At 31.0% G+C, this 72,089-nt stretch overlaps 5 protein-coding genes across 6 annotated transcripts; 2 read left to right on the top strand and 3 right to left on the bottom strand.

Moving 5' to 3' along the window:
- Positions 1-7,911: 7,911 nt before the first annotated feature.
- LOC117928220 (protein FAR1-RELATED SEQUENCE 5-like) lies at positions 7,912-8,664 on the bottom strand. Its single transcript, XM_034848138.1, has one exon. The coding sequence runs from the start codon at positions 8,662-8,664 to the stop codon at positions 7,912-7,914; it is 753 nt and encodes a 250-aa protein (XP_034704029.1).
- A 449-nt stretch (positions 8,665-9,113) lies between these two features.
- Positions 9,114-9,656, bottom strand: LOC117928221 (protein FAR1-RELATED SEQUENCE 5-like). Its single transcript, XM_034848139.1, has one exon. It carries the CDS (start codon positions 9,654-9,656, stop codon positions 9,114-9,116), a length of 543 nt encoding a protein of 180 aa, XP_034704030.1.
- A 7,105-nt stretch (positions 9,657-16,761) lies between these two features.
- On the bottom strand, positions 16,762-21,138 carry LOC117927815 (NADPH:quinone oxidoreductase-like). The gene is made up of 3 exons (XM_034847503.1): positions 20,972-21,138; positions 20,708-20,899; positions 16,762-17,214 (listed from the first exon to the last, which is right to left on the bottom strand). The coding sequence occupies exons 1-3, from the start codon at positions 21,066-21,068 to the stop codon at positions 16,913-16,915; spliced, it is 591 nt and encodes a 196-aa protein (XP_034703394.1). The 5' UTR covers positions 21,069-21,138; the 3' UTR covers positions 16,762-16,912.
- Positions 21,139-31,852: 10,714 nt separating this feature from the next.
- On the top strand, positions 31,853-43,841 carry LOC117929152 (hydroxyproline O-arabinosyltransferase 3). 2 transcript variants are annotated; one of them, XM_034849373.1, is made up of 9 exons: positions 31,853-31,936; positions 33,952-34,593; positions 36,522-36,589; positions 36,679-36,880; positions 37,440-37,537; positions 37,655-37,724; positions 37,859-37,930; positions 38,195-38,308; positions 43,481-43,841. In XM_034849373.1, exons 2-9 carry the CDS (start codon positions 34,174-34,176, stop codon positions 43,541-43,543), a joined length of 1,107 nt encoding a protein of 368 aa, XP_034705264.1. In that variant the 5' UTR covers positions 31,853-31,936; positions 33,952-34,173; the 3' UTR covers positions 43,544-43,841. The 2 variants fall into 2 exon arrangements, with proteins under 2 accessions (XP_034705264.1, XP_034705263.1); XM_034849372.1 differs by having other exon boundaries at positions 31,855-32,190.
- Positions 43,842-57,564: 13,723 nt separating this feature from the next.
- On the top strand, positions 57,565-59,773 carry LOC117928793 (aspartyl protease AED3). The gene is made up of 3 exons (XM_034848808.1): positions 57,565-58,080; positions 58,210-58,684; positions 59,104-59,773. The coding sequence occupies exons 1-3, from the start codon at positions 57,601-57,603 to the stop codon at positions 59,460-59,462; spliced, it is 1,314 nt and encodes a 437-aa protein (XP_034704699.1). The 5' UTR covers positions 57,565-57,600; the 3' UTR covers positions 59,463-59,773.
- Positions 59,774-72,089: the final 12,316 nt, after the last annotated feature.

Raw genomic sequence — 72,089 nt, forward strand, 5'->3', positions numbered from 1 at the left:
AATTTCCCGATATTTCCTACCAGTCCAGGCCGCGCACAAACATGATATTTTGACCGATTCAAAAATATCAGTAAAATTTTGGTATTTTTACCCATTTTTTGGGAAATTTCCCTATATTTCCTACCAGTCCAGGCCGCGCACAAGGATACAAAATCTGTCCAATTTTTTAAAAAAAACAAAAGATACTATTTGGTAATCTGGTCATGATTTGCGGGCAAAGGCTTTGTTTTTCAACCTGGCTAAAAAATCGTGGATTTAGGGTTCATGAAATTTAAATCGAATGGCACAAAAGCAAAAAGACCCCGATCCAAAAAATCGAATGGGGGATGGATTTTGTTGAGAATCAAACGGGTATTGAAAAACAAATGATAACATGATTAGATTAGTACCTGCGATGATTGAGAATGGTAGAGTAAACTGGAACTAGAGCCTTTTTAGGGATTCTCTGGTCTGGAGGGAGAAAAGGGCTTCTTGACGCCCCAGCCCTGAGCGTGAGAGGTAGTAAAAATAGGGTCTTTTAGGTATTTCTCTTTGTATGTAAATAATTAGTAATTATCCATTTATATTTTGATTAAATCTTTACCATTAGTAATTATCCATTTATATTTTGATTAAATCTTTATCATTGAACTTTCGAATTTTATTACCGATATTTTATGAATTAAAATTAATTTGATAAGATAAATTATTAATAATTTTAATTATTTAAATACATTAATGTTAATAGAAAAAATTGTTATCACATATTTTTAATAAAATTTTAGAAATTAAATCTCAAATAAAATATTTTATATAAATTAATTTTATTTTTCATTTAAAATGTAATAAAATTCTAAACTTTTGAACCTTTTAGTGTTAGAAATAATAATGCAACATGGATTTGAACCTAAATCTCAAATAAAATATTTTATATAAATTAATTTTATTTTTCATTTAAAATGTAATAAAATTCTAGATTTTTGAACCTTTTAGTGTTAGAAATAATAATGCAACATGGATTTGAACCTAAATCTCAAATAAAATATTTTATATAAATTGAACTTTCGAATTTTATTATCAATATTTCATGAATTAAAATTAATTTGATAAGATAAATTATTAATAATTTTAATTATTTAAATACATTAACGTTAATAGAAAAAATTGTTATCACATATTTTTAATAAAAGTTTAGAAATTAAATCTCAAATAAAATATTTTATATAAATTAATTTTATTTTTCATTTAAAATGTAATAAAATTCTAGACTTTTGAACCTTTTAGTGTTAGAAATAATAATGCAACATGGATTTGAACCTAAATCTCAAATAAAATATTTTATATAAATTAATTTTATTTTTCATTTAAAATGTAATAAAATTCTAGATTTTTGAACCTTTTAGTGTTAGAAATAATAATGCAACATGGATTCGAACCTAAATTTCAAATAAAGTACCTTGATATGATATAAAATATCATTTATTAGTGTTATATTGTTTATTTGAAATTATGAATGTTGACTTGTGTATAAAATAATAATAAAAATTTGAGGGACAATAAAAGACATTTTTTTTTATAATTGTGTGTTTCTAATTAAAATTTCATTTGTTCAAATATTTAATTAAAGTATGAGTATATGTTACTCATTAAAATTAAATTAAATTCTTTTGGTCAGGTGCAAAATGGTACGATTGAGGAGAACTAGGAAAGTACTAAGGGGTAGTGGACCTTGGCCGCGTTTGGATACAATCTTGAACTACAAGAGAGACCCTAGCCATTCTACAAATGAACATGTGGATCATGTGGCTAATATGTTCAAACGTTTCGAAGAGGAATATATCTTAGAGTCAAACCATAAAATGCATATTCTACAAATGTCATTAACAGAACCTGAGAAAAAAGTTCTTGAAAATATATGGGAATCCATTCAAGAAGGGCCTCATGGTTTCACAAATAGGTCTTTTGATGACCTAGTAGCTATTTTCAAGGAACACTGGGAAACATGCTTCGTGAAAAATGCCATTAGACAAACAACAGTGCTTTCTATTTCTCCTAACTTGCGAAATGCAAGATTTTCAAATTCTAGTAGGCATAAAAATCTTAGAGGGTTATGGTTATTGAAAACAACTTCTAGAGTTATAGAAGACACTGTGTATAATCCTAACATTATTCCTTTTAGTTTCAAGGGAGAAGATTAGTTTTTCTTCTATTTATTACATTTTCTTTTATGTTTTGTACATAACATGTAAATAATTTGATATGCCAGACGTGACATGTATATTTATCTTGTTGATGTGGCCTCTCTCACAAAAAAATTCTTTAGTTCGCATAACGTTGTTAAGTTGTATGCAAGATGATCTCATGATTGAGTATGAGGTATATCAAACTTCTTATGAAATGTAGGAAGCGTTAAAAGAAAAGTATGGTGGACTTTCAGCTACGAAGCTTAGAGGACTTGTAATGAAATTTGGAAATTACAAAATGCGACTAAACCATACAATGAAACAAGATCCTAAGGAGATGAAAAGAATGATAAAAGAGCTTAAAACATTTGGACATATGCTCACTAATGACTTTTTTTTAAAGATAAAAAATTTTAAAATAGCATACTCTAAATTTAACTTTTTTTTTTTTATTTTCTATTTCTAATCCAATACAACATTATTATATTTTAAAAAATTATAAATTAATTGATATAATTTTAAAAACTGTCTTTTTTCTATGCCATGTAAAAAAGATAAGATAAAAAAAAATTTTAAGTAAATAAATTATTTTTATTTGATAATTTAAATTTATTTTAATTAGTTTAACTCATCGATCTAATGATTAAATAATGATTAATATTTTTAGAAAAAAACTCCATTTTGTTACAAATATTTTCAAACTCATTGTTGTCAAATTCAAAACTTAATTCTTATCGGTATGCTCACTATGTTGCAGGCTACACAGTTGTTTAATATAAGAGGAGTTTATCTTATTTTGAGCAGTCTTACTGTATCTTGACTTAGAAAGCCAAATATGTAAGATTTTATATTTGTCACTTAATTATTTGAATATAGTACATAGTTTTAATTAGTTGTAAATTACATTCATAATGTTGTGTTTTAAACAGGAGCAAACAATCATTTGAGGAGAATGATCCCCCTTCAAACCCAAAACTTCTTATGGGTTCATGGCTTTATTATTTGTAAGAATATATATACATATATAGTTAATTCATTTTGGATATTTATTCATATGTTGAAAATATAATCATTTTTATGTGATGTTTTTTGCAGTCAAGAACAAGTACTCGCAAGAAAAGAAGATAACAAGGAATTGATAATAAATCATGATGTAAGAAAAGAAATGAATATTTGCATAATATGTTTTTTAGTCAACTTTTATACTCTATATGATAACTAACAAATTTAATATTTCAGTTGCGAAAAGAGATTGGGAAAAAGTGGCAATCCCTTTCAAATGGAGAAAAAAAAGAGCTCTTAGAGAAGTCTAAAAAATGCATCAAAGGTAAGAAATTCGAAATTTATGTTTTTAAATTATGATAATATTTTCTTTCAATTTAAAATATATATGCTTATGTATATTTATGACTTCCAGTCGTATCTTCACACGCGTTGTTCGCCTGATCGGGTGTATAAACTACTTCAACACTTGCAACCTAATCAAAAGGCCGTCATACAAGAAATAAGGTTTGGAGGTGTTTTAGGATTGTGATGTACTAAACTTGATCATAGTTTATGTCATTGGTTGGTAGAGAATTTTGACACTCTTTCATGCACATTAAGTGTGCATAACACTTCCATTAAATTATCCCCAATGGATGTTGAGTTAATTTTGGGCTTGAAGGCTAAGGGAGTGGAGGTAGATATAGAGAGATGCACAAGTAAACAGAATGATTTATACAACATGTATTGTGATGGGAAGGGAAAATTGTCATTGTTGATGTTAGAAAACCAAATATGGCAAGAAAAGGAATGTGGGGATGAATTTAAAATTCATTTTGTATTATTTGTTTTGGGTGCCTTGTTATGTCCAACGATGAAAGTTAGTGTCAAGCCTTCCTTCCTCCATCTCCTTCAAGACACCGCATCAATAAAGAAGATAAATTGGGCTCAAATAGTATTCTTCTTCCTTGTACGAGGTATAAACGACTTTAAATCCAAGAAACGAAGCAATGGGATTTCTGGATGTTTATTTTTTCTAATGGTAATACACTTTTAACAAAGTTGATATATTATGATATTTTTAACAATAATAGAGTTTGTGATATATTCAACTCTATAATTATTTTGGAATTTATTTCTTGCAGATTTTCTACCTAGACCACATTTCCATAAAGAAGGGTATGAACTTACGTTTTAATGCATATAGCCCTCGTATAAATGAATGGGGAGATGATGAGGTTTCTAGGATGAAACGTAAAATCAAAACACTTGGAGGTTATGATAATCCAAAGGTAAGATACATTTACTAACTGAAAAGCTTATTTGTTTATGTGATGTTGCAATTATAATAAAGTTTATGGATAAATTATAGGTCACGATATGGATTATAAAAATTGGGCAAAGTATGGATATGGAGCAAAATAATGGTGCGGAAAATAAAAATGATGAAAAAATGAAGGTGGTTGAGAAAGATGAGAAAACAAGTGATCATAAAGATAATGATATGAGAAATGTAGAAGTTGGTGATAAACAAGATGCAAAAGTTCATGAACAACAAGAAGAAGGGCATAAGGTACTTTTTTATACTATATTTATATACATTAGTTTATTCATCTCAAACTTTATTTTTCATGATATTGGAAATTTTTATTTGTTACTAGGTTGAAGAAAAAAGTTTGATGGGTATGGAGGAAGCTTTTGAGAAGTTGAAAAAATTTGTGCTACAAACAAATGTTTCTGATATGGATGAAAGTTGTAAAGAATCAACTTTTAGAGAATTTGAAGAAAAATATATGGAATTGAAACGTTTGTTTTTTCCTATGAGCAATGTTGTCGTAGAAGAGAGATTGAGTGAGAATGACTCATGTGGTGACATGGAGTTACATGTTTCTCCCAGTGTCAACAATCAATGTCAAGATGAAAAGGTATTTGCATATTATGAAGACCTAGTTTTTTACAAAGTTCTATATATATACATATATATATATATATACTAATGTTCAAATACATGATAGGTTAATGTTGATGTTCCATATGTTGAAAAACAAGAAGAACAACTAAGTTCATTGGTGGTGCTCCCACGTCAATTGAAGAAAACACGATCAACAATGGAACGCAAGCCTAGTAAATTCAAGGTGTCACCCTACATTCATCAATCCAATAAGATGCCAAAGCCTAAGAGATTCCCAAGCATAGTTGTTGGATCACAAAAGGTATTAGAGGTAATATGTTACTTCATTGATGTAGTATTTTTTAAATACTTAATAATATAGTGAACGATAACTAATGTTTGTTAGAGATGTTTTCAATATAGATAATCCCCATGTCCATTTTGCCGAACGTGGAGGATTCACATTCCTTGAGTACACTTGAGTTTCTAGTTGTTGCTTATGTGTTTGATGTTTCATTGGAGAAAAGGTGTGTAAACCAATTATTTTGACTATACTTTATGTATGTCATGTTTTAAAAGTTATACTTATTAAATATCTTATATTTTGCAGTGAACTTCTTGTTAATTTTCAATATGAGCATGCAAATCGAGCAGACTTCTTGACTTTAGGGCCTAGACAAGAATTACTCGATGTGGTGAGTAATACAAGGATAAACCCAATTCTTATTAATTCTATTACATAATTAACATTGTTAACTTTTTTGTGTTTCATTTTTAGATCATAAATGTATTTGCATGCAAACTTAATAGTTTTGAGAACAAATTCAAAGGAATACGGCCTACCAGATGCTACTTACCCACCACATTTGCGGTATGTTCATCCATTATATTTCTTATTAAAGAAAAAAAATAAACCTAATAAATATTGTAATATATATATGTTTTTTTTTTTTTTTTTTTTTGCATAGAAAATAATCTTACATGGTGGTAGAAAATTGGCAACTGCTACCAAGATGTTCACACATATTATCAAACACATAGATGAAATGAATGATTGCGATAAGGTACATATTTGAAGTTGTATTCATATCATAGTTGTAAATAATTATCAATGCTAAAATGTGTATTTTGTTTAGATATACATCTCGATGCATGATACATGTCCGGATCATTGGTATTTGTGTGTTATAAATCTTCATCAACATAATATTCATATATTGGATTCATTACCATCAATAGAAAGGGATGACATGCGAACTTCATCTGTGAGAACTGTGGTATGTCTTATATTTTAATGAATTTTATTACTTTTTAATGTTAGTTTTTAAATAGCATGTTTTATTTTGCTAAAAGATATAACGATATGAATATTAGGTTGAAGAGTGTGCACATTTTTTTAATCTCAATGGGCATCTAAAGAATTTATCAAGTGTTCCCATTGAAAGACCTACATGGGTAGATGTGCAAGCCAATGGGTAAGCAAGCATAATTGTTTCTTCAAATATAATGTGTTCAAGATAATATTTCTATGTACTAACTAGATAAATGTTTACTCATTTTATTTGTTAGGTGGGATTGTGGAGTCCATGTCATTAATCATATGCGAAGATCCGATTTCATGGACTCAAGTTCAACCCCTTCCCATTGGGACTCTATAGCTATAAGACACAAATTGGCAATCGAATTACTTCTTGATGATGAAAATAGTGAGAAAGCTATAATATTAGATAAAGTTCAGAATCATGCAAAAATAAAGAGAAGAAGAGTATAGAATACAATCAAGAGTTGATTTTTTTTTGTACATAATTTTTGCATTGTAGTACAACTCATTGGTTATGATATGTAGAACTTGCTCCCGAAATTCCGGATGTAAAGTGGTTCATGGTGACCTACATTGAAAATATTTACAGTTATACATAATATTTTGAAAGAAGATCCATATGATTAAATACTAAATGTTTAGGAACTTCTGTCAATATATAAATATATGATATGTGGTGTATATAAGTTATTCTATGACTCTTACTTGGTTTGTGAAGTAATTTAGTGGATGTAACCCAAGCCATGAATCATTTAAGCTTGTTTCTGGACCATTCTGAAATGTGTCAAGTGTTGTCTGTAATATGATTTAATTTTTCAATTACTCTAATAAGTAATATTTTTCACATTATAATAAAAATTACTTAAAAAATGTTAAACTTACATTTTGAGAAAATTCATTTGTCTCGTGTATTGATCCACCTTCCATGTTGTGATTTAGTAATGAAGACATGTCCCTTTGTATTAATATAAAGAATTCAATTTTTTATTTCAACCAATTTAACCAAATAAAAATAACTATAAAGTGAATAATTAATGAATTTAGTGAATGTGTGTTTGAACATACCATATCTTCAATTGAATCTTCAATGTTGATAAATGCATTGTGAGTGTTGACGAACTATGGGCATTTTCGAACAATGTGTCCTACTTTCTTACATTTCCCACAATGCCTTGGTTTCTTAAATTTGTCTTTTAAGTTACCCGGATTACCTTTCGTCTTCACAATGATAGGATCTCGAACATGGTGTTTTGTAGCTTTCAAATCTTCTCGTTCACTTTCTTCCGCTGAATTTTTACGAAGTTCTTCCATTTGACAAGTGAGTCTTTGTATTTCACATCTAGCCTCTTTAAAAGCTTTTTCCGATTGAGATGCAAAATAAGACATCTGTGAGCACATAAAGCTGAGTGCACCATATCGTATTATGTTAGTCGCATCACCTTGACTTTCATTGTCATGATGAGCTTGGACCGTTTCTTTTGCTAACTTAGACCACCTTTTCATAATACAAGTCTCAAGTATTTCTTCAAGGTGTTCTATCTTCATTACAACAATCATGTGGGGACAGGAAAACCAACTGACTCAAACATCATACAAGTACATTTCATAGACCGATCACTATTACCATAACATACTTTCCAAATCTTGTCAGGGCTTCTAAACTTGGTCAATGTATAGACACGATAACCTCCATGATTTTCTGTACTGACAGGGAAAAACAATTCTGCATTATTCATCTCGTCCCTAAATTTTAGAAAAGATTGCCTTATGAAAACAGTCCCTGCATATTTCTCAAGTGCATAGAGTTTGGTTGTTAGAACAGCTGAAGAATGGTGTGTCTCAAACTCTGTCTTTGCCTCATTATGACGAATACGTGAGAGTGCTCTATCAAAATGCTTGACAAACTCAAACAACTTCAAACGAGTTTTAAGGAAACAATTCAAGTATGCATTCATGCTCTCACACCTTTGTGTGCCTTTCATACCAGCAAAGAAATGCCCCCTTAAATAAGCCTCTGCCCATATAGAACGCTTAGCATATATATCTGTCACCCACTTATGTCCATGAAGATTAAACATTTCCAACATGTCATTCCATGCATATTCAAATTCTTCAACGATGCCTTCCATGAACATGCACTTAGAAAAATGATTAGTAAAATCTTTGACATGGACATTAGTGAATGCATTGCGTTGAATATGCCAAGCACATAATCGATGACAAGAGTCTGGAAATATCCTCTTAATGGCTTTACGCATTGCTTTATCCCCATTAGTAATAACAGAAAGAGGCTTCTTGTTATTCATTGCATCCAAAAAAGTCTCCAAGACCCAAGTATAAGTGATAACACTCTCATCTACCAATTATGCACATCCAAACACTATAGTTTGATGGTGATGGTTAATGCCAACTAGTATGACCAACGGTTTTTTATAAGCATTAGTCCAATAAGTTGTATCAAATGCTAACACATCTCCAAAACAACTGTAATCCAATTTACTAGTAGAATATACCCAAAACAGGTTTACTAGATGGTTGTCTTCATCAACATTGTACTTGTAATAAAATGATGGATCCATTTCAGACTTTCCACACAAATAAGCCAAAGCACCCTTTGCATCACCATCTCTTAGATGAACTCTACGATCAGCATCAATATGGTTATATAGATCTTTTTTGTGAAGCCAACATTGTTATATCCACTTGATTGTTGCACCATGTAATCCATAATTTGGCTAGTTCCCATGCCAACACCTCACATTGCATTTAATTGAGCTTTATCTGCATTTTTAATGACCCTATGGGATCGAAGGAATTGGACATTTTTTTGTTCCACCAAAGGATGATTATGATCAGCCATAAACTCTTTCACAACCCACTTGTTCATTTGTTTGTTAAACCCAATCCGAAATGTTGCCTCACAACCAACTCGAGTTACTGCCTTAGGTTCTCGTTTTCGATTTTCATTCTCTAAACACACTCTATATCGATATCCTTCTTTCGAACAAACCCACTTACGAGATACTATATTTTGATTTTTATCTCGTTTCACATCATCCTTTCTAACACTGAATCCGGTAACTTTAGCAAATAAATTATAAAATTCTTCTGCCTCCTCTACTGAGCTAAACTCCATCTTCCATACATCTTCAACAGTTAAATCATTAAAAATCTTGTCCGAAACTAGAATGGCCTCTTCATCAGACTCAGTTTTAACAATGCTATCATATTGGTAATCAAAGTCTTCATCGTTCAAATCAATAATAAATTCCTTTCCTTTGCCTTTGCCTTTGTCCATCGTATCTATGAAGAAACTGAAATATAAAAGATAGGGTAGTTAGAAAATTACATTATCTAGTTCGTACCCTTTCTTAGAAAGTTCGTACCCACATTTAGAAAGTTCGTACCCACATTTAGAAAGTTCATACCCTCTCTTAGAAAGTTCGTACACTCTCTTAGAAAGTTCATACCATGTCTTAGAAAGTTCGTACCCTTTCTTAGAAAGTTCGTACCCACTTTTAGAAAGTTTGTACTCTCTATTAGAAAGTTTGTACATTCTCTTACAAAGTTCATACCCTCTCTTAGAAAGTTCGTACCCTCTATTAGAAAGTTTGTACCATCTCTTAGAAAGTTCGTGTCCGGTCTTAGAAAGTTCGTACCCTCTCTTAGAAAATTCGTACCCACTTTTAAAAAGTTCGTACCATCTCTTAGAAAGTTCGTACACTCTCTTAGAAAGTTCGTACCCACTCTTAGAAAGTTTGTACCCACTCTTAGAAAGTTCGTACCCGGTCTTAGAAAGTTAGTACCCTATCTTAGAAAGTCCGTACCCTCTCTTAGAAAATTCGTACCATCTCTTAGAAAGTTCGTACCCTATCTTAGAAAGTTCGTACACTCTCTTAGAAAGTTTGTACCCACTCTTAGAAAGTTCGTACCCTCTCTTAGAAAGTTTTACATTTCATTTTTTATGATGGTTTGCGTAGGTGAGACTGAATGAACTAATTCTCATGGAGTTGAAATGTGCGAAGAAGGTTCGTACCCTGTCTTAGAAAGTTCGTACCCTCTCTTACAAAGTTCATACCCTCTCTTAGAAAGTTCGTACCCTCTCTTAGAAAGTTCGTACCCTCTCTTAGAAAGTTCGTACACACTCTTAAAAAGTTTGTACCCTCTCTTAGAAAGTTCGTACCCTCTCTTAGAAAGTTCGTACCCTCCCTTAGAAAGTTCGTACCCTCCCTTAAAAAGTTCGTACCCACCCTTAGAAAGTTTGTACCCACCCTTAGAAAGTCCGTACCCTCTATTAGAAAGTTCGTACTCTCTATTAGAAAGTTCGTACCTGGTCTTAGGAAGTTCGTACCCACTCTTAGGAAGTTCGTACCCTTTCTTAGGAAGTTCGTACCCTCTCTTAGAAAGTTTGTACCCTCTCTTAGAAAGTTCGTACCCACTCTTAGAAAGTCTGTACCATCTCTTAGAAAGTTCGTACCTTCTCTTAGAAAGTTCGTACCCTGTCTTAGAAAGTTAGTACCCTCTCTTAGAAAGTTCGTACCCACTCTTAGAAATTTCATACCCTCTCTTAGAAAGTTCATACCCTCTCTTAGAAAGTTCGTACTCTTTCTTAAAAAGTTCATACCCGGTCTTAGAAAGTTCGTACCCTGTCTTAGAAAGTTCGTACCCTGTCTTAGAAAGTTCGTAACCTGTCTTAGAAAGTTCGTACCATCTCTTAGAAAGTTCGTACCCACTCTTAGAAAGTTCGTACTCTCTCTTAGAAAGTTCGTATCCTCTCTTAGAAAGTTTTACATTTCGTTTTTTATGATGGTTTGTGCAGGTGAGACTGAATGAACTAATTCTCATGGAGTCGAAATGTGCGAAGAAAGTTCGTACCATGTCTTAGAAAGTTCGTATCCTCCCTTAGGAAGTTCGTACCCTCCCTTAGGAAGTTCGTACCCTCACTTAGCAAGTTCGTACCCACTCTTAGGAAGTTCGTACCATCTCTTAGAAAGTTCGTACCCTATCTTAGAAAGTTCGTACCATCTCTTAGAAAGTTCGTACCTGGTCTTAGAAAGTTCGTACCATTTCTTAGAAAGTTCATACCCGATCTTAGAAAGTTCATACCCGGTCTTAGAAAGTTCGTACCCTCTCTTAGAAAGTTCGTACCCTATCTTAGAAAGTTCGTAACCTCTCTTAGAAAGTTCGTAACCTCTCTTAGAAAGTTCGTAACCTCTCTTAGAAAGTTCGTAACCTCTCTTAGAAAGTTCGTACCCTCTCTTAGAAATTTCGTACCCTCTTTTAGAAATTTTGTACACTCTCTTAGAAAGTTTGTACCATCTCTTAGAAAGTTCGTACCCACTCTTAGAAAGTTTGTACCCGATCTTAGAAAGTTCGTACCCTGTCTTAAAAAGTTCGTACCCTCTCTCAGAAAGTTCGTACCCACTCTTAGAAAGTTCGTACCCTCTCTTAGAAAGTTCATACACAGTCTTAGAAAGTTCGTACCCTATCTTAGAAAGTTCGTACCCTGTCTTAGAAAGTTCGTGACCTGTCTTAGAAAGTTCGTACCCTCTCTTAGAAAGTTCGTACCCACTCTTAGAAAGTTCATACCCTCTCTTAGAAATTTCGTACCCTCTCTTAGAAAGTTCATGCCCTCTCTTAGAAAGTTTTACATTTCGTTTTTTATGATGGTTTGTGCAGGTGAGACTGAATGAACTAATTCTCATGAAGTCGAAATATGCGAAGAAAGTTCATACACTATCTTAGAAAGTTCGTACCCTCTCTTAGAAAGTGTGTACCCTCTCTTAGGAAGTTCGTACCCTCCCTTAGAAAGTTTGAACCCACCCTTAGAAAGTTCGTACCCTCTCTTAGAAAGTCCATACCCACTCTTAGAAAGTTCGTACCCACTCTTAGAAAGTCCGTACCATCTCTTAGCAAGTTCGTACCATCTCTTAGCAAGTTCGTACCCGGTCTTAGAAAGTTCGTACACTGTCTTAGAAAGTTCGTACCCACTCTTAGGAAGTTCGTACCATGTCTTATAAAGTTCGTACCATCTCTTAGAAAGTTCATACCCTCTCTTAGAAAGTTCGTACCCACTCTTAGAAAGTTTGTACCCTCTCTTAGAAAGTTTGTACCTTCTCTTACAAAGTTCGTACCCTCTCTTACAAAATATATATAACAATTTTATAACAAATTACTAAATGCTTTCAATTTGATTAAAAATAACTCAGAAAAAAATTAAAAAATCTAGATATTATAAATCATTACATATTTAAATGTCATTTAGCATGACATTTCTACCTACGATAGTTATATGTAAATGGAAAAAAAATAAATCAAATGTTACCTTTTAACACTTGTAATCACTTGACATCCTTCAAGACATATAAAGCTTCATCTTCAAATTTAATCTATGAACAAAAAAAAAATTATATAAAAATATTAATAACAATTTGATAACAAAATTTTATAATAAATTCATAAAAAATTCTAAAATCGTTATTTAACATCACATTTCTTCCTACAACAATTATATTTGGATAAAAAAATATCAAATATTACCTTTGACACTTGTAATCACTTGAAATCTTTCATCTTCTTCATATAATACAAATTTTAAATTTTCTCTCTCAAAAAGTTTTGAACTTGATCTTGAAATTTGATACATCAAAATACATCTTACATATTTTGTAATTTGGTAGTTGAAATTATTTAATTTTCATATTAAATTACTATCCTTTTTTTTATATATGAATAATGAGAGTATAAGAGTAGTAGATAAGATTTTCCTTTTTTAGATAGAGTTAGGCAATGCATTAAATAACAAATTATATTTGATATTTAATAATAAATTATAACAAAATTGTAATATTTAGATATATATGAAATGCATGTAATTATTTCTCACCAACAAGTCATCTTTACCGGTTTGATAAGTTTTTATAAATTTTTTAATGATATGTACTTTACACATGTCATATTTTTATTGAGGTCAAATGTGGGTAGGTACCCCCAAAATGAAGAGTGGGTACCATAGAACAACCCAAAAAATAATAGAGAAACATGAGGGTTGACCACCTTGGGAATGAGGAGAGAAAAAATAAAAATAATAATAATAAAGAAATAAAGGAGGTGGGGGTATGGGTAGAGATATGGGGGTAAGTGAAGGTAAGTGGAGGAGAGAGGAAAGAGAATATATATATATATATATATATATATATATATATATATATATATATATATATATATATATATATATATATATAATATAATATAATATAATATAATATAATATAATATAATATAATAATAAAAATAAAATTGAGACAAATTTTGGAATTTATACCTTTGTTTTGAACAAATGCTAAATATTTAAGATATTATAAGTGATTAATATAACCAAAGATCAAACTATGCTCAACATTTTGAACACATAGAGAAAATTATGTTTTGGGGTTTTCTAAATCAAATAATTGGCAAAATAATATAAAGATGTGATATTTCGCCTTCAAACCCTCTTTTTCTTTTTTTCTTTCTTTCTCCTATTTTTTATTTATTTTATTATTATTATTTTTTAAATCAAATAATTGGCAATATAAAGAGGCGATAGCTCACCTTCAAACCCTCTTTTCCTTTTTTTCTTTTTTTTCTCCTATTTTTTATTTATTTTATTATTATTATTCACTTTATTATTTATAATTTTAAAATTAAGATATTCAAATAAATATTATTTATTTAATAATAAGTAATTATTTATGAGAATATATCAAATAATAATACTAATCTTAAATAATAATGATAAATAAATAATATTAAAAATACTAATATTTACAACACCAATAATATGATTGTGACCTAAAAAGTTAAAAATAATAATAATAATAATAATAATAATAATAATAATAATAATAATAAAGAAAAAAATAAGGAAAAAGATAAATAAAAAAAATAGTATTTTTATTATTTTACTTATTATAGACTTTCAACTGATTTATTTATTTCTAAATTGAAACCTACAATTATTTGCTACTTATTGACCATACTTCTCAATATTTATCCTTGCCAATTGGCAACCACATATAGACTTTCTGATATATGAACAAATCCTCATGTTAATTATACTGCTTTCCACACCTTACTATGGGGGCTGGCAACTTAATTTTTAGGGAAAAAGAACCAAAAATAAAAAATAAAAAAATGGACCCACAGGTTTGATAACAAAATCACACCAAGGGAAGCCGAGAGATTGCCGTTTAAATTAAATGAGAAGTATATGGGCCAACCATTAAAACAAAACTATTATTTAAAAAAATAAATAAAATAACATAAGGTTATGTTTAGTTCCGAAAAATGTGAGAGAAAGAAAATTAGAAGGAAAAATGGAAGGAAAGAAAAAGGTAAGGAAAGTAATATAAATTTTTTCGCTTGTTTAGTTATCCATGAAAAATTCAAGGGAAAAAAAAAATTATTTTGTTTTGTTTGGTTAACTATGAAAAAAAAAGTCAAGAAAAAATGAAAGGAAAATAAATTCAATAATTTGTCTCAAATGGTTATCAATTTATAAAATAATAAAATAAATTTTATATTCTTATTTTCTAAAAATCAGAGGAAGAACCCAATTTTCCAATCTTCCCAGAGATGGATTCTAGATGGACCAAATCGAAGATCCTTCACAATTGAAGGCTCTCGAATAAAGCAAAACACCAAGCCCAGTATAAAAACAATTAAAGCAGCTGGAATTGACAACATAATCCGCAATCTCCGTGGCACACGGCGGCAAGAGCGATTCACATAATCATTTTCTTCTTCATGAACACACAAGAGGATAGCTTCATCGTCAAAATCACCAGAACCAGTGACCAAGACCAAGAACAGAATAGAGAAAAAGGCAAGTGTGATTCCGTAGAGGCTGAGCTAATTTCTAGGCGGACCAAATTTTCCGGAGGAAAAGTCCTGGTTGTAACGGATGTATTTGATGGTAGAGAAGGCGAAGCCGAGGCCTTGGGAGAGCTGGACGCTGCGTATGACGGGGAAGGGGATGAAGCAGTAGAGGAGGGACATGAGGCTGGTGGCGCTGAAGATGAAGAGGGTGGCGGCAGCGATTTGGGGGAGGGAGAGGAGGGGGTCGGATATGGCGACGACAGCGATGGACTTCATGGGCTGGACAGGCATTGGGATGCTGAAGAGAAAGTCAGTGGAGATGTTGTAAAGAGTCGTGAAGATGAGGGTTGTGGAGAGGTCCAGGTGGTTAACCAGTGGGAGAGTTAGGACGATGGGTATGTAGGTGCCCAAGTCGCCCACAAAGCCCTCGAGCTCTTCGAAGAGAGTGGTTTTGAGACAGAGGGAGTTGAACCACCGTCGGCTGGGGCGGAGGAGAGGGGTGGTGGTGGTGGTGGAAGGTGTGTCGTCGGCCATGAAAGCAGTGCAGTCAAAGTGTAGCAAAGAACTGAGTTTGTGAATTCAGTTTTGCGGTGAGAGAGAGAGAGACGGGGGCTGGGGGCTGGGGGCTGTGCGCCATAACAACCGATGAAGAGCCCGATAATTTTTTTCCTTAACTTTTTCCTTCTCTTTTTTCTTTTATTTTCGTCATTATTTTTTAAGGAAAATAGTAGGGAAAATATTATGATATTTTCCATCATATTTTCCTTTATATTTTTTTTCCATCATATTTTTCATGTAATCCAAACTAAAGAAAATAATTTTTCACATGATTTTTTTTCCTTTCCTTAGTATTTTTCAAGAACCAAACATAGTCTAAATAAAGAAACCCGCAAGCAGCTGGTCCCATCAGCTGGTTTACCAGTCCGACTGGTGGGTTCTCAAAACAATTCAAAACGTGAACCAAATCAAGCCCACATTCTAATTGGCCCAATTCCATTTCAGAAACACTTCTATTTGGGTATATTGCAATTGTGAAGAATGCTACTTGGAAAGGAAAAGCAAGGTTCATGTCAATAATAATAAAATTGACATCTCCTAATCCAGACAACTGAGACGAGGGTAATTGTGCTTATTACTGCACTAATTTGAACAGTTCTGACAACCCAATTTGAGCTTCGTGCTTAAGGAAGAAAACAATGATTAATGAAAGTTTCCTCTTGCCCCCTTCTTCCATTTTCGCCTCAACTTACTTGACAAATTCTCGTGGCATCATAATCTAATATATTGCAGGTCTTTTGAGGATAATTAGAATAATTTTTTGTCTAAAATAATTAATTTAAAACACTTGTATTTCATGATTTTTCAAATTTTCAATAATTTTTTAGATTATTTATATATTTTATTGTTTATTTTTAAAAAAAAATAAAACACCATGAATACAATAGCAATAATAAGGAAAAATAAATAATCCCAAGAAAAAAAATAGAGGTAATAAAAAAAAAACCAGGAAGATAAAAACCAGGAAGATAAATAAGATCTTCTGGTGAGACTGAAAGTAAAAGTTGATGTCTTAATTCCAAGGTAAAATGTTAATGTTACAAACAATTTAAAGATGAATTCTCCTACATCATAACCGATGTGAACAGGATAATCAAAACATGGCATGGTTTGAAGCACAAAAGCCTATTCGTTCGTTTACTTACCTTGAAGCCGCCTAGTAAATGCTTGCAAGGATAGAATAACCTCCTTTATCCTCTTCTGGGCGTCTTCATCGATCAAGTTGCCTTCACCATCGAACTTTGCTGGAGGTTGGAATGCGTTCAAGAAGAACTCGGGCTTATTGATGAAATGGAGATCAAGATAAACACCGATCTGGCGGAGATGATATTGCGATCGTCCCCCCCCAAAACCCCCTCCTGTGCTAATGATTGCAGCAGGCTTGTCAGCCCATACATTTGGTGGTCTAGAGGCCCAATCAATTGCATTCTTCAGAGGAGCTGATATAATATAATGCAGAATACGAAAATTAGTCTGCGATTATAAGCACAAGATACAAGTTGTATTTCGATGAAGCACATACATGAATTCTAGCGACATTCATTACCCTGAAAAATATAAGTTACATAATGAACTAAGTTCTGTTTAAGAATGTAAACAGGTTGACGTCAGGGAAGCTAAGCTCCTTGTTCTAATCCTTGATTATAAATTTATTCCCTATTTTAGGTCTTATATTATTAGGTAGGGATACAGAGCACCTGTTAGAGGAATGACCCTATTTACAATCCAGAGTTTTTAAAATTTTTCCTGCTCTCGATTCAAATACCAACTATTATTCTCTTTTTTTTTTTTTTTAATCATCCCTAATTCTTATAAAATATGTACTGTAGAAAACTATTAGCAAATCATTTAAAAAGAACATATCGTCGGACTTGAAATTGATAGAAAAGCACAATAGAGATGATACAGTTAAAACTTCAAAATTCTTATGGGCTTTTTATGATAGACTTAAGCTTTTCTTGAGCTCACGTGCGGTACTTAGACATCTCAAACCATTTGATGTTGCTAAGTTAGTCTTTCCCATGCACGTAACTTGCTAGGCTAAACAGGAAGTTAAGATGAGAACTGAAGACAACACTTAAAGAAGGAAAGGAAGTTTTACACTACTAGAAGCTCTTCAATTGTTTGATGCCTTGGCCAAATGAGGCATCCTCATATTTATAGGCAACCAAGCAACCCTCTCCACTCTACCCTATAATTCTCTAGAATTCTTTATACAAGTCTTATGCATAAGCTCTATACAAGATGACTCTCAGACCACTCTAAAATGCCCCACATCTTCATTTGTCTTCCACTTTAGTGTACAAATGTGTGAACATTTCTACACTCATCTAAAACCATCTACATTCCTCCACTAATATAAATGATTCGAAGAGGCTTTAGAAGCTTCCTACTCTCCTCTATAAACTTAAGAAGGGAGGGTTATTTGAGAAGATTATGACATTTTGCTCCAAAATGATTTATTCAACAATGAAAGACATACATGTGGTCTTGTGACAAAAATTAGTTTTCAAGTTGCTATAGTTTTTTGAGCTTCACTAAAGCAGAAGATAGATATTAAATCTTGGATGTAAATTGTGATGTGATATATAGAGGAACTAGGCAGTGATCCCAAGACACTGACACAACCAAGTAAAGTAAGATTCTTCATTAATTCAATAAGATAATTTACAGAAAAATACTCGCTCCATTTGATGCCTTTGACATGCTGATCATTAGGTTTAAGTTACTATAAAAATTCAAACTTTATCACCCCTATTATTTATACCAATGCTCCAGATAACTTACAACCATGCCAAGATGGAACTCCTGTATAATCCTGAAATTCCTTAGACCAATGACCAATCAATGGTGAATGCATTGTTAATATGCAAACCAAGCGTGCAAAGATTTTTGAGTTCTCCAATATTGTATTCAAAATATTCAATTTTACCTGAGTGCATATATTTGTGCTCTCCCACGTATATTTTCTTGGTATTCGTAGCATCAACTTTCTTTTCTTTTTCATTTTTCAATTATGCTGTTGAAAAAACAATGAAAATATACCATGTGAATTCGTTTATAATCGTTTTCAAAAATAAAATTTTATTTTCAATTTAATACGAAAAATAGATATCCTAGAAAAAAATGTTATACGGCTATATATAAAAAAAAATAAAAATTAAAGTAATCTTGAAAAAGTTATATATTTATATATATATAAAGAATGGAAGATAATTAAAAATTATCCCATGAGAACAAATTTTGAGAAAACTTCCGCTATCCATTTACTGAGCTAAGATCATGGAGATATGGCACCGGAAAAGCTATGGAAATTTCTTACAAAGTTATTAAAAAAAATGTGAAAATATGGAAATTTACCATTTCTCTGCAAGCCCAATCCGAGAAATCTTGACGTGCAAAGAAAGATTCTGTTGGCAGTTCCAAAAGAATAGTTTGCTAAAAACTTGTAAATTTTGCGTAGGTTATAAGGGCAAAAGAATGGTTTGCTAAAAACTTGTAAATTTTGTGTAGGTTATAAAGGGAAAGCATATTCTGTCAAATATTAAATCACTTATTTTTCTTGGAAAAATATCAGCTGACTCACAAATCATTTTATAGTTAGAAATGATTGTGATATTAAAAAAAAAAAAAAAAAAAACATCAATTTCAGTTACAAATGCATATTATTTCTAAAATTTAGTATTTTATTCTATAAATGGTTCTAAAATTTATAATATTTGATTTTAGTATTTTATTTTATAAAATATTTCTAAACTTTTTAATATTTACAAATTTTTATCTTTTTAAGTCTTAAAAATATTAAAAATAATTCTTAAAATTATTATGAAATGGCTCTTAGAACTTATTTGACAATTATTCTAGAAAATGTTTTTAATATTTTTAATACTTGAATTTTTTTATTGTTTAAGAATTAGAAATATTATGAAAGTTTTCTAAAACCACTCCCAAATACACATTTAAAGTATGTTGTTTTTTCTTTAAAGTGTTATTTAAAAGTGTTTTTAAAAATAATTATCTATAAAATGTTATACTATTGGAGTTGGGTGGGTGCGCAAGTCGGGTTAACTATCGGAGAAGTCAAGCTAATCTAACCAAATAAGAGATTAAAGGAATAGTTTTTGGGAATTGGAATTGTCAAAAACCATATGAAAACCACCAAAAAAAAGTTAAAAGAGATATTGATTTCTCAATTTTAATATGGTTTCATTCACCTTAAGACAAAAAAAATTGAATCGACATTTTAAGAAGTTTTCCCACCGTTACCAAAAAATAAAAAATATTATAACTGAATTTTCAACATCATAATCCAAAATTTTCCTACATTTACCAAAAAAATATTATAACTGAATTTTTAAAATTTTTAAAAATATTTTATAAATTTTATTAAATATTTAATTTTTTTTAGAAAAACATTTTCTAGGTAAAAAAATCACCACCTAACGAGAAGTCTCGATAAAAATGACCGGCCTTAGATCTATTTGGATTAATTTATATAAAATCAAAAGCTTTTTTTTGTATTCAATATTATATCCATTTAATTTGTCCTTGGGCATGTACTGGAGGAAGGGTTTGACTCATTTTTCAGTTTTAAATTGATTTATATATTGATTATTTTAAAATTAATTTTAAATTATTACTTTCATAATCATTTTTTTTTTTTTTTTTTTTTACTTGACAACGTTGTAAATTCAAATTTTCTTTTATTATATTGTCAATGTAAACATTTTTTACTTTTTATAGAATGGCTATATATGAAAAGCTTTTCCTCATAATTTCAAATAAAAATAATAATTTCAAACCGACAAGTTTAATGTAAAGAAAATTTAATTTAAAAACGGTAACAATTTTCCCAACCATTTCTGAGTTACCAAACAGAGCACAAAGCCAGAAATAAAAAATAAAAAGAGGAGCTAGCAGAAGAGGCCGTACCAGTAACAGAGTAATTGTACTCCGGCGAAGCAAAGAGAATACTGTCGGCTTCGAGAATCTTCCGGCGAAAAGCTTCCACAGCAGGCGGATACGTTCCGTCGACCTCGAGATCCGTGTTGAGCATCGGCAGCGGCGCGATGTCCACATACTCTATCTCCATACCCTTGATCGCTTCCTTGGAAATCTTGATCGCTGAGGCCAAAAACACCGAATCAAAACCCTGCTCAAAAACGTAATACACAGAGTGAAAAAAAGAGAGAAAACCAGAACGGATGAGGCCGCGATTGAAGGAAGCTTTGCGAAGGGAACCGCACAAAGCCGCGACTTTGATAACTGGCTTGACTGCTATGGCTGCCTCCATTTTCTCTCTCTACCTTCTCGCCTTCGTCTTCCTCTTCTCTTGCAGTGACAACCAGAGCAGATGAATGATGCCCGTAGATTTAACCTCAACCTCTTTCTTTTTATTAAATTATGACAAGTGGATGTTTTTAATTGGCTGGGAAGGGGGACAATCTTAAAATACCTTCAGCCTGATGGACGGTGTGGATTGAATTCCAAGACACGCATCTGCGCGCCCGACGAAGAAGGAAAGAACTAATTAGTAATTTTACTTTATGCTTTCTCCCAGAAATTTGGGTGGTCCACTGGATTTTGTCACTTTTTATTTTTTAACCTTATATTTTAAAAAAGAAAAAGAAAAAAGAAAATTTTTCGAAAATAGTTACGAAGAATAATAGTTTTTAAAAATTATTTTTTAATACTTTATACAACAAAAATAATTTTTAACTTATTTTTAATATTTTTAAATATATTTTAAAAATAATTTTTATTTGTAATATTTTATTTTTAATAATTTTATATCTTTTTATAATTATTTTTTAAAATATTTAAAATAATTAAAAATAAGTGAAAATAATTCATAATTGTTCTTTTATAAACACCTTATTTTCTATTTTTGATAAAAAAAAAAAAAAACAGATTTTTAATGGTTAAGACCTATTTGGTAATTGTTTTTTAAAACAGTTTTAAAAAATAGTTTTTAATAAAATTTTTTGAAAACGTAAAATAAAAATATGTTTGACAATCAGAAATGTTTTTAATATATTTTAATATTTTTAAATATGTTTAAAATAAGTTTTATCTTTAAAACTTTATTTTTAATCATTTATATAATTATTTTTTAAAATAATTTTCAAAAACAAGTGAAAATAACTAAAATAAAAATAACATATTTTATGCTATCCAGAAATAATATAATTATATATAAAAGTTTGGATGAAAGAAATAATAAGATTATTATTTTTAAATTCAAGTCCCATGAGAGTCATGAGAATCACGAGTAGTCATCATGGTATCTAATTTTTATGTATCTATATGAATTGTAAGAGACATTTACTTCAAAAAAAATTATAGGCTAAGTTTTGTAAGTAGAAATAAGCACGAAAATAGAATGGAAATGAAGTATAATACAATAGGAATGGAATTTGGTTTTCTAGTTACAAATCAAAGTTTTGTAAATTTTTCACTTTTTTTTTTTTCCTTTTATAATTACTAAAGTATCTTTATTAATATTTATAATACTAGGGTGTAACTGGACGTGGGTTAACCCAACTAATCCAAACCTAACTTAACATTTAGGCGGTTTTGGGCAATAATTTTAAATATTCAAGTTGGGTTTGGGTTAGATTTTTGCAATCTGAGCTCAATTTAGATTGGACTTGGACTAAGGTTCGAACAACTCGAGCCTAACCCAAACTCAATTTTAATATTTTTATAATATATATAATACATATTATCATATATAATAATATTCATTTTCTTTTTTATTCTTAAGAAAAAATATCAAATTAAATTATATCATATAGTTTTCATTTTTTATAGAAAATATACAAATTTTATGTTTATTCTTCTGTTGTTATTTTGAAGTTGTCTCATTACTATTTAAATTTTCATATAATTGCATTAAAAAAGTTTTTTTTTTAAAAAAAATATTATAAATAGATTTTGAATTATGTAACCTGATCAATTTAGTTTAACATGACCAATCCGATCAACTCAAGTTTAACTTGAATAGGGATGACAATAAGACATGTTTTTTCGGTATGCGTCCCGCCCTTAATGGGATGGGTTTGAATGTTAAATAAACGGATTTGGAACTCATTTGAGATTTTTTTTAAAACCTGGGATAGGTTCAAGTATTGCTTCATCCAATCCCGATTATATATAAAATTAATTTTTATTTTCCTATTTTTAATAAATGTAATAATTTAATTATTTATAAATTATATTTATTTTAATATAATTAAAAAATTTAAAAGTAATTTTTTAAAAAATCAAAAAATTCAAAAAAAAAAATTAAATGGGACGGGTATGGGAATTTCTCATACCCACCTCACTCCGTCCTGTTTAATTTTTTAAATGGGATAAGGATGAAAATTATTTTGAATAAACAAGACGGGATTGGGATGGAAGCGATCATCTCAAATCCGCCTTGTTGCCGCCCCTAAACTTGAACAACCTGAACTCAACCTGAACTTAGAAAAATGAGGTAGAGTTGGGCTTGGGTTGAATACCTTAGGTTGGAGTTCGGGTAAATTATTTTTTAATTTGTGTTGGGATTGGGTTAGTCATCAGCCCTCCCCAATTGCAACCTTACATAATACTATCATTTGAAAAATAAAATAAAATAAAAGGAAAAAAAAATCATAACTTAGAGTATCCAAAGCCTTTAAAGAAATTAAACTTCTCCTCAATTTAGGAATATACTTATCATCGGTTAATATGCTTACCATACTATCCAATATCTTCATCCTCATGATACCAATTTCAAGGGCTTTAAAATTAGAATCATTAGGTATTAAAATAATATTGATGTCAGATCCCTTATGTGTGTTAAAACACTCCTTATATGGGCATATATGAAATGAACATCCAAAATCTAAAATCTAAAAGTGAAAAAATTTTGGATCAGTTATAATAAAAAAAATATTATCATCATTATCAAAATTTTGATTCACAACATTAGCAAAACTTGGAATCTCATAGGTTTCAAGTTTTGTCTTTGTTTTTGGGTACTTTGTTTGCATTTCATGACATCTTTTCATCAACAATATTAGGAGAATGTGAAGTTTCTTGAGATTCAAGTTTTCTTTTTTCATCTAAGTGCATTGTTAGTATCTCTTGACATGTCCCTTTTTGTAATAGTGGTAATACTTCACATCCTTCGACTAAGAGTGTGATTGGGAATAATCATCTCTCCCATAATAATATCTCCATCACAATTTACTCTTAATATAATATGATTTAGACTTCACTAAAAGAACTTGTTCAGGATATGAGATGAACTACTACTCTTCTTAATATTTTGGCTCTGAAAGAGTAGTTGACACCTCATTCATAGTCGAAATCATCTTTCCAATTAAAATTATAATCATCAATGTCTCATATGATTTCAATAAAGTTGTCAATAAAATAACATCTTGAACTTCCCCATCAATCTTGACCTCAATACTTAATAATTGAACTGTGTACTTATCAAATTTATTTGTATAATCCCCAACATCAATTCCTTCGCTCATCCTTAGTTTATATAAGTTTTTTCTCTAGATATAATTTATTTGTTAAGGATGTTGGCATATAAATTTTCGTTAACTTTTCCTACAAATGAGAAGAAGAATTTTTAATCAAAATATTATATTTTAATTAGGGAGATAAATTTAAATAAATAGAGCTTACTATTTTTGTTTCTAATTCTTCTTAATCTTATACTCCTAAATTTCTTCCCTTTTAATTTGAAAAGTCTTTATTGCACCTAGCGAGGTAAATAAGGTTGGTTCAATTGGTTTTTGGGTAAAAAAAAAGAACCAAACCAATGTAATCGGTTTTATATGTGATAAAAATCAAATTGATTAGATTTTGAGTGAAAAACTGAACCAAACCAAGCCTTTGAGATTGGTTTGGTTTGGTTTTCATAGATCAGTTTCAACCCAACTGTGTTTATTTTGAATCTAAAGCCCATTAATTTGAATTTATATTAAGCTCTAAGTCTAATTTGTTTTTAAAATTAATTGAAACCAACTTGGATTTGATGTTAAAAATATATTGAATGCATTTAAAATTATTTTGACTATAATATAAAAACAATGAATTACTTTAATAGACCTAATATAAAATAAACTTTGTTTTAGAATATCATTTTTATTTAATTTTTATTGGTTACGAGATAAGAAAATAAAAAACTGAACCGACAAAGTTAGTTTTCAAAATTCTCAAATCAAATTGACATTTTTTTTATTAAAAACCAAACCAATATGATTGGATTTTGGGTTGGTGTGAATTGATTTGTCAATTTTTTCGGTTTTGGTTACACTTCTAATTGCACCAAAATATCGTTAACAATAATTTGTTATGTATTGAAATTATTCTTTTCCATTGAAGTGCTTAATATCAAATTTTGTGCAAAAAATCTTCAAAAATATTTCTCACAACTTCACATGATGGCTTTGATACCACTTGTTGGGAATATCACAACACCTAAAAAAAAATTAAATAAAAAAGGTAAAAATTATACATTGTTTAGCATAATTACCTACATCCACGGGAAAAAGGAATTAAATTTACCAATAAACTTTAAAATTATATGCTCAAACTCTGTTAACCTCTTTGTATCCAAAGCCCAATATGTTAGGATTCTAGTTATACCAATTTAAAGTAAATACTAAATAAGCAAATTATATGATTATAACTATGAAGAATATAACAGATAAATAAGCAACTATATAACCATAAAGAACATTTGCATTTAAATAAAAAGAATAGGGAAGAGAGAAATACGAACTCTAATTATAATGATGCAACCTAATCTCACTTACATTCTTTATCTTTTAGTTTCAATCCCAAGTTTGAGGTTCCACTATACTAAAGCTTCTAAACCAAGCCTTCAAGCTTTACACTTAAATGAACTAGCTCCAATGGACATTTATAATTTTTCTCAAGAGATGCCTCACTCTTGAAGTTCCCAAGTGATACACCTCACTTGACAAACCCTAACTGATACACGTACCTTACTTAGATCTTAAACATTCAAGTTTAAGAACTTTAAGGAATATATTAAAGGTGTCCAAAAATAATAGAATCAATAGAAACAACTTAATAAACAATTAGAAATTGATAGGATATCAATAATAAACAAGATGCATACATGTATCATCATTTAATTACAATGCATCAATATGTAAGATTGCTAAAACAAATATAATCAACATAAGCAACTTAATAAGCAATTAGCAATTGATAAGATATCTTACATGAGAATATACAAAATGAAATCATTTTTCCTCTTCTCTTCCTTTCTTATTTGAAAACATATTCCAAATAAAAATTTTTTCAATCTTAGAACATTTTTCAATTTAAACCATGATTTGATAAATAAAAATTTTAAGGAAATGAAAGACTTTTCTTTTAAAGCACTATTTTCCAACAATATAACATTATTAAAACGTGCAAGCACATGATTATTTTATTTCACCTAAGTTTTTCATAAATGGTGATTTCTTCTTAATCCAAACCTTGGATTAATAATTATTTCAATTTTATCAAAATCATTTTCTTTGTTTGACCATAATTAAAAATGTGAAATTAAGGTTTGGTTAATCTCGGTTTTGATGATAACAATACAAGGTTTAGAACTAATGATTATATTTCAAGTATGATTAGGTAAGACGATTTCCAAAGTGGTAATCATAAAGACAAATCAAGCCAAAGAGAAATCATGAAGAAGAAGAAGACCTCAAAGAGAAGTGTTTTTTCAAGACTCAAGCTTCATAAGATCTTTTTGTAAGGTTGTTGGTGTACTAGGATTTTTATGCATTACATTCTTTACTTAAGCACCAAAATCATCCAAGAGTTGTTTTGTTTTAAATTTTTTAAATTTCATATTTTCAAATAAAAGTTTGTGTCAAATGTTTTCCAAACTTGTTTAAAATGTTTTAAGTTGAAAAAGTTGGTTGTTAAGCCAAAAATCACTCAACCGGTTGAACTGGACGAGGAACCAGTCAACCCCCCAGCTCAACCGGTCGAGTGGTGCAAAAAAACTTATCTCTCTTCCAAAATGGTTGTTCAACCAATCGAGGTCCAATGGTCACCTGCCAAGCATTAAGAGTGTTTTTTAGGACACCATTGTTCTAAAACTTGCATTTCATTAGTGCACCTTTCAATCCTAGTTTTTCTTGTATCATTTGAGCTTAAAGTTTCTATACTAAGATTTTGTGAGATCATTCATTTGTAAATTTCTGAGATGAAGAATCTAAGTGTGAGGTATCACTTAGGGATTCTTAAGTGTGGGGTATCACTTGAGGGGTAGTTCAAGAGTGGGATATCTCTGAGAAGTGTAAAGGGTGCTTGAAGCCAAAAGTCCAAGATGGTGGATTAGAACTATAATCCAATTATATTCCTTGAAGTCTAGGTTTGGAAACCTTGAATTAGTGGAACCTCAAGCTTGGGATTGAAGCTAGAGGAGAGTAGATGTAGGTCGGATTGCGCCGAACCACTATAAAATATTGTGTTTGCATTCTCTCTTCCCTACTCTTTTACTTTATATGAAATTGTCTTTGTATTGTTTTATTATTTACTTCTATATAATTATCTCTTGCATTCACATATTTTAAATTCATAAAAAAGAAACCATCACCCTATTCACCCCCCTCCCCCCAAGGTGATTACCATAAGTTGGATTAACCTAATTTTTCTAACAAAAAATATTTTCAATTTTGCTTTATGAAAATTTTCAAATCAATAGGATAAAATAACAAGAATATTTGAAGCATTTCTTAGATAAAACCAAAAGTTTATACCTTTCTTACACCAATTTGATCCTTTGATGATGATTGATATTACCTTTATTCCTTTAGAAGATTATTTGTTTGCTTGCTCTCTTTGTTGTGGAGTTTTCTTTAACTTCATTTGACTTTTAATACTCCTCCCTTACCTTGTTGTTGAGCTAAGTGTCATCAATGTGCTTCTTTCAATTTTTAGCTCATCCTCATTTTTCACATATTCTCAATCAAGAGATTTAAATTGATAAAATATAACAAATATCTCTAGATATTGTTTAAGTCATTTGAAACCAAAAGATGCTTCTTCAAATTTTTTTTGAAAACTTTCCTTTTTGATAAAGCATTTGTCTTAACCATTGATTTTTTTTTTTTTTTTTCATAACAATCAATAAGTCGCTTAAATGATCCATAAAAATTTGAAATTTTTTTATGATGCAACTAGATGATGATTCAAAAATTGCTTTAAGAACTTTATGAATTAGACTCACAATTAAGAGAATATTTACCTTAATGAAGATATATGTTTACCAAAGTTACCAATGCTAATGATCTACCTTTTCTTTTACATTGTCTCCCCACTAAACACATTTTTCTTTTATCTTAGTTGGATCCATTGATCGCGATTCTTCGTGGTCCAAAATACTAAGTCTTTTTATGTAATGACTTTGTCTAAGAAAAACCAGAGAATGAGTCAATATGACTTTTGTAGTACTCTGGGTATCGTCCTCAAAGACTAACCTAGGTGGTTGTCCACATTTCTAAGTGATCATCCAGGTGAACGTCCACATCCCTTCCAATAACCAAAAATCATAACACAATGCAAGTGATCATCCACATCCCTTCCACTAGCCAAAAGTCCACATCATAGGGCAAGTGGTCGTCTACATGGGCATCCACATGTGCTCTAACTTGAAATAAATGCAAGTTTGAGTGAGTTTTGGGCTACAACCATTCTCCAACAAATTCTTTTAAAACTTAAGAACATGTTTTCAAAGTTTAAGTGCATCTTGGTTAAGTCGAGAATTCCTTTTAAGAAAACTTCAAAGACTTTTTTATGAAAAACTTAATATTCAAGGTAGTCTCCTAAGCTAGGTAGGTCCAGGTAGGCCTTTTCATCTTTAAAAAGATTTTCATCCAAATTATAAAAGTGCAAAACTAATTAAAAAAATATGGATGAATGTTTTGATGCTTTAAAAAAATATATAATCCTAACTTACTACACTCATTGTCTTACATAAAATATTCTAATGATAAACTTGATAAACTTTCTTTTATTCTTCTTGAATTCTTTGTTTGCTTCATGCATCTTCTTCATGATTCCTAAGAGACATTTTTGTGTTTCACACTTAAATATAATCATTAGATTCAAATCTTATTTTTTTATCATTAAAATTGAGATTAATCAAGCTTTGGTCTAACACATGCAATACATCTATTGCGTATTTTTACGCTCTTCTTATGACTTTGACATTTTTTATAGTTACCTTTTTGAAGTCTCACTATAAATTTTATCTAAAGCTATATATTTACAAAATCCCATGGGCTAACCCTAAAGAATGAATTTCTTAATCCTAGTCAAACTCAAAAATAATAATTTACCCAAATATAAACTATAAAAATATTGATTTTCATAAAAATAAAAATAAATAGTTTGAGTCATAATTACTAACACCTAGAAAATTTTCTTGAAATTTTGTAACAAAAAAAATAGTATCCAAAGGAAAATTGTTGTTTACCAAATAAATCATATCGTACAAAACAATTAGAGAAAAAAAAATGGAACTCATGTTACACCTCATATATTCATACAAAACAAAGCAATTCCAAAGGAATGCTTTGGAAATGCCATCTTAATTGTAGTTGAACTTCAATGGTGGGTTTAGATCTTCGACAAATTTGAGGTTGAAGGTGGAATTCAATATTAGCCATCTTTCATTCGATAATGGTTACAATAAATATAGAATGGCTATTTACTATTAGAATTTTACAAAACCAAATAACAAAATCATAAAATAAAAAAAATAATGAAATGTCAAAAAAATAATAAAATATAAAGTTAATGAAATGTGAATAAAATAAATAATAAAATTTTATTTCACTAATTGATATATGATTTATCTTCTTAATAATTAAATTTTATAATTTTTTTATTTAATAAAATAAATTAATACATTTATATTTTATTTTTATTATGATTTAATATGATAGTACTAAAGATAAAAAGATCAAATATTTTAAGTTATTTTAATTATTTATATATAATTTTAACTTTTTATAATTATTTTTATTTTTAATAATATATAAATGATATATTCAGGATACCATACTACATCATGATATATCCTATTTTCAACCAAATATAAGGTAACATAATCGATGGATATATAATTCAATCTCTCCTTTTATATATATTTCATTAATTATAAATTTACTTTTTATTTATTTTCTTGATTTTTTTTTTTAATTTTCTTATACTACACAATTTTGCCAAAAAAGTAATTGATTAAACCAAAATTAAATTCACATAAAAAAATGGTATAAAATATATGTATTATTTAATATATACAATTTCTTTATATATTTAACATCATATTTTCATTCCTTAAAAAAAATTACTTCTTAGGTATAATATCTTTTTTATTAGATATATTTTCTAAAAATATTATATTTCATTAAAAATGGTAAGATATCCTAATATATATATATATATATATATATATATCATATCCTATTTAAGCAACTAAATATCCCTTAATTAATATTTTGAAATTAAAAATTATGTCCAACTACAGATGATCTCCCACAAGTGTCCTACCATGTTTTTTTACTAATTCCAACCTAGTAATAACTAATATACCCTTTAAGCCTATGAATAGTTAACATTTATATCAATTTAACCTTAAAAACAATATTTTTACAATCTAATAAATTATTTATTTTTTCAACATCAATATCTCTTTACTTAAACATAAACAAAATCATTATTATTTACCTTAATTATTTTCAAAATAATTATTATCGATGTATTTCTTGAAATTATTTATTTATTTTATTAAAAATACAATATTTTCTATTATTAGATAATGTATAAATATAAACTACATATATATTTTGTAGGAAAAACATCAAAAATTATTTTATAAGCATTTATTTATTAAAAAAACCCATCTATTAGATTTTATTTAGTTGAAAGAATATTTGTAAATGAATATTTTATTTTTAATTTTAATCATACAAATACTTAAATAAAAATAAGAGTGTGTTTGCTAATGATTTTAGAAAATGTTTTTAATTTTTTTAATACTTGAAAATTTTTATTTTTTAAACATTAGAAAAATTAGAAACATTTTCTAAAATCATTATCAAACATAATCTAAAGGCATATTTGATAACTGTTTTAAAAAACAATTTAAAAACATAATTTTTTAGAGCAATTCTAAAAAAATTGTTATCTAAATTTTGTGTAACAAAAGTCCGTTTGAAAACCTAAAATATTTTTAACCTTTTAATAACTTTTAAATATGTTTTAAAAATAATTTTTATATCTAGTATTTTATTTTAATTATTTTGCATGTTTATATAATTATTTTTTAAAATAACCTTCAGAAAACAAGTGAAAATAATAAAAAACAACTAAAAAACGTTTTTTGAAAACACCATATTTTCCATTTTTAAGAATAGAAAATAGGAAACAATTTTTTATTATTAAACATGTTTTCTGTGTTTTTTATTGTAAAAAAACAAAAAAACTGTTCTAAAAAACAATCCCAAATACACCATAATAATCTTTTCTTAACTTTTTTATCATAAGAATTTGGAATAATCCAATTACATTTACTTTTCTCATTCCTATTACAAACCAAACAGGGCCTAAAATTTCAGCCTAATCGAAAGCCCAAAAAGTTTTGGATTGGGGCCTTGGTCATGTATATTATTCTTGCCCTTTTTATAATCAATTATTTATCATATATTTATCAAACAGTTTTGACTTGATTATTGTTTTATTCGTTATCGTTACTAATGATGAGCTTCTTATCCTTAGTGGCCATCCACCATGTTCCGACATTTGGCATATACTAAAGTCAAATTAGACAAAAAAAAAAGAAAAAGAATTTTGATTTTAATAAGGAAGTTTTTATTTTTATTTTTTTAATTAAAAATAAATGGAATTTTCAGAATTCTGATTTCAGATAAAAATAAAAGAAATATAAAAATTTAATTAATGAAAATTTAAAATAAAAGAAAATGTAAAATATTTCTGTAAAGGGAAAGGGGACAGGGACGACTTTAGAAAGCTTCAAGCAGAAGACCTACTTTTCAAATATGAATTCCGGATCCAAAAAACACTCTCCTCTCTCTTTTTCTCTCTTTTCCTGCTGTGTTCAGACACCTTCAGGTTGTGCCTCTGCCTCTCTCTCTCCCTGTCCCTCTGATCTCAATAACTATATTTCCAAATTTATTTTTCTGCCCTGTTTCTTTAACTCCTTCACTTAATTCGCTGACAACTCTCACACATTTGTTTCTCTCTCGTCTTCACTCCTTCTTTAATCACTGCGTCAACCCCATGTTTATTTAGGCTCTAGTTGCTCCAGTTTTTGTTGTTCTTGCTCTTTTTTTCTATTTTTCTTGGTGCCCATTTGGTCTGTTCAGGTAGACTTCTAAACCCAAGTTCTCAAGTTTGGATTTTTGAGGAAATATTGACCTCACTTCTCTGTTTGACCCAGAATTCATCAATCCTTCATGGTTCTTCTTCTTCTTATTATTGCTATTATTGTAATGATTGGTGGCTTGTTCTTTTGAGTTTTGTTTGATCTGATCAATCACAATTATCTCGTAGTGTTAGTTCTGTGAATTTCATTTTTTGTTGATCCATTTTGGATTGTAGCACATTGATAATTTTGTTTTTATTTTTAATGCATTTTCATTGTTCAAGGTTGCATCTTTTGGGTATCTGCTTAAAAATTGTTTAGTCTTTGTATGATAGGAAGACATTGTTTGATAGTGCTTCAGGTTATGTTCTGGGTGAGAGAATTGGAAAAGGTTTTATGGGTTTGAATCCTTTGATGAGTTTAGTCAATTATTCTAGATAACTTTGCTCTTCAATATGAAACAATTTTTTCATCATTCTAGTTTTAGTTTTCTTGCATGTATAATGAACTTTGTGCACCTCAACTTGACCTTAGTCCTTCATCACGTAGAAATTCTGCCCTTATCTTTGTGTAGGTTTTTCTCAGAGCTTATGTTTTTCTGTGTTATCTCCGGGAAATTTTCTTTCCGAAGTTGTTCATATAGAACTAGTATTCTTATAATTGCTTCCATGTTATGCTGTATACTGGGGAATTGCTATTAATTTTGTAGGTTTAATGAGCATTTTGAACAGATATGGTCTGAAATTTCCTTTCATGTTCTTTTCTGTGAATCTTGTGTACCTTAAATTAATCTGCATCACATGGTTATCTTGTCCCTATGTGATACCAGAATGATGGAGAAAACAGAGGATAAGATTACAATGAACTCCCCAGGGATATGGAAATCACCACCCTTTGAGTCCATTGAAAATTTGGAACCCACCAGTCAATATAATCCACCTAAGAATCAATAAATCTTGTGTCGTTTCCAATAAAAAAAAAAATATAATCCACCTAAGAGATACAGAGTTCTTTGAGAAAAGTACTCTCTGTTGAACTGAAGATATCTTCTTTTAAAGCAGCAAAAAACTCCCTCCCATACAATTCAAAAGACTTATTTAGCTTACACTAGGAACAACCCTCCAAGCATAGGCTTCCAAAGCAGCTAACTTACATTCTCAACACCAAACTAACTAACTAGGTGAATTCCAAGAAGCTTTCTAACTGAAAAATAGATCACATCTTAAGGACTTACTGATGGACTGCAATTTCACCTAGGAAATTAATGAAAGTAAGAAAAGGAGAGGTAAAAATAGGAATTCCCAGTTGACTTGAATGAAGTAGAACCATTTTACCAAAAATCTGCCAGATCAACACCAGCTTTACTCCAAAAGATTTCTCAAAATCTGGTTCTAATTTGGCTGAAGCTTAGGAAATTAATGTGAGAATCTCAAGCCCCTTTGACTCAGATTCTTGGACCATGTAGAAGTACACTCCTATGTCACTATGATTATGAAAAGTATTTGTTAGAGCTTGAATTTTTGCATCCATCTTTTGAAAAATTGGTTTTTAGGCATATGCATAAAATTCTGTCAATAAATACTGTTGCATTGGAATGAGTTTTGGGTTAATGACTTCATTTTGAACATCTTATATATGAATTATGAGAATTTTGAATCATTGTAGTTTGAAAAATTCTGCCTTTATTGACATGCACCTTGCATATCTTAATTTGATCTTCTTCCTTATTATTGATACCCATCCTTATTATTTTCTTTTGCAGATAGCTTGTTAAAGCTTTCTTTTTTGTTCATTTATCTTGAAAAAGTGCTTGGAAGTTCTCCCATATAAATCAGATTTTACAACTGTGGCTCCATGATATCATGGACTGGTGAACTGGAGGAGTTTCATCAAGCTAATGGTTTTCTTCATTAGTTGTTTCAAGTAGGAGAATTGGTTTGTTTGGCTCTGAGGATTAGAATTCTGTTTCCTTTATGATAAAAAAATGATTGGGAGGAAGGCTATGGCACGTATCTCACCACTGTTTCTGGTCCTTTTGTCTCTTGGGTTTTTCTTTGCGACATACAACTTGTTAACAATGACAATTCATAATAGAGCTACGGGGACGTTGGTTGTTGATGAATCAGACCATCGCTTATTATCTGATCCAATTATAGAGATGCCTGAGAATAAGAGAAAACCAAAAAATGCCAAGTTGCCCTTCCACATTGCCCTAACAGCAACTGATGCTCCTTACAGCAAATGGCAGTGTCGCATAATGTACTACTGGTACAAGAAGAAAAAGGACTTGCCTGGATCAGAGATGGGAGGATTTACAAGGATTCTGCATTCAGGAAGTCCTGATAACCTGATGGAAGAGATTCCTACTTTTGTGGTTGATCCTCTTCCTGCAGGTTTGGATCGGGTGAGAAATCTTCTTCTGTTATTATACAGCTTTGCTTCTTATATTCTTTGTTGTATAATGGCATTCTTTTAGGTTGTTGGAAGATTGAAAGCAAGCTCCATGTAACTAGGAACACATTATTCTATATGTTTTTCTTTGCCTGGTTACTGATATTTTCTCATGCAAAAGCTCAATTCCTAGCTTTAAATTTGTGATTGAAGAATTGTTAGGCACATAGAATAATATGTAGAATTCAGGAATAAATTTGTAAAAGAAGTTAGAAGTTGTTTGGGTGGGGTTTGTGCTTGAGAGATGAGAGTTGGAATTAGTGCAACTAGGAGCTCTTTGTGGTCAAACGCACAAGGTAGAGGTGGACAAGACTTACTGGACCCTTTCCTGTGCCACCATCTTATTATACTAACTTCCCAGGGAAGCACCAAAATATTGTGTTGGGTTCTTGGTTAGAGGAGGTCAACCCTGTTAGGCATCTGTCAAAGTTTGAGAGGAGAAAGGAGAGGACTGAGGAGTGTATAGTGAGGGTGCTCCATTTTGAGAAACTCACAATCATCAGCAGATTAAAAGATAATATTGATATCTAGGATAGCAAGGTTGAGTTCTGTTACTCATTTGCCATAAAACATTAAGCCTTTTTATAGTGCTTGTAAACAGTGACTCCCATGAATCCCCGTGTGATAACATGGACATTTCTGATGGTAGCATGTCTTGTAGATATTGGTGGATTATTTCTCCTACTTATGCAGGCTGGAATAGGCTCGATTCATGTCAATCGCTTCTTGATGGATCTCTAACTCTAGTCATTACAGCGAGATCCCTAGGCTACTTCTAAAATGCTCTCCCATGCCCAAGCTACTCAAGGTTCATAGGAATGAAATAGTATTTCCTTCTAAATCCATGGACTCCTTATGATCCACTTTGAGTGAGCCTCCATATCTCATGGATATTTGAAATATTCAGGCATCCATTCATAGGTAGAAATTTGTGCCTAAATGGTTAGCATTGTGACTCAAGAAGAAATATGGAGTTGGCCACTTAGTACATCCAGCAGGAGGGAAAGGACACTTGGTGCCATTCTAGTGGAGAACTGTCTTATCTACCTTGCACTTAGGTTGCAGAATATAGCACGTATGATGGTCTGGTCATAATGATGTGTAGACATTGCAAACTGGATGGGTGGCATGCACTGACTAGGTTATGTGGAGTTTGTCAAATAAAATCCCAACATGACAATCTAAATGGGGAAATCAATGTCATCAGGGAGCAGATGTTGTCATTCCAACATTAGTATTCTTGAATGGTTTGGTAAGTATTGGATAATACACCAGAACACAAGGTACTGGATAAGACTTGGTTGAGTTGAGTTGACTGTGTACCACACATTGTGGAAAAAGTTCTTACATTTCAGGATTTCCTTAAAATATTTCCACTGTGCCTGCTCCTGATAGTTCATTTTACATAAGACAGATAATTGCAGGAATTCTATATACTTTCAGCCTTTTGATTTGTCTCTCAATGAATGTTATATATGGTGGCATTCCTTATGACCATGGCTTTAACATCAACTCATTATGTTTCACTCTAAAGCGGCCAAACTTCAATTGAGATTTCTTCAATTGAGATTTCATGGCTAAAACCTCGAATCTTTACAATTTTTTTAAAATGTCGTAAACTCCAATTTAAGTAATTTCCATGAAGTATCTGGAGTTCAAACAGAAGTTGAGTGTTAATCCTCTGCTTCTAAGTTAGCCAATAAGAGCCAGAATTTGTCCAGGTTACCTCTAGGCTGGCAAATTATTAGATGTTCTTTCTGCTGTTCTTATTCTCCTTTAATCATATGTACGCTAATGATAATTGTTAGTCTGTCTCTTAAATTATTAAGATATTGGATTTACTATTTCTTTCGTGACATGGTTTACAAATGCTGTATCCAGGGATACATTGTCCTAAACAGACCATGGGCCTTTGTGCAATGGCTGGAAAAGGCTACAATTGAGGAAGAGTGAGTTTCTATATATTTCTTGACCTGCAACTCGGTTGTATTTGACTCTGAACAGATACTAAAGCTTATTTACTCTTCTACTGCTGCAGATACATACTGATGGCAGAGCCTGATCACATATTTATAAAGCCCCTGCCTAATTTGGCACATGGAAACTATCCAGCTGCCTATCCCTTTTTCTACATTAAGCCTGTTCAAAATGAAAAAATAATAAGGAAGTTCTATCCTGAGGAATATGGCCCTGTGACAAATGTTGATCCAATTGGCAACTCTCCTGTAATTATCAAGAGGGTAAAGTTTCTTGTTGCTAGGTTACCTACTGATACTTGATTTTATCTTCAATGGTGGGCCATTTAATTATTGAAACATTTATATCCCTTTTATGCTAGTTATTTAAAATTATGATCAGATGATGATGATGCTAGCCTTCTACTTTGTTCTTACTTTTAGTGGTGGCACAGGTGATACTTGCATGCTCCCAACTATAAACTAGCCATTGGTGGGTTGGAGAGGAATATTTAAGTTGTGGTGCTAGAGTGATGTGGTTTGGCCAATTTGAAATAAGTAATATAATATTGAAATTTGCACTGACTATATTACCCTTTTAATTTAAATTGATATACTTTAGGTTTAATGGAATAAAAGGGAGAAAGATGTGTTTTGGGCCCTCAACTAGGAACCAATCGACTTCTACTCTCATTATTTATTATTATCATTTTAATTTATAATTACTATTACAATGTCTCTACATCTAAAAGCCCCACTTTCTTTCTTTATTTTTTTGCTCCCTCATTTTTTCTTTCTGTAAAAATGTGAATTACATTTTGGTTTACTTAATTGTCTTGTGCAGGAGTTGTTGGAGAAGATTGCGCCTACATGGATGAATGTTTCTTTGAGAATGAAAGATGACCCAGAAACTGATAAAGTATTTGGATGGGTGCTAGAAATGTGAGACAAAATTCCACATGGAAACAGCCTTTTTTTCCCCTGGTATTCCAGCTAATTCTAGCACATTTTGGTGTTAGTAACAACCTTTTTTTTTTTTTTTTCCTTTCTTGAACAAAGGTATGCATATGCAGTAGCATCTGCTTTGCATGGTGTGCAGCATATTCTTCAGAAGGACTTTATGTTGCAGGTTTGGCATCTAATATTTTAAATTTTGATGATATAGTCTATGTTCCAAGTATTTTGCATTATCCATCAGAGACAACATTAGTACATGTATATAGAAGATGATCTTGAAGAGTCCTTGTAATTTTAAATTTTCAGCCACCATGGGATTTAGAAACTGCAAAGAAGTTTATTATTCACTACACTTATGGATGTGACTACAACTTAAAGGTAAAGTACCTTCTTCCATCCCATTTCCTCATATTATGAGAAGCTCATAGCCAACTACAACTGTGTATCTCATCTTATTTGCTGTTCTTCTCGATTCTTCAAGCATGCTTTTTCTTTTCCTGGGCTTGGACATTATTCCTTCTAATATTCTCACTATATTTTATCTATTACTGGCTCTTATCATCGTTATGTTTGGGTATCCCTAAGTTCGCATTTTGTGGTATTGGTTCTGTGGTTATCTATTCAAAGTTTCTTGATATTCAGGGTGAGCTGACATATGGGAAAATTGGAGAGTGGCGATTTGACAAGAGATCATACCTACGTGGACCTCCTCCTAGAAACCTTTCCTTGCCGCCTCCAGGGGTTCCTGAAAGTGTGGTATGTTCATGGTGACTCCTTCACATTTCATATACCTTGTTCCCATGTATGCTGTCTACTTACAATTGAAGTCAGATTCCACTGGCAATTGTTTATACTGCTGGTATTTGATTTTTATCTTCATAGTATGGTTGTTTGGTGTTAACCATCTAATGAAAATTTCATCTTCTAATACTAATTTTTCTTCTCATGTTTTATTTTGGCTATGTTTTTTTTCCCTTTCCTCTAGCATCCCTGTTAGTGGGAGCCTAAGTGTGTTTTAACTTTTTGATTTCTATCTTCATAGTATAGTTGTTTTGGGTTAACCATCAAATGAAAATTTCATTTTCTAATACTAATTTTTCTTGTCTTGTTTTCTTTTAGCTATGTTTTTTCTCCCTTTCCTCTATCATCCCTGTTAATGGGAGCCTAACAAGGGTGTTTTAACTTTATTTTATGTTCATTATTATCGGCTGGAGAACAAAGAAATTTTCATTTTTGGTATTACTATTTATATTTCCTTGTTCTTATGGAGCTTTTCTCATGGAATGCTCATTTGTACATGTGAAATCCCTCCCATCATGGTACTTCTGCAGACTTGTTCGGTGATGTGATGCACATTGAGGCAAAGTAGGTGTCACACCCCTGGTTATCTCACTTAATTTTTCACGAGAGTGCGGTGCTAAGGTCCCGTCCTTAGCCAACCTTCCTTTCCCAACGTTTAGAAGAACAGAGTAGAATACAGAAATAACAAAGCAACAGGGACACACGAGGTTACAGGAAAATCCTTTCCCAACTTGTATTAATCACTCTTACAAGACAAATTGCTTCTTGAACCAGAGTACAATGCACTCACCCAAGGCATACGAGAAGGAACCCTTTCCCCAATTCTCACTCTCTGTTTCAAGGCTGCAGGAGCCCTATTTAAAAGACTCATCTGCAGTTACAAATTTGAATTCCCTCAATTCAAATCTTGGAGCCAACTAGGTGGTCATGCAACTGGCCAGAACTGCCCTCAACTGCCCTGCATAACCAACCACCACCCCAGATAGTGGGCTGCACATGCCACCCACTTGCACCAGCCATCATCCTCAGCCAACTGCAGGTCAATTACGGCTTGACTTGGTCACTGGTTGTCTGAGCTAACTGCCACTTGCTAGCTGCACTGCCTTCTCCTTCAGGTCTTGCTCGTCAAGTTGCTGGTAAGTCCCCCTAACAACCCGACCCCTCCCCCCTCAAGGTGCCTCTTGTGACCGGGTGCCCATCAGCATGTCTTTGATCAAGCCCTCTGAGCTAGGCAGCATGCATCACCCATCTGACCAAGCGTCTGGTGCATCAGTGCGCCTTCCTCACACTGATGTTAGGGCCCGTGCCATGTCTAGGTGCCCATGGCTTGGGCTTGCTTCCTAGCTTCCCAGCAATGAGCCATGGCATTGCGCCCATGGCCAATCCTTCTTGGTGCATAGGGCATTATGCCCCTGTGCTGTGCGTAGGCATCTCGGTGCGAGTCAGCTATTGGAGCCATCAGACCATGGCATTGTGCCCATGGTTTCATCAGTTGGCTCGCCGCATAAGGCTTAGGCGCCCTCGTGCCTGCGCGGGGAGGGGGTAGGCCGCACCAGGCCCCGTGCCGTTGCGGCCACGGGGTGCACAACACACATGTCGTGGAGCCCATGTGTGCGTGCTCGAGTCGCGTCGTGTGTCTTTGGCACGCCAAGGCCGTGCCATGGTGCCCCCTTGGTGCGGTCAAGGCTTCTCTTGGTGGCTCCCTCCTTTGAGTCACCTACCCTTCCCTTAAAGAGCAATACGAGTCGTTTTCATTGTTTCTTGAGGAGACATCAATATGTCTGAGGATGCATAATGGAATATAATTTTAATTATAAATTAAAATTCCAAGTCAGCCTTCATCTGCACCACCTAAGTCAGGTGCGCGCCCGATGCCCATCTGGTGTGCACGCGGTGCATGTCTAGCTCGCCCGCGGTGCGCATCTGGCCTGCTCGCAGTGTGCATCTAGCTCGCCCGTGTGCGCGCGCGATGCGCTTCTGGCCCACTCATGATGCGCGTCTGGCTCGCCCGTGGTGCGCGCGAGGTGCGTGTCTGACTCGCCCACGGTGCACGTCTGGCTCGCCCTTAGTGCGCGTGCAGTGCGCGTCTAGCTCGCCTGCGGCTTCCTCACATGGCTCTTGGAGTTTGAACCACCAAACCTCCAGGATTTCCCTACTTTCATCCTAGGCTTTCATGGGTGCAAGGCCTACCCATGAGGCCTATTCCTCCATGGTTAAGTCAAGGGTCTAAGGGGCTGACAGTAGGCTCCTAAGATGTCATAAGTAGTTTTTGATAGAAGAAGAAAATTAGGAAGGAGAAAGATGGAAAGCAGGAAAATAGATTGCATCTTGTTGCCTAACAATGTTTTGGTTGATATCTTACCAACCTTAAACACAATGCAATGTAGCCATATGGTCCATACATTGTATGAGAAATTCTCATGTCATTAATCATCTTCAGCAAAGACTTTATGATGGGTATCAATGAGGTTAGTATCAAGTAGTACCAAGTTGCCAACCATTACCTTATCTAAGGCTTGTTTGGATTAGTTTTTGTAAGCTTAATAAGAGCTCCTACCCTTTTTAGTTAGTTAATTTTTTTGAAAGAGCTTATGACTTGAAAAGAGTTTGACAAAGAAATTAGAAAAAATGGTACTTTTTTTTTAAAAAAAAAAAACTCTATTGGCTTATGCAGGAAGCTATTTCAGTGTTACTTTTTAGAAGTTTTGATTTTGGCTTTAACTTAAGTGTTAAGCTAAATTCAAAAATAGGAAAGCTATCTAAATGGGCCCTTTAGTTAGTTGTTCAAGGACTAAGACAATGCTAGGGAAATAGAGAAAAACATCTCGCTCACTACATATAAGAATAAGGATATCTAGGGTTGCAAAGTATCGTTATCAACCTTATGAGCAAAAGAGTTGAGAGAGATTTTAGTATGACCATGTTGGATTTTTTGGGCCCAATTTTTTGAGGCCCAAATTCTTTTACTATTGGTGCTTGGGTTGATTAGCCTTTCATATCCTCCTTTTGACTGTCACTGGGAAGGGTGTGTCAGGATTTTATTCCACAATCTTGTTGTGCATTGTTCTTTTTTCTTTATTGTCTTCAGTAGGCTTTAATGTTGTTTAGATTGTCATTTTAGTGCTTCGATTTTTATAGACATGTAAGATACTAATGTTTTTCATTTTTAAGAAATTTAATGAAATGAAGTGCATGGGATCATTGCCATGCTCACAAGGCAAGAAATCTCAAAAACCATATGAAAAGGGTAGCCTGCTTGTTTTTGCATTTATTTATTGGTTATGCCACATTAAAGAAAATTTTTTTTATCAACCTATGGATTTGGCAAATCGTCCTAAGGTGATCACTTGCCTATTACTAAATCAAAAGCTTTGTTGTTCTAGAGGACTTTTTAGTAGTTGAGGCTTCTGATCTTTGGGCCAGACTTAGAAACTGATTTGATTGCTTCCCTTGCACGTCGGCTGGATTTTGTTAATGTGCCAAGAAAGTAAAGGTTAGAGGAGGAAAGCTCTTCGTTAAGTATGAGAAGTGAGAATCTATTGCTTATTGGGTAAGAAATGAAGGCATTTGCACCCCTTTTCTGTCATGTACAAATATCACATCCTCTTGCCTAGTTTGTGGTAGCTTGTTTATAAATCGTGTGCTAGTGAGTTGCAGTGCTGCCATGTGCTTTCCCTGCTAAGGATAATTCATGAAACAAGTTTTATTTGGCGGTTGTATGAAGAGTTCTGGAATATGTCTGTCTTATTCCTCTGTATATCAGATGGGTTCAAACTTCAAACTAGATGAAGAGAACTTTAATTCAAACAAAGAGCTACAGAAGAAATTAGAGCTAAGAACAAGAAAGGCTTTAAGGTCTCCATGGATTCTGTGCATGGACCATGCTGCTGCACACCCAGCTCTCTGTTCTTTTATTAACAAGCTTGTTTCTTGGAGCTACAACAGCTTGACACCTTATAGAGCTCAGGACAAGCTGAGAAAGGTGAGCTTGAGACCTCATGGGGGAATAACAAGTTGAGAGTCCCAAACTCTTGATACCAATAGCAAACAAAACTTTATCTGGGGAACCACTCTTATCATTGAGACCACATGGCATCTCTAGAGTTCAGTAGCACATCATTTACATGCAAGCTACCACATAATTCACTGGCAGGGAGTGTCATTTGTATATCATGCAATAAGAGGTATATGCACCTCTTATTCCTTACCCAATAGGTAGCATATTCTCACTTCTCATACTAGAGGGAGAATTCTCACCTCTCACTTCTCAAGGAATGAACAAAAGCATAGAATCTTTGTCAGGCTGGCACCATACTGTTGTCAAGCACACATGTAGGAGAAGTAACGTATAGTTCTTAGGGTGTGGTTTCTGTATCCGTGCATTTCCCTGGTCATGCAAGCAGGACTGGTGGATTTTTGAGTTATTAAAAAAGCCATATCATGAATAACTTAATTGGACAAGAAAGCTGGTGGAAATATGTTGTGAAAATAATGAGCCATTTGATAGTTTTAAGCAATGCTAATTTTGTGGAATAACAGGACTGATTTGCCTGAGAAGATCCATCACTGGATCAGTTAAACTGCCTACTACTTAGTGTTCCTTTTTGGAGCATGTTTTGTTCAAAAGATGAATCTGAGCTAGAAAATTCAAGGGAACAATAATCTTTGAATTTTTCTGTATTAAAAAAAAATTAATAGATAAATTGGTTTGGAGGATGGATTCCTTGAAGAACAGTTGACTTTGACAAAAATTTCCCTTTCTGCAAAGATATCATCCATTTAGACCATGTTTGGTGTAGCCACATTGCCACAAGTGCATGGCTATAGAAGTCGAGCAACTTGATGAAATATGAATGGTGCTATTGGAAGGTATCACAATAAAGTGAAAGGAGTTTATTTAGAACCCTGTTCGTATTAGGATGAGCATCGGGACAAAATACAAAAAATATGATTCCTCCATTTAGAGTTATGTAAGAGGATCAAGGGGGTTATTTAAATTCAGGCATATTATTATGCTCATCTTTACTGTGTTTTGGGATCTTTACTCGCACTGTACAATTACGAATTCATTCTATGCACATTATGATGGAAATCATGATAAGACTCTATTTGTTTTCACATTTGCAGGTGACTCTTGTGAAGATGGTGAACGAAGCAACTGCGAACCTTCCCCGGTGGGACACACAATAGATAGGCTATGGTTGAAAAGGATAAAGGCCATGAAACCTCAATTTTGACAACAAAGAAAATTCAGATCACAGCATAGCCTCTCAGAAAAGATCGATGTATACAGACCTCAGGTGAAATATTTTAGGGTATCAAAAAGAACAGTGTAGACTGAATAAGAATATTTCAATTTCAAAAGTAGGGATTCTGATTTATTTGTCTTGGATTCATATAGAAAGTGCAAACAGAACTATGTCTCTTGGAGATCAAAAATGAAAGCAACATGGTTGACTGAAAAAACCACTCCAAAATTTTGATCAAATCTAGCTTATTGTCTTCCACAAACATCACTTATATTCTCATATAGAATGATCTTAGGTAGACAGTAAATGAATGCAGTGTAGCCTCTTCCCTTATTTGGAGCTTCTTACTTCAGAAATGAGTTGGTGCAATTTTTCTTTCAAAACCAAATCCTGATAATAAATTTGGTCATAGTATGGGGTTGGAAAACTGACGACACTTCCATTGTTGCTAGGATAATGTGGATTAAACTTGTTATTCATATGTCCTGATCTTTATATTATCGATAATTAGACCTCTAAGGGTTTTTTGTTTTAATTGTGTTTAAAGATTGTGAAAGACTTCTTAGAATTTGTATGGTAGGGAGTAGTATAAGATCAGAGGGGATCGGGATACGACGCTTGGGCTTCCTTGTGGTGAAATAGAAGCCCTGTTGGGGCTGTTCCAATGCCATTTGCACCACAAGGAAGCTCAAAGTGCTGTGTTGTGTGGTGAAGTTGTGTTACTTCTGATTGCATTTGAATCAAATGAATGCCAAGGGTTTGGAAAAGTTGGTTGAATTTTTCTTGATTTGTGTTGTGTTTATCAAATTGAAAATATCCAGGAGGGGGGGCGGAGGCGGAGGTGGTGGCTGTGAATCTGCAATATTTTAGTTTTCAAGTCTTAATTTGGTTGTACAGAACTTAATTTAACTTTAAATATAACTTAATAGTATCAAGTATTGAGTTGTTTGTTTTTTCATTATTTTATTTCTATTAAGTATTAAGTATTAAGTATTAATAGAATGAAGGTAATGTTGAGACTGTGTTTTTAAAAAGTTATTTTTAGTATTGGGCAAAAAATCCCTTGACTTTTTCTATTGAGTTAAAAAAAATTAAAAAATAAGTAATAAGTTGAAAAAATAAAAACAAACCGGCTAAAAGCAAATTACATTCAATATTAATTTAAAAAAACAAATGTCACCTTAACTTCATATAATTTAACGAGGAAGATGATGTTGAATGATTGCAACTTTGTCAAAAATAAATAAATAAATAAATAAATGTAAATTTGTAATTCACTTTCAACTCTACAAGGCCTTTTTAATTTGTGAGACTTATCATTTAGGCTTCGGGGAATGGACCTTTGCAGATGAAGAGCAAATTTTAACTCTACAAGGCCTTTTTAATTTGTGAAAATTATCATTTAAGCTTCAGGGAATGGAGCTTTGCAGATGAAGAGAAATGGCCTTTGCATTCCTATTCCACATATTCCAAATTATTTGAATCATAACACTACAGCTAGGCCTTTTGTAATTTTCACTCAAATTATTTATTTTTATTTTTGAATGGTTAAATTACTATTTTTTAGTCTAATTAAAATTAGGAAACTCATTGTTTGGGATTAACTTCTAGAACTATGAACAAAAAGAGTGAAAGAGATAATATATTGGGCTTTAGGTAGAGAAATTTTCGATGATTAAACGTAAGATTTTATAAATTTGAACATCGTGTACATAAGAAGTTTTCATGGCTATTGTTTTCTTTTTTTAATAATAATAAATATATTTTTTTGTAGGACTATATTGTTGCAATTGATGACACCCATATTAGCGCAAGACTCCCAATTTATAGACAAACTAGGTTTAAGTGTAGAAAAACAGTTATAACACAAAATGTTATGTGTACATGTGGTTTTGGCATGATGTTCTTATTTGTTCATACCACTTAGGAAGAAACAACGAATAATGCATATATCTTTTTGGATGCATTGACTAAACTAGAAGTCCATTTTCCTTCGCCAAGTGAAGGAAAATATTATTTAGTTGATTTTGGTTATTCTTGTACATCTGAATTTTTACCACCATATTGAGGTGAGTAATATTATTTACAAGAATATTGGGGTAAACATAACAAACCTACTAGGTATAAAGAACTTTTTAATTATAGAGATTCATTCATTCAGAATATTATTGAAATGTGTATTAATGTTTTAAAGACATAATTTTTTATATTAAGGATAATGTCTCGTTATAAGCCAATTATACAGCCATCAATTGTTATTACATATTGTACCCTTCATAATTGAATTTGTCTATCGATACGAAATGATCAATTGTTTGAGAATATGAGGTAAAAGACCTTTTAGTCCAAAGTGAAGAATAGATCATAGGTAGCACAAGCCACTGAATTGATTTATTAGATGAGTGTCATAGCTATAGCATGTAGAGATCAAATTGCTAAGTGATATGGGCAAATTATATCAATGTTAATCCATGACTTGCATTATTTTTAATTCTAAATATTTGTTTATACTTCAATTATATATTAAAATTTAAATATATTTGTTAACTAGTTGTCATTATTGTTATGTGATGTATATTATAATTTCTAATGATCAAATTGCTTATAAATTTGATTTATAATTATAAAAGTAGGATGAACAAAATGATCCATGTGTTACTATGGGTGTGGACGTATGTGCATTCTTATGTCAAAAACACAGAAGAACAATGGTGATTGGTTTTATCATTGTCCATTATATCATATAAGTATATTTTACTAACTCATGAAAATAAATTGATATCAATGAAATACATACATCACATTTCATTCTTTTTAACAATTTTTATATTGCACGGATATTTGCATTGCTTTATATGAGTTAATAGGTATAATTCTCAACATCTAGTTGTCAACTTATGACATTCAATGTCTATAATAAATCCTTAAAGTCGTCTTCTATTTATTAGTTGTTGTAGGTGTAACATCGTTACTTGTTCTTCATTATTTATCGTCTTTCTTCTTATTTTATTTATTAAGTGAATGTATATATTATCTAAAAAATTATCATCTATAAATTCTGGGACTTTAATGTATTATATTAAAATATGATGTTAGTATCTTAATACTTATAGTCTTTATTTGTATTAATATTGATTGCATTAATATGCATATAATTTAGATGATTTGTTTTTAATGAAAACATGTATGAATATGATGCATTTATAATTTAAAAAAAAGGTTTCAAAATAATTAAGGAGTTTACCATATGTATAAATAAAAATATTATTGAAATCGAATATTATTAGACATGTTTACAAATTAATTATTCGTTTAATAAAAATTAACATGCAGATAATTTTCAAAATGGAATAATATTTTTTTTTTATTTTAATGAAGTGTAAATCTAAAAATTATTTATATATCTACAATATCAAGTTATTGAAGAAAAAATTCTTTTTTAAAAAAAATGCAATTTCCAAACAAGTTTTTTTATTTTACTTATTTAAAAAAAACTGTTTTTAATAACTTAATCAAACATATATTTTTTTAGAAAAATTTTTTTTTTTTTTAGAATTTAGTTCCCAAATACAATTTTACTTCTAAAAATACAAAAGACTATTCCTAAACTGTTTTAAAAAACATCAACTAAATAGACCCTTAAATTCCATTTACCTAATAACAAAATTCAAGGCAACTAAGAGAAGTTGATTAGAACTTAGGCATGAGTAAACCTACGTATCCTTCACTCATGAAAGTACTACCCTTGTTTAAGCATGGACTAAAGATTTATAGTTTCCTCAAAGGGTTTTTAAACTCTCTTGAATTTCTCATTAGGCAAACTATAAAATGATACTTAATACATTTGATTCATTAACGAGTTTGGTAATTTTTAAATATAAGTTTGAACTAAAAATCAAGTGAACTAATACCCAAATTTCTTGAATTAAAATTGGCACAAAATGACAATATCAAATTTTTTTTCTATACACAACTATATATATATATATTTCTCAATTGACAAACAAATTCCAAGTCAAGCAAAAAATGTGTTGAATTGACTAATGAGCCTAATTATTTTTAAAAATAAATTGGAATAGAAAAATTATGCTAAACAACACTAGAATTTTCTAGACCAAAACTAGATCGAAGTGACTATGTCAATTTCTCCTCCATAGCTAATTATATATATATTTGAATATTTTCACCAAGAACACATACTCCAAATCAAGTGAAACTTGATGTATTTGATTCTTTAACAAGCCTAATAATTTTTAAAAATAATTTAGGACTCAAAATTTTCTAGTAATTTTTAAAAATAATTTGGAAATCAAAATTTCTTAGATTGAACTTTTACCATCTAGCATGAAAACCATAGGTCAAATCTTTATGACATTTGACATTACAATCATTTAAGTGACCTATCCCTAGCTTAAGAATGATATTATTGTACCCTAATGTGATGTATCATGAACTTGGTTCTAATATCAATTTTTTGATCAAATTTTGATCATTACATTTAAAAACCAATTGGAATTTAGTGATGATAAGCCAAGATTTTTATGGCATTCAACATCACCATCATTTGAGTAACCTATCATCAGCTTCAAGAACGACATTATTACACCTTAACAAAATTGATAGATTAAAGAGATTTAGGATATGTTTTCAATTATTAAGAAGTAAATGCATACCTACCATTAGAAAAACTTGATTTGTTTACATATTAAAAAAAAGAAAAAAGAATCGTACTCATTTTTATAGTTTATTTTAGATCAAATATATATTTAACTATTGTCATCTTATAAAACATTATTATTTATTTCAAAAAACTAAAATTTATAAATTTATTAAAATATTAATAGTCATATTTTCTAATTTCTAGTAAAATATTATTATTCTTTTTAAAAAAATATGATTTGTGTTTTTATTATTAATATTACTACTTACAAAATATATTACTATATTATTGATTTAAAATTATTATCTATTTGCATTCTATTTATTTCTCATAATTTAATATTTATTTCAAATTAAATTAAAATTTGTGTAATTCTTTTAAATATTATAATGTATTGTTAATTTTTTTTTCTAAAATGTTATTATTTATATTTTGAATAAATAATATGATTTTAATATTCATTTAAAATTTTGAAATTTTTATAATTTGTTATTGGTTAAAAATAAAAAATATAAAAATGTGTATATTTAGCAAAGTAAATGGTCTATAAATGACAAAATAGGTGAAAATAGTTGTTTTGGTAAGTTAATTATTTAAGGATTGTGAGATCAATTTTTAAAAAATAGAGGATATCATAGGAAAATGTGAAAAATGAAGGATGCTTTTGTTGAATACTTTTAAAAGGATGTTAGCAATTTGCACAATTTATTTATGAAAAATTATTTAAATTTGTGAAAATGCTACTAAATAGAACTATTCTAAAAAGATACTTTTTATTTATTTTTATTTTTTTGGTGTGTGTGCCTAAAAGAGTACTTGGACTTGAAACTTACTATTTTTTTTTTTTAAGGAAACTTGTCGAGAGTAACATGGAATCCAAGGTTTTGATATCACATGAAAGACAATACTTGTGAGATGGAAAATTGGAATCCAAAGTTGAGATATCACATGATGTATGTGAAAATACTTGTGAGATGGAAAATTGGAATCCAAAGTTGAGATATCACGTGATGATATTTGTCTTATCGCTTTTTTTTTAATGCATACTTTTTTTTTACTAAGTGAGTCATAAGCATCTACTACTAGTCAACATACTAAATTGAAATGATGGCCTTCCAAAAAATTATGTGGCTTGTAATTCTATTTGGTTCTAGTAAAAGTTTCAAATACGAATATTTAATAACACAGTGGTTTACAAAAGCAAAAGTTTCAAATATAAGATATTTCGACTTGAATTTTAAAGTTACACGCTCTTTGAGAATGACTTTGAAAAATATTAGAAACGCTTTTTAATGTTTGAAAATATTTTCTCTTAAAAATTTTAAAAAATTATTTTAAAAGATGTAAAATATCATTGGAATTGATTTGTAGATAATCACTTAATAAGAAATGAAAAAAGTGTGTTTTCATATACTCATATAAAAATAATTATAAAGTAGGAACTTTTAGAAATAATTCAAGTTTCATGTACTCATCAGTATTCAAAAGGAGTACTTGTATTATTAAAAGACAGAACTTGAATGATCAAAGGTACTAAGTACATGAAATGTTAATTATTTTTAAATGGTTGCTTGAAATTTGTATTTTATAAATTAAGATTTCCATTCTGTGATTTTTTTTTCATATGGACGTATGAAAACCCACTTTCCTTGTAAGAAATTCTTCCAAAAAAATCATTTTTTTTTCTTTTGTTTATATCCAAACATTAAATGATTTTATTTAGCACTACAAACTAAATATGCTTTACTCATAATCACTCCCAAATGTGTCCTAGTTCCCATAATTATATGGAAGCCTAAAATTAACAAAAAGAAAATGTTAATTTTATTTACCTCCTTTGGAGTTTTAGCTAAATACAACTAATCTTCATCAGTTTGAAAATTCGTCAAATACCTTCCTTGTTTTGAATTAGATAAGAGATAAACAAAAATATCATATGAAAATGATAGGGAAGGTATTTGATAAAATTTTAAACCAACAAGAATTAAGTATATTTAACTAAAACTCAAAGAGAGGTAAATGAAATTAACCCTAACAAAAATTGAGCCTGTGGGGTGTAGTTACTGGGATGTAATCCATGATAGCCCAATGGAGGAACAGTCAAAAAGCACTGGCAAAATGACATCTCTCACAAAAAAAAAATAATAATCTCTCCCTCAGTTCCACATGGTAGTCCTTTTTGTGGCAGTCAGTTTAAATTCCACATGGTACTGGCAAGTAAGGGGACCTCAGATTAAATTCAACCAAACGTGACCCAAATTTCACCTTAAGTCTCTTTCATGAAAAAGATTTTCATTTTCCCATGGGTCTCCTTCAATTCATTTAATGTCATGGTTGATGGCCATCCACACCATTTTCCATTTTCCACTTTCCCTTGGAATTGTATTGTTTTTTCATTATTGATAGGTGATGTAAAATAAAGCTTCTCGGTTTTCTTCTAAAATGTTAAAATATCTTGATTGTTTCATTAATTAATTTTCTTTCTTCAAGTTGTAAATGGAACTACAAATATGAAAATTATTCTTTTTCATAGCACAAGAGTTTTGACTTTTATTTTTGTACGGAGAAAAAAAAGAGATAAAAGAGATAAATATGAATTTTCATAAAGAAAAATTGCATTCAAAAGATAAAAGAGAAAATGTATTCTTTCTCTTTTTAATTTTCAGGGGAAGAGAGTTCTCACAATGAGAAAAAAAAAAATTCTTAATACTAGGAAGAATACAGTTTCTGAGAAAAAACTTCCTTATTTTCTTGTTTATTGGATCGGGTCCGGTCAACTCATTTAGACATCCAAATCCAACTCCAATAATAGGAAAAAGAGAAAGGGAGATTTTATCAAATTATGCTAAATTCTACTATCTTTTCAATAAAATAAAATTTCATTTTACATGACAACATTATTCATATAAACAATCATTTGGGGAGCATCAATTTTAAATCAACATGGGCCAATATGAGTTTCACAAAAAGCTAAAACTATAATAACTAATGATAGAGAACAAAATCATAATGAATCAAATCCAATGCCAACGTTTAATTTGTGCCCAAGAAGATCACAATTAGAATGGATTGTAATCAATGCTAAAATCACAAAGAAAATGTAGTAGTTTGATGATTATCTTCAAGTTGAGTTGATGCACATGGGCATATATCCTGGTGGGCCCAAGACATGAGCCCATATCAGGCCCATTAAGCTGCGGTGGTCAATACATTGAACAAGAAGGCCAAAAGCAACTTCTGCAGCAGGGTGGTCCCTTGTGGAAAAATATCATTCTAGTTAGTGGTTTTGTGGGGGCATGGCTGCTTCTAGTACACCCAATCCACCAGCAAACTTTTTGTATTTTTTTTTAAACTATTATTTAAAAAAAGGTTATTTCAACAAAATAAATAAATAAATAACACTTGTAACCACATTGGATACCACTATTTGCTAATTGTTTTATTTTTACATTAAACCATCTTTTCAAAAGATGAATTCAGGTCGAATTTAGTTTTATACCAAATAAGACAGGTTTTTACAAACAATTTTTAAAATCACTTTAAGTTTAATTTTATGCCAAATAAGACGGGTTTTAAAACATTTTTCTTAAAAATTATAGAAAAACCCAAACAAAAAAATTGTCATATTTGGTTTATTTTTATCAAGCATGCTAAAACATGGGATGTAAACTAAAATTAAGTGTTATTATAATTTTGATTTCATTCTTTCATGCATTTCATAATGTATGGGAAAATGACCAAAATAAAAAAGTCTTATAATTTGGGGTTTTCATTTTAGGGTGGGGGGGAAGAGAATTCCTAGGACCACCTTAAGTTGAAAATGGGGTGGAGGGGTGATGTGTTGTCGGCCATAAAGAAGCGGCCATGCAACCCTAAGTTTGAATAAAGCCTGCAAAGGGTTGGTGCTGCTGCCACATCTCTTTCCCTTTCCTTTCTGTGTCACCTTCCCTGCTTATGGGCCTGCCATTCTAACCTCTCTCACTATACCCTACCCCTCTTCTTCTCCCAATTTTCATATCTTGTGTCGTACTCTTTTATCTCGTTGTGTTTACTCCACACTACACATTTACTCCCTCCCAGATTCTTCACCTATTTTCTTGGAAGTTTGCCTCAACCTCAAGAGTCCCCCTACAATTGTGCCCATTTTCATTCACTGCTATCATAAAATATGTCGCATAGCTATCACCTACATGTCTTCTAGCCCGCAAAAATGGCTATTAAGAAATGACATTTCAGATAAGTATTGCTATGAATCGAGTTTGTGTGCTGTGTGGGATAGGTCAAATCCCATTTTGTACACCTAATGGATATCCAAACACATAAAAAGGATTACTTTGGCCTTATTGATAGTCAATTGATTTTCAGGAGACATGGCTAAATCTTGATCCTAATACTACATTCCCACTTAAATTAAAAGGAAAAAAAAATGAAGTAATTATGATATCTCTCATCGGACATAAAACGGATAATATCTATAAAATTAAAAATTGATTATTATAAATAATATTAGAACTGATTTCTGACCCTAATATGAGAGTTTATTTGGTTTAATAAGGAGTGTCTATCTATTTGATTCACCAATTTTGCAATTTTATGGGATATAATAAAGATGTTGTATTTACTTGATAATTAATTGTTATATTTTATATGAGAAAAAGTTTTTCAACTATATTATAAGTTTCTTTCTTTTAATCATGTAGACAATAAAGACATGATTGGTAACTGAAAATGATTTCAAACAAGAAAAATGAGGAATTATGTGAAAGGAACCTAAATACGCACATATTCGAATCACGGCACTAGAAGATTCTATATGGACGAACTTGTATAATGATGAATCGATGTAAAGTATGTCTTTTGTCTAATTCCTAATGTTGGGTGGACCATTTAAGATCCCATCCTTAGTCACCTTTACCTACCTCACTTGTGACCAATTTCTTCTACCTCAATGCCCACTACCTTTTTTTTTATAATTTATGTCAAGAGTATGCCACCATTTTGGAATCAAAATGAGACTTAGTTGAATATGTGGGTGTAAAGTGAAGACACTAATGAAAATGGAGACAATCCCCTGATTCTTTTTCTCTCAATAAAACCTTAGTTTCCTACAAGTCATTAAAGCATTCCAAAATTTGATCTCTCTCCTAGCCATTAGAGAAGGAGGAAAAAGACTTTCCTGTAACTATTTGGCTGCCATTGCCCATTAATATATTGAAATAATTAATGGGGGTCACATGTTACCATGGCTCTTGTCCAGCCATTTATCCAGTCAGTCCCAGATGGGAACATGCCTCTTCTAACTTCATGACTTTCCCTTCTCTTTTCTGAGGATTTGGGTATCCAAAGCTTCAAATCCAAAACAAAATATGGCAGCTGTAGACTTTATATATCTCTTGGGAATATAAACTCATGTGAGAAGAAGAAAGCCAACCCTCTAAATAAACTTGTGAACAAATTGTATGCAGAGCCCATAATTGAGAGACCAATCAAATGGGGTTCCATCTGTCTTCATTTGTATTTACTCTACTTTTAGGTTATGATTTTTATAACATGCAAGAGAGTGTAGGCATCTAGAAGTGGAGCATACAATAAGGTAGTGATATGTTAATGAATTCATATTGCAAAATTGGATCATGTGCAACCCTTTTTGTCCTATTGGATTTGATTCCTTACTTAAGCTCCTTTCTCTCATTTTTTACTATTTGTCATTCCCATTACAAAATCGGGTTTGATTACAGTATAAATATATACTTTTTTTATATTTATCAAAAAGATATCATTAATCAAATAATATTGTATATATATTTTAAGGTTTTATTATTTATACTTTAATTTTATTTATTTATATTTTTATATTTTAACCACATTTATTTATATTAGTACAACTCTTTAGAGAACCTACAAAAACCCATCAGGCAAAATTGAAGTTACATCCATTCCAATCTACCCTACAAGCAAGGCTAGGTCCTAATCATTTCAAGATTAAAAGGATTCCAAAGTTGAAGGGGAACGTGATTCCAACCGGTTTTAGGTGTGAAAGAATAGGATAAGGACTGATGGGCATGACAGAAAACAGTTGGCTGTGCCATATCACAGGTGGACAAACCACATATAGCTTCATCAGTCAGCTGCAGTATCCTGTGAATGAGGGCAATGGACAAAACAAGCAGGGGTGAGCTTGATTCTACCACACAGCTGAGCTTGACTGCACTATGGAGCTGTTTGTCTTGCTCCTTTTCCCTCCTCATCACTCATCACTAGAGTATGGATGGGAAGAAAGAGACAAAACCCATCACCCAAACACCCCATAAAGGGAATCTCCCTTTCTCTCCCCTTCCCCTTTATGTCTCCTCCTCCATTTATTTTTATTTAAATATATTATCAAGATCTTACTATGAATTAAAATAATCACTGCCTCAAGTCACTATCATATCATATAATGCTCCTTAATAGCCCATGATGCTACTTCTGTTCTCTTCACATTTATCCATTCCTTTGTGTTGAATAATGCTCCCTAGCTAGGACTTTATTGACAGGTATCCCATGGACACATCCATTAATTAAATCTTGATCTAGTGGGATTTTGAACAAATCTTTGAGTTGAGCTTAATGAGTGATTCCACTCACCACTTAAAATATCCTTAAGATTGTTACAACCTCTTGTGTGACTATTTTTCATATTAAAAAAAAACATAAAATTGTTTTTATGACTCAAAAACAGATTTGATAATTTTTGTTAACCTTTTAATTGTTTTCACCTATTTTTAGGATTTATTTTTTAAAAAATAATTATATAAATATGAAGAACAATAAAAATGAAATATGAAGATAAAAATTATTTTTAAAAAATATTTAAAAACATAGAAAATATGCTAAGAGCATTTGAGGTTTTTAAATATATTTTGTTTTAGAAAAAAAAACAACTATTTTTAAAAAATTATCCTTCAAAAACTATTTTTGAAAATGATCACAAATAAGTCTGAGGTCATATTTTATAACTGCTTAAAAAAAACTATTTACTCTTGTTTAAAAAAATAAAAAATATTTTTTTAATCTTAAAAATAATAAATATAATATTTTCAGATAACATCTTGTTTTAAAAAATAATTATATTAATATAAAAAATAATTGAAAATAAAGTAATATTATTTTTAAAACAAATTTAAAAGTATTAAAATAGATTAAAAATATTTTAGATTTTAAATAAAATTTTATTTTACAGAACGTTACAACGGTTCTCAAAAATTATTTTCAAAAACTGTTTTTTCAACTATTTAAAAAACAATAATTGGGCTTTTAACTTTTAGGTTGAGTTAACCAAATATTTAGGTACGTGTACATGGTGACAATTGGGTTAAGTTCCCAATGAAAGCATCCCACACCTCCACCAAGATAAAGAAAATGAACATCATTTCTTGTGGCATTTTGCCCCAAGCTTATTTGATGATGAATAATTTATTGGTTTGGAATTTCAGTTGATCCTTTTGATGGCGGGTTTTACTAGAGAAAGAGTACGTGTGAGATATCATATACATAGCACTGTGAGGAATTTGGATGAATGATTTCAAGCATTTTGTCTTGGTGTTTTTGGTGGGTCCATCAACGGTTGCATTTTTCAAAAAATTGACTCGATGCGGCCGTATCAAGGCCTGTGCTTTAAGCCTTTAAGCCTTTTACCCTTAACTTGTGGGGTATGCCATATGTGTTACTCACAACAACCCTTTCTTTTACCTTTTAGTAGAATCTCATATCATCTTTCATTATTGTACGCACCAAAGCCGGATCATGTCCATCTCTTTCGATTTTGATAGTAATTTTTTTTTTTTTTTAACGTTATTCTTTGTTCATGAGAGTCGCCAATGGAGTCTACATATGTCGAGAAGGGCCTTCCTTGAAAAACTAAATTTCCACTAAGATAAAGAAAAAGAAGGTTTAATGATTAAGTTAAACATACTTTTTTATGCGACATAATCCCTTGAAACCAATTTTTTCTATTTTGCCCTCTTGTCTTATATTTTTGGTTTTATCAATAAAGATAGAATACTAAGGACAAATTTTCTTTTCATTTAATTAGACTTGTTTGAAAGTAATTTTAAGCAAATTTCTAATGTATCCCATTTGAAAGTGATTTTATTAATTTTATATTCTAAATATGAATAATAATAATTTAGATTAAAAAAAAATTATTGTCAATGTAATGTCAAGAGTCTTTCTCACCACATTCTCATGTTTGTTGACTTCATTTTATTGACGTCACAAGCAAAACCTAAAAGAACTATAACAAGTCTATCCTAAGCACAAATCTTAACATCTCAACCTTTTGACTATATTTAGTTCTTAAAAAAAAAAATTCTATTTGGTTTTATTATTAGGAAATTTGAATAGTTTTAAATTATCTAGTTTTTATATAGAAAAGTTAAATAAGTGAAAATTTCTTTTAAATGATATATAAAAATAACTTATTACCTTTAAATTTATTTTTTATTTTCTTTTATTTTTTATTTTTATTTTTTCTATTTTATTTCTCTCGTATTTTCCTTTAAACTTTATGAACCAGACATCGCCTTTAACAATCGAATGTCATGCTAGGATGAACCATGCAATAATTTGATCATTGAATTGCAATGTCAATAAAAGAAAAGGAAAAAGAAAAAGCTACATACATTTTCCGTATACCTTTTCTTTTCTCTTTATTTTAAGTACACTGTAATTTTAAAGATAAAGAAGATAAACTTAGGGAAAAAAAAAAGCAACTTTTCATGTAAAAAAAATCTAAAAGTAGAGTAGAAATACGTTATGGGAAAATGTCCATTTATTATCGGGTTATTAGGAACATGTCCAACATATTGGCTCCCACCCCCCATGATTTGCGCTGATGAATTGTGCCTAACCCCATCACAAGAACAAGAACATTTTATCTTGTCATGTCATTTAAAAACTATATCATAAAATCCATTTCATGATCATAGAGAGGATGTTAACTTGAATTTAGTTTATAGCACCATTTAGTGGGTGGGGGGGAATGGCATTATTGTCCTTTACAAGTCACTTTCTTGACAAGCCAAGTGCCAAGAAGATCACACTCTGCCTCTGCCAATGTGACATAAATTAATTTACAAAAGTAAAAATAAAAATGACATGTGGATTGGATGGAAGAGGCCCATACAGGGGAAAAGCAAATGGAATACAGTCTGTTATCAAGCCATGATACACCCACTCATGGTCTCACTAGCTACATTCCACCCCACTACCCACAATAGTACTATATCAGCCATATATATAAATATCAACTCTCTCTCTCCCTCTCCCCCACATTCAGACCATCAAACTCCACAGCCATGAGGCTCTCTTTCCCTTCTTTGTTTCCTCTACTCTGCCTTACCCTCCTCTTCCTCTCCCTGGCACTTGGACTCAGCCAGCCCAACTGTGAGACCCCTGACCAAGGCTCCACCCTCCAAGTCCTCCATGTCTACAGCCCTTGCTCTCCATTCAGGCCAAAAGAGCCACTGTCCTGGGAGGAGAGTGTGCTCCAAATGCAGGCCAAGGACAAGGCCAGGCTGCAGTTTTTATCTAGCCTTGTCGCCCGCAAATCTGTGGTGCCTATTGCTTCAGGCAGGCAGATCGTCCAGAACCCAACTTATATTGTGAGGGCTAAGATTGGAACTCCTGCTCAAACCATGCTCATGGCCATGGACACCAGCAGTGATGTTGCTTGGATTCCTTGCAATGGCTGTCTGGGCTGCTCCTCCACTCTCTTTAACTCTCCTGCCTCTACTACCTACAAGTCCCTTGGCTGCCAAGCTGCTCAGTGTAAGCAGGTACTGCATTTACTCTCACCATTACTCACATCTCCGAGCGTTGTTTCCTTTGTTTTTTTCTTGACATGTCACCAGGGCCTTTATATAAAAAAAGACTTTTTAACTTCTATGATCTTCGCGTAATTTCAGGCGCCAAAACCCACATGCGGTGGGGGGGTGTGCTCATTCAACCTCACCTACGGTGGCTCCTCCTTAGCAGCCAACCTCTCACAGGACACCATCACCCTAGCCACCGATGCAGTCCCCGGCTACAGCTTCGGCTGCATACAAAAGGCCACCGGCGGATCCCTACCGGCGCAGGGCCTCCTGGGCCTAGGCCGAGGCCCCTTGTCGTTGCTGTCCCAGACCCAAAACCTATACCAATCCACATTCTCCTACTGCTTGCCTAGCTTCAAGTCCCTCAACTTCTCTGGGTCGCTGAGGTTGGGCCCAGTTGGGCAGCCCAAGAGGATCAAGTACACCCCATTGCTCAAGAACCCTAGAAGACCATCACTTTACTTTGTCAACCTTATGGCAGTTAGGGTCGGCCGGAGAGTTGTGGACGTCCCTCCAGGCTCCTTCACCTTCAACCCCTCCACCGGTGCCGGCACCATCTTTGACTCCGGTAACCTTTTCTATTCACAAAATCTTTATTTCTCTAGTTAATTTTCCTCCATACTTAAAAAAATTGTAAACACTAATGCATATACAATATAGGTATTAATATTAATACTTATTAACATTATTGCCATACTTTATCATATTCTATATCTCATTGATGTGATAGGTAATCATTAAAAGACCTTTAACAATCACCTATCACATGAAGTGATAAAAAAAATTAACATAATTAATGGTTTAAAATTTAAACATTTTATTTTAATAGTGAGTAATGCCGACTACTTTAGTTAGATTTATCGAATTGCTTTTTCGGATACAATATCGGTCGATAAATATGATATTTTGTGCAATTCAAAGAAATTAAGGAATGATTTAGTTTTGTAAACGAATGGAAGTATAATTACAAAGAGGGTTGTGAACCAGGGACGGTGTTCACGAGGCTCGTAACGCCGGCGTACATAGCAGTGAGAGACGCGTTCAGAAACAGGGTGGGGAGGAACTTGACAGTAACGTCACTGGGGGGATTCGACACATGCTACACGGTGCCCATAGCAGCGCCCACGATAACCTTCATGTTCACGGGCATGAACGTGACGCTGCCACCGGATAACCTGCTGATTCACAGCACCGCCGGCAGCACGACCTGCCTGGCCATGGCAGCCGCCCCTGACAACGTGAACTCGGTGCTGAACGTCATTGCCAACTTGCAGCAGCAGAACCACAGGCTCCTCTACGATGTCCCCAATTCAAGGCTGGGCGTCGCCCGTGAACTCTGCACCTGACCCACTTAGCCCTTTTGATTAGATGTCGGTGTTGTGATAGGTATTTTGCCTTGACTTGTCGAAAAAGGAGTGAGTTGCGGTCTGGGGGGTGAGTTTTGTTTTGTAGTTGAAGATGTCACGGGCGTGGGCGCCGGTTATGGGTGTTTGTGTACTTTTCTCTCTCTCTCTCTTCTTATTTTTATGAAGTGGAAATTGGAATAGTTTAGGGTGTCGTACAATGTCACGGGGCTCCTGCAGGGGTTTCAAGTTTTTCAATACTGTCTCTCAAATCTATAAATTATTATATTCCTGTGCATTGCTATGGTTTTAACTCTATACTGATATTCGCTATTGTTATGGACCATTTTGATGCATCTCCAAAGACGCCACGAGTTAAATTTTGTACTTTCATATATTGAATATTTGACGATACATTTGGTACCTTATTAAAATACCGATCCTTATTTACCAATCACACATTATCTAATCAAATTCAATTCTCTTTCAATACCTTCTTCAAAAAATCCGATTCGTGCGGATTTTTCCCCAAACTAACGAAGAGATCTTGGTAGAATTGTCACATATGAAATTGAGCACAATTTTGCAGAGAAATAGCCCACTTTTCTTTTGAGAATATGTGAGAAACATGCTCAATATCATCATTTGATTGAATAGTTGACCCAACTCCTTGTTATTTGAAGAAACCCTCCACTTCAATCGGTATTTTTTTCACGAAAATATGAGATAACAAATTTAGTATTTCACTAAGATTTTAAATAGCTGTCCTGAATTCAAGTTGATTATATTTCACCTCTTCCTCGGAGAAAGACAAACAAACAATTCTCAATCATGGTCCTTATGGATCGGATCATCTATATAATATACAAAAAGAAACTCCATATATTTGATATATTTTTCATCTACTACAAATTCCATCCTATATTTTCAATCGTCAAGACTCAAGATTATACCCTAAAGAAGATAAAATTATTTAGATACCTTAAAGATGATAGAATGACACCTAAAGAACCCCTTTATTTGACAAATATGTTTGGATAGAATTCTTGAGAGGGTATGATGAGAACAAGGGAGAAAGAATCGTTCTCCCTCTCCTTCGAAAAATACGAGAGAGGACATACTTGGGGAGGCTCAACTTATTCTTATGAAGGTAGGCTAAGGTGAGGATGCTCTTTTTCCCTACGGTGAATTCCACATTGATGTCATAGAATTTTTCCAATTATTGTTCCTAATGTTGTCGGCAAGAGCCCATGGTGTGTGGTCATGCAGTTGACTTGTGATGCCTAATTTGGTTAGCCTGTGTGCACTTATTCTCTGACACCCCCAACAAAGACATTAAACTTCTTTATTGTGTTTGCTTCCCTGGACCAAACCCACCAAACCCTTATCCAATTTTTAATGCTTAAGGCCCCTATTTGACCACATCTCATTGTTATAATTTTTCAAAACATAAAATACCTAAGTTCCGTTTTGACATGGCCATCGCCTGTTTTCTAAAACTTGTTTTTAAAAACTATTTTTTATTTTTTAATTTAAAAATAATTTTTAAAAACAAGTTTCAAAAAACATGATTAAACTAGTTCATGTTTTTCTTTTGTTTTTGAAAATTATTTCTAAAGAATAAGGACTCAACAGTATTAGAAAATTTTAAAAATAGTTTTCTATTTTTAAAAATAGAAAACTGTTTTTAAATTATACGACAAAATAGACTCTTTAACGTTTAAGAAATTAACCATTTTTTTTTATATTAATTATTTTTTATGTTGTAAAGATTTTGAATTTGAAGCAAACTCCAAAATAAGAGAAGTCAAAACTTTCAACCCAACTTGGCTTAGAAATCAGAATTCAGGAATTGTGAGGCCCAAATCTACCAGTTGCTGCCTGGTGGGCCTGGGATGGGCTACCCAAATTGGCTGTTGGGACTGGGCTTCACTTGGCCTCTCCTAAGATATTATTATCAAATGAATTGGTAGGGGGACTGGCTCCATCAAATGAATTGACCATGTCCAAAACTTATTGAAACAACTTCTTTGGTCAATTGGCAGGTAATCTTGCATTTTCAGTATTAGTGTGGGGACACCATTGTTGATTATTCAGCTGCTGCACATCAAGGTTTTGTCAATTTCTAAAGTATATGGAAATACTTCACTTTCAAAATGAACCGATCCCACTCTTGACTCTTGACCCACCTTCAGTATTTTGCATTCGATTCCGTTGGCAGCCATGTTTGGTTGTTAGAAAATTTGAAGGAAAGAAAAAAAATAAATTAAAAATAAATTTAAAGTTAATAAATTATTTTTATAGGTTATTTCAAGCTTATTTATCTTATTTTACTTCTTTTGCATAAAGATTAAATAATTTGAAAATGTATCTACTAATTTTAATTATATTTGATTTTTTTTTTATTTTTAATAGTAAAATCAAATATACGAAAATAATTTTTTTAATATTTTTTTCTTCCTCAGTACTCTCCAAAGACCAAATATCACCTCCAAATTTGTAAGCATAATTAGAATTTTTGCAAGTTAATTTAAAGAAAAGAGTTCAATAACCATATGAAGATTATTTGGGTTTTTATTTGTCTCACTATACACTCACATTTTTCACGTACATCTCCGCTTGACAGTAAGACTCGTTTTTATTGTGAAAAGTAGATTTTTGAAAAGTTAGAATTGTCACTTATTTTTATTTATTTTTAAAGGAAAAACAAAATAAGAAATAAAACCCTAAAGTAACTCATTATTTTTTAAAGAAAAACATGTTTGCAAAAAATTAAACCTAAATCTAAGGGTCAATTTACTTATTAAGAAGATATCATAGGATAATATCCCTTTAAAGCTTAAAAAGGTTTCTACTAAACAAGTAGAGGAAACTATGACAATTAACTAGTAAATTATAAATATTGAGAAACAATAAAAGCAAAAATACATTACAAGGCATGACGATAAGGAACAAGAAAATGATGATGAATATATGAATTATGTACACTTGAAGATCATAGGATCAAAGCTAAATATTACTCAAGAGTATAACAAACTTAGTAAAGAAATTAAACAATCAAAGGGAAAATGGAATGTACCTTACAAATGCCCAAAATAGGGGTAATGAGCTTACATATGATAGAATGAGTTATTTTAAAAATATAAGAAGAAATCTATCATCAAAGCAATGATCATCCAATATGTACAAGATATCTGTAATTCAAATTACAAATAAAAAATGGTTAAGCTAGTATCAAATGAAACTAATTTATATAAACATATCATCAAGACAACATATATGCACTTCCAGAATAAATTCATTTTAAATGGTAAAAGGGTGCACAAGAGGTGCAAAATAGGAGAATGTGTTAGTATGTAAAAGATGAATTTATTTAACAAAGTTAGAGGTGAGGTAAAAATCAGGGCAATAAATTTTTGACATGCATAAGATGTCCAAAAACAATTCAAAGTCAAAGGATCTCAAACATACACCAAATGGTATAGATCTCAAGAAGCATTCCATAACTAAAAAACAGGACAACTGACCACGATTCTCTATTGTCCAAAATCCTAAGCCTCTTTTATATAACAACTTTTACCAAGGAAAACCAAAGAAAGAGTCATTACAACTTTTGTAGTACTCCATATATCATTATCAAGGACTAGCCTATGGAAGTTGTCAAACTAGATTTAAATAATTGTTTTTTTTTTTTACGTAATTTCTTGAATTGAAATGAAAAATTGATTTGAATAAAATTGAGTTTAATAAAAACACACTTAAATAAATAGTAAAAGAATTATTAATTTCTAATTCAAATTATTCAAGATTGAGGTTTCACAGTCTAACTTTGAGTATAGGGCTTCGAACAAAAAAAGGGTATTAATTTTAATTACTCTAGGGTATTCAAAATGTGGGGTTCAATGAGATTAACCTAAATTCCATAACTCAGGATTGCATCTATATCCCAACTTTTAATATTTTATTTCATTATTGAAATACCAATAGATAAATGGGCATGAAAATTGAGTTTAGGTTTAGGATTTAAGCTTTTACTACTCTATGTAGATTTGTTTTAGGGTAGATAACAATAACAAAACCTCAAATAACTAGGGATTAAGAATTACTAAAAATCTTTAGTATCAATGAATGGACAATCATTTCATTCATTTCATTTTTAGTTCGATTTTACCCATTGTTTTCCCTTGACTCTAACCCTAAGTTTTCATGTTTTACACTCCAAGATAGTTTTTAAGTCTCTCATGGTGGTGATTTCATTCACACAATCCATAAAAGAAGAATAAAGAATCATTTTTGAATAAAAGAAATTAGAAACAATTGATTAAAATAAAGAAAATAAATTGAGAATCTTCAATAATATCTTCTTTCCCCAAGAAAATCCAAAACTCTTAGAAAAGAACTCTAATGCTCTATTTATAGGCTAAAAGTTAAGTTGACACTCATATTTAAGAAAAGAGGTTGAAACGCACACACAAGCATATATAAAGAAGCATGCTCTCATTTAAATTCAAGCTATGCATGCCAAAACACGCGACAACCATTAATAACCATAAATTAGTTATGAATTCAAGCCTCCTAATGATTGTAAAATGATATTCATAAGCACTAAAAAATGACTCATAAAAATCAAATTTGAAAATCTTTAAAAATGACAAAAAAAAAAAAAGAGCAATTAGTTATGTTTTCAAGCAAAATGGTAAAGTTAAAGCCCATGGCTATGAACCTAAACTTTAGCCATGAAATGGACTACCAAAGTAAGCTTGAAATTTAATTAAAAATAAGTTTAAAACAAGACTTAACAATTAGTTTTGAAAAGGAAACTACAAAATAACAAAAAAGGCTTTAAGGACTATGGGTAAACAAAACATCAAATACATAGGGATCTCAATCTTCCTTTTCAAATCAATGGAGGACATCACCAAAAATCATTAAATCCAAAGAAAATTGAAACTCACAATAGGCAAATAAAGGAAAACCATAAATCACAAATCAAGATGAGCCTAATACTATGCTCTTAAACTCAATAGGCTCAAAAAACAAAATACAAAAATACAAAAAAAAAAAAAAAATACAAAAAACAAAAAACAAAAAAAAAAAAAAAAAAAAAAAAAAATCAGTCCAAGAATTGAACAAAAAAAGTCAAGAAAGACTTAAGCAACACCTAAGCACTATGTCATTTGGAGATGATGACATATATACAAACATATGATAAGCACTCAAAGCAAAAAGAAAGAAGAAATTCAAATTTAGATCCAAATATGAAAAATAACATAGCCAACCAAACAATCTTTCAATATGCATAACTCATATACTCATCATCTAAAGATCGAATAAATGAATGAAAACAAACTGAATTAGAATCATTAATGACTTACATGAGAAACTCCTCCCCAAATACAATATTTGGCTTCTAGTATGCAAAAGTGTTTTCGCATAGCTAAGCTTGCCTTCAAATCTTCAAGTCTTTTCTCTTTCACGTCTCTTTCAAAATGGATAGAGTTTTCCCTTAGAAATTAAAGAGAGTCTATCAAAATGAACCTCAAGACTCATATTTATATGCCAAGGGAGGGTAGAGATTTTGACACATGTCATTATCTCCACCAAAGCCTAAATTTCTCTTTAAAACTTTCTCAAATAAAAACCCAACCAAGGAGACCCAAAGCCCCAAGTTTAGGCACACAAAATCTCCTAAAACCAACTCAAAAAACGATTAAAAAAGTTAAGCAAGAAAAAAGGCACCGAAAAGGGGTAAAAGGGTTTCACATTGATGAAACCCTATTCAACCTCCAAACTCATTGAAATTTTAAGGGCTCTTAGGGTACCACTAAAGTCGCACTATGAATTCAAAACTTCCTCTAAAAGGTCTCTAAAAGTAGGTTAAAAATTAGTTTTAAAGTCGAATATCGTTTGGACCACTAACTAGTACAAGAACAAATAAGCAAAAGAAGAGCCTACATGCATACTATACAAGGGTGAAAAGAGAAAGGGCACCAAGTATGCATTCAAAACATGTGCTACAAGTACAAAATGGACGGTCTACACCCACTTTGAAAAGACATAAAGCTAAGAGTGTGTTTTATAAGTAGGAATATGAATGAAAATATGATAAGAATGAATTGAATCATAATCCTATATGAAAAAAAAAAAAATCAAAATCAAAATCCTAGCAAAAGTAGGATTTGGTTTCCATAACAATGAACTTTATATTCTTATCATTATTTAAAAAATAATCAAAACACACCGACGAATGAGAATAGAATTGATTTCTCATTCTCTATTTCAACATTTCAAAGATGACCTAAAAGATTATAAATTGAAACTCGCTATCTAGGCCCATTGGATTGTAAAGAGAAAATAGAGGTCCATGCAAGTGATGCCCAATCATATTTCTGATGATGAATGAATTATAGAGAAATCAACTTCCTTTCTTTTGCTTGATCTTTGTTGGTTTGAAGATAATAAATTATTAAATAGTGATGTCATTAAAATTGTGTCATTCAAAGACTAAGAGGCTCAAGCACCATTAGACAACATGGTTTCTTCACATTTCTAAAAAAGAAAACATGATGAAATTACAAGTAAGTACTAAAAAATTTAAATTATAAATTTGATTAAATTTATTAATGAACTTGTAATATTTCCACCTAATTTATATTTTATGCTAGGTAAAAGTGAAGGCAAGATAAAGAAAAGAAATTAAATTTGACACTAATTTATGAAAGATGAAATAAGAGGATTTGATAGTTGAAAATTTTCTATTATTGATACATTGAATGACGGTAATAATGATGGCATTGGAGAGGAGTTAAGTTGAAAAAGTTTAGTCATATGTGTTTGACTCTATTTGCTATTTTGTGAGTTAGTTAAGATTTTTTGTGAAAGTATGAAATTATTAGTATGCTTTTTTATAATTCTCATGTACTTGTTATCAAGTTTTTCATTTATTCTATTTTAGTTTTATTTTTAATATATTATATATTATTTTTAAATATTTATTAATTATATAAATGAGGATCTCAAAAAGCCAACACCTCAACACTTTGAAGTTTATGTTTCGTCAATGATACAAAAACACTTTTTGTCTTACGCTTTCGTTTTTAAACACTTTGCGGTTGTAACCAATACTTGTTCATATTAAACATTTCTTAAATTATTGATGCGAATGTTTCTAGTTCTTCTATTTATATATATGGTTGACTTTTGTGGCTTATGACATGATAGACTAGTTGCATATTATTAAAAATCTCAAATAAAGCTTTCAAACACCATTTATGAATCACCTCCAACTTGCATATCATTCTAATGAAATCTTGATCCTTATTTGGTAATTGTTTTCGAAAACAATTTTTGAAAATTGTTTTTTAATATATTGTAGAACAAAAGTTTGTTTGAAACCTAAAATATTTTAAACCTATTTTAAATATGTTTAAAAAATAATTTTTATATCAATTATTCTATTTTTAATCATTTTATATATCTGTATAATTATTTTTTAAAACAATTATAAAAAAAATAAAAGAAAATAATAAAAAAAACAATTCAAATATGTTATCTAAAAATACTATATTTTTTATTATTAAAAACTAAAAATCGAAAAATAATTTTTGTTTGTAAAACGTGTTTTATTCTCGCAAACAGTTGTCAAACAAACCTTTAGACTTTTAATCACTTTTTGATGTAATTATTCCAAACTTGCAAACCTTGCTAAGTCCACCCTTGAAGACTAGCTACTCTTTCACTTGTAACCATTTTGCAAAGTTAATCCTATATTTTCTTCAAGATACATTTACTACTCTTGTGCTCGGGAGTGGTGGAATATTAGGAAAGAATCCTTGAAATATTGTAAAAGTCCATTAATACTAAGAAACAAAGCATACATTAAAAAAGTTTTTGGTTTGAAGGATACTTGCATAGTGAAGCTTGGGTTCAATTTTAGAAGTCATGGAGGTAGATAAATTTATGTTGAAGTATATAAATCGGAGTTTCCCTTTTCTTCTTCCTCTCCTCATTGTTTACTTTATTTTATAGGGGTTTATTGTTTTCATAATTTCATTGTTAACTGGAATAATTTTTAAAAAGATACAATTTAGTAATAATTTTTTAAGAGAAGGGTAGTGGGGAAATTCTTTACGAAGGAGAAACACTAAGTACATTTATATATGAAAAATTAACATATGTGATGACATCATGCATGATCTCCCAAAAGTAGAACAAGTGTTAAATGGGTTTGATTGATTCAATATTGATGAACCTAGAAAACAAATTTAAGAGTTGGGATGAGGTCAAACTATGGTACCAAAATAATTTTTCGCTACCATACCTCCACATATCATTTAATAGGATATTGCCACGTGTATAAAATATAATAAAAAATTAAATAAAACCTTTAAAATGAATGATCAAAATCCTATCTAGCATATCCAATGGTCCAAAATAATTCTTTGGTACCTACCCATGATGAGTATATAAAAATAAATATTAAAATTATCTACTCAATTCATCCCTTGTTATATTATATGAATACTTTAAGTTTACTTAGTAATATAGAGTCATATTAAAAAATGAGAATGAAAAATCAATTTTATTCTTATTTATTAGTGTATTTAAATTATTTTCTAAAATAAGAATAAGAATAAAAATTAAATTTATGGAAACCAAAAGATTTTGTTTCTTCTCTTCTTATTTTCATTTACATTCCCACATACCAAACACAATATATTTTGAAAGCAAACGTATTTACATATCATGAATATGATTAGTCACCATATTCTTACCAAGTACTTTATATAGAACTTGCTAATAAAAGTCATCAATAGATTTTTGTTATGATTGCTTACAAACCAAGGATGTCCCTCTCCAATTATCAGTGATGATTTATTGAAACAATTTCAATAGTCAAGAGGTAGGTAATCTTTTATGTTCTTTATTAGTATAGACATTGTTGTTGCTTACTCGGTTGCAGATTAAGATGTTGTCAACTGCTTTGTGAAACATCAGAAATGATATTATTTAGCCAAAAAAGAAGAAGAAAGAAAAACAAATTCATTATATAATATCACTTTTGACTTGTGTTTTGCCTTCAGCCTCGAGACGTTAATAATAATAATAATAATTAAAAATAAAATAGAAAATGTATCAAACATCAATTTAAAGTTTAATTATTTTATTTTGTTTTGTTTTGTTTGTTTGTTTGTTTGTTTGTTTTTACTTTTTGGATTTTTCTTCTTTTTTTAAAAAAAAATTAGTTTTGTTTATTTTTGGTCTAAGGTCACTTTCGGATCGGACACAGATTTTAATTTTTAGTTGATGATGGGACTTAAGTGAAATTAATTTGGGATTCACCCTCTTACATACTTACATGTAGCCAACTATGTAGGACAACATATGATGTTGAAACATACAAAGGCCATTTGCATAAAGCCATTTTACATTATTTAATTCAAATAAAATAAAAGAAAGAGAAGGAAAGTTGAGCTACCAAGTCTGTTTCCTAACTGTTTTTTAAAAATAATTTTCAAAAATAGTTTTTGAATATTGTTTGAAAATTTAAAATATTTTTTAATTTGTTTTTAATATTTTTAAATATGTTTTTTTATTTATAATTCAAAATTTGCAATTTGAACTTAATTCAAACTTTTTTTTTCCACATCTCAAGTTGAAAGTGTAAAATTGAAAGATGAAAGTAGAATAACAAGTTAAAAACATAGAAAAGAAAGTAGAAGATGACAGAATGATATAATGTGGTTAACGAAAGGGAGAAAAAATAAATTTTCACTATTACACTTTTGGTTAAGTCAACAATCATAAAAAAAAATTAATAGAAATAATTAGAGCAAATCAAGATAAATCCCCCTAAATCAACCATTAAATGGGAAACAAATATTCAACTTTGTATTTTACTCATTTGGAAATATAATTTGATTTTCTTTCTATCTCACTTTTAATACCCTCTTCAAGTTGGAGCATGAATATGGAGAATGTTCAACTTATAATGATGAGAATGAAATAGAGTTGTTCACAAAGGTCTGGTAAAAATGTCTATAACTTGTTGATGAGAAGGGGTGAAAATGTTATACACATCTTCAAATTGAATTTTCTCTCTAACCATATGACAATCTAACTCGATGTGTTTTGTTCGCTCATGAAATACAAGGTTTACTACTATGTGCAAGCTACATGATCATCACAATGCGTCTTTGCAACGCCGAAGTTAGTATCTCAACCAAGTGAACTGGCTAGTTATGGATGTGATGGCTCTATACTTTGCTTCTATCGAGGAGCGGGACATAGTGGTTTGCTTCTTAGTCTCTCAAGAGATGAGTGACTTTCCAAGAAAAACACATCTTGTTCTAGACTTTCTTATAGTAGGACAACTAACCGAATCCACATCACAAAATCCAATAAGCTTCAAATCATTTTGGGTTAGAAATAACAAAGCCTAACTAGGTCTTGAAAAACATGAAGACAATGTGATTTTAAAAAACACACAAACTTTAAGTTCTTATGTTTTAAATAAAAATTTACAATTTTAAAAATAAAATAGAAAATGTATCAAACATCAATTTAAGGTTTCATTACTTGGTTTTTTTTTTTTTTTTTGGTTTTTCTTCTTTTTTTTTTCTTTTTTTAATTTTAGTTTTGTTTATTTTTTGTCTAAGGTCAGTTTCGGATCGGACCCAGATTTTATTTTTTAATTGTTTGGGTAATCAGTGATGATGGGACTTAAGTGAATTTAATTTGGGATTCTCCCACTTACATACCAACAATGTGGGACGACATATAATGTTCAAACATACAAAGGCAATTTGCATAAAGCCATCTACATAATTTAATTCAAATAAAATAAAAGAGAGGAGGGAAGTTGAACTGCCAAAATATAACTTTCAAGCATCTTCATTTCTACCCTCTCGATCTTTATACAATTTTTAATTGTTAAATAAATAAATAAATAAAACAAGAAAAATTAGTTATATGCCCCTTCATCTTCTTTCATACAATTCATTCAATATTTTACCCATTTATTCTTCTCAAACTAGGGATGTAAATTGAGTGGCTTGGATCGGATTGATAATTAACTGAAGTTCAATATAAGAATAAATTGTATATGTTCAAAGTTCAATCAAACACGATTTATAACTCAAAGTTCAATTCAAACATTTTTTTCCAAACCTCAAGTTGAAAGTGGGTTAAGCTTGAATTAGAGAAAATGTATATATTAAGTTCAGGTTAGGCAAGTTGCTTCGAAAAAATAAAGTGTATAAGATATTAATAAGTCAAAAGAAAGTTTATCCATGAAAATATATATTTTATTGTATAGCTATTGATATCATGAACATCATATCCATCAATCTAATGCAATAATTTAGTACAAGATAAAAAATTTAATTTTAATAGATAGGAAGTTAATCTATCTATTTTTATATATAAAAAATTATTTAAGTATTAATTAAATTCTAAAATTTAATTAAAGTGTAAATATAACTAATTAAATAATATAATACCAAATTTAATTACTTATAATTACTTATATATATAAAATTAAAGTGGTTAAATATTGGATTTCAACTAGGTTTAAATTGTTGGATGTCCTAACCCAAGTTTAGGTTGGTTGTTTTTGCCTAAGTCCACCCAAAATTCCAAAAAGGACCACCTAAACCCATTTAAAATTGGTTTGTATTGGAAGGTACCTAAATTGCACCTCTTTTTCAAACACCATTCATTTGTCGATATATTTCTTGTTTTCTATTTTTAAAATAATAATTTTTAAATATTTACATTAAAAAAATTAATGGTTTTAAAAATTATTTTAAAAATTATTTTAAAAATAATGCCTCAATTTTTTTAAAAAAATTAAAGTGATTTTTTAAGTTATAAAATAAATTCTTTTTTTTTTGTACAAAATGTTGTATTTTTATATAAAAAAATTAATTCTAAAAATAAAAATTTTTGTTCTTGCAATGGGAACTTCATAATTCATTTCCCACCTCAATAAAAATAAAATAAAAATCTTGCAATTGCAAATCATTGCCACCAACCATCCTGCCAAAACCGAGAGATGATAATATGGTGGTTCATATCCCGTCTATTTATTTTTATTCTTATTTTTATTTAAAAACTAAATTTAAATAAGGCAAGATAGGCATAAAAATTCCCAAACTCATCTACTTACGTTTTAACCTTTCCATTTTTACTTTTTACTTATAAAATTTTAAATGATATTAAAAATAAATACAATTTATAAATTAATAAATTTTATAAAAATTTATAATTTTTTTTATTAAAAGTAATATATATATATATATATATATATATATTAAAAAAAGGTTTTAAAATGAAAAAAAAAAATCAACTAAAATAATTTTTTATTTGATATTATTTATGGGTTTAAAAAAAATATTTAGAACCCATCCCAAATTCATTAATATTTTTGTTTCAAATCATACCAAGATGGAGTGAGATGGAATGTACCCGAAAAACCCGTCCAATTGGTATGCCAAGGTTAGAGCTCTCTTGACCTCGACAAAAACTTTCAGAGTACTTCAACTACAAAGAGAAAGCTCATACCCAAAGGTCATTCAGTAGAAATTAAGTCAATAGAGAATGAACAACTTGCCTTCTACACCTGGTGGG

Source organism: Vitis riparia, chromosome 13, assembly GCF_004353265.1.
Source record: "Vitis riparia cultivar Riparia Gloire de Montpellier isolate 1030 chromosome 13, EGFV_Vit.rip_1.0, whole genome shotgun sequence".
Lineage (NCBI taxonomy): Eukaryota > Viridiplantae > Streptophyta > Magnoliopsida > Vitales > Vitaceae > Vitis > Vitis riparia.

Bases quoted from the DNA above. Each gene is read 5' to 3' on its own strand.
- LOC117928220 (XM_034848138.1), bottom strand. From the start codon at position 8,664: ATGAATAACAAGAAGCCTCTTTCTGTTATTACTAATGGGGATAAAGCA.
- LOC117928221 (XM_034848139.1), bottom strand. From the start codon at position 9,656: ATGGACAAAGGCAAAGGCAAAGGAAAGGAATTTATTATTGATTTGAAC.
- LOC117927815 (XM_034847503.1), bottom strand. From the start codon at position 21,068: ATGGAGGCAGCCATAGCAGTCAAGCCAGTTATCAAAGTCGCGGCTTTG. The intron at 20,900-20,971 runs GTTTTCTCTCTT...TTTTGGCCTCAG, and splicing joins TCGCGGCCTCATCCGTTCTG to CGATCAAGATTTCCAAGGAA. The intron at 17,215-20,707 runs GTACGGCCTCTT...ATATTATATCAG, and splicing joins GTACAATTACTCTGTTACTG to CTCCTCTGAAGAATGCAATT.
- LOC117929152 (XM_034849373.1), top strand. From the start codon at position 34,174: ATGATTGGGAGGAAGGCTATGGCACGTATCTCACCACTGTTTCTGGTC. The intron at 36,881-37,439 runs GTAAAGTTTCTT...TGTCTTGTGCAG, and splicing joins CTCCTGTAATTATCAAGAGG to GAGTTGTTGGAGAAGATTGC. The intron at 37,725-37,858 runs GTTTGGCATCTA...TTAAATTTTCAG, and splicing joins AGAAGGACTTTATGTTGCAG to CCACCATGGGATTTAGAAAC.
- LOC117928793 (XM_034848808.1), top strand. From the start codon at position 57,601: ATGAGGCTCTCTTTCCCTTCTTTGTTTCCTCTACTCTGCCTTACCCTC. The intron at 58,081-58,209 runs GTACTGCATTTA...GCGTAATTTCAG, and splicing joins AAGCTGCTCAGTGTAAGCAG to GCGCCAAAACCCACATGCGG. The intron at 58,685-59,103 runs GTAACCTTTTCT...GTTGTGAACCAG, and splicing joins CGGCACCATCTTTGACTCCG to GGACGGTGTTCACGAGGCTC.